The sequence below is a fragment of the Stylophora pistillata genome, chromosome 1, assembly GCF_964205215.1.
Source record: "Stylophora pistillata chromosome 1, jaStyPist1.2, whole genome shotgun sequence".
Classification (NCBI taxonomy): Eukaryota; Metazoa; Cnidaria; class Anthozoa; order Scleractinia; family Pocilloporidae; genus Stylophora; species Stylophora pistillata.
In genome coordinates this window covers 48,453,427-48,520,624 of record NC_142519.1, presented here as the reverse complement: position 1 = coordinate 48,520,624, position 67,198 = coordinate 48,453,427, and the positions used below count along the sequence as shown (strand labels likewise).

The window sequence follows — 67,198 nt, the reverse complement described above, 5'->3', positions numbered from 1 at the left end:
AGAAAAAGTCTATGTTCCATCTCCCTCGACTATCAATTTTTTCACTTTAGGTTACCCTGCACCTTCAGGGGTGTCTCGCGTGCAAGCGAGGCATGTAGCGCGTCCGGTTTAAACTGCAGATATCTAAACCCCTATATTAAATTAAAGCTTATAGGACTGGCCATCAGACTATACCAAAGATTTTGAATAAAAAATGAATTGTCGAATTTTTCACGACTTCTAAATGCGAGCGCCCGAATCACTTTTTAAGAGCTACAAGTCAAAAGGAATTTGTTTCATTGCTCTCAAATTTTGACAGTAGCTAGTTTTACATATAAACAACAAAACGTGTCTCTCAATATTTTATTTCTAAATACTTTTTTCTTCAAGAGCGATTTTTGTACGATCACTCCACATTTTTTAAATCCTATTTCAAAAATTTTCTGTAACTTTTCACTGAAATTGAATGTGGCAAACTGCAGACACGTTTTTTTAGCGCTTGGGCCCCGGAAACGGAAGAACACATAAAATAAGCGAAAAACATCCGCCGGGAGTACAAAGTAGCGCTTTTGGGGCCCCGACAGGGAATACAATTTTTCACATTTTTCACACTAAGCCTGTTATGGACATGGTTTTATTTTACATTTACTTCTCTTTCGTTAATGATACGAATAAACGACGCTCTGAGCAACCTGCAACCTGTAAACTGGGCAGTAATTAAACGCAAAATCATCAAAAATATTGTAGCAAGTTACTCCTTTTTTTCGAGATATGAAACTTTGCTGCAATTAAAATTGACTTCATCATGAATATCATTTATGAGATTACCCTTACATGGAATCATAGACAATTTCACTCAAAAACAAAATTAGACCAAAAATAGTCGCAAGCCAAATCGTAAGGTTGCCATAAGCATAAACAACACCTGAGCTCCCCTTAAAGTAAATATCTAACTTGAAACTTACTCTCGACAACATGACTGATGTTAATCCTCTTCAACTGACCATGTTCGTTCACCTCGCAACTGTATTTTGTATTTCTTTCTTGTTCAGCAGCTTTGATTCGGAGTCGCACACTAGTGCTCTAATGTACAACAGTACCAATCATTCAGTTTGTATTCTTTTTTGTCCAGTAACTTTGATTCGGAGTCTCACACTAGTGCTGTTTTGTACAACAGTACCATTCATTCCCCAGACAATACGAGGAGCCGGTCCACCTTCCGCTGGCCACCATAAAGATGAAGAATGGTTGAGCAGGACAAGCTGAGTCTTTGCGACTTCTTTTAGGCTTGTAGGAACTAAGCACAAACACAAAACTAATGAGACATCGAAATCTGTACACCGAAAATTATATATCTTCATCTTCCTACACCGAAAATCGAGTATAAGACTCGGTGTCTAAAGTTAAGTACATCTACGCAAAATCGTAATTAGGGTAACATATCTTAATCTAACAACAACAAACATATGAAACATATGTGTGAACTGCGGTTATGAGACGTATGAGAACGATCCTTCGCAGTAAAGCACTATTTGAGCAATAGTGGAAATCAGACCTGAAAAAAATTTCAGGCCTGTACGGGATTCGAACCACTGACCTCTGCGATACTAGTGCAGCGCTCTACCAATTGAGCTAACAAGCCAACTGGGAGCAGGCCATCAAATTAATTCGATATAAACCCGTAGATGATAAATCAAACAACAACAAACATATGAAACATATGTGTGAACTGCGGTTATGAGACGTATGAGAACGATCCTTCGCAGTAAAGCACTATTTGAGCAATAGTGGAAATCAGAATTTTTCAGGTCTGATTTCCACTATTGCTCAAATAGTGCTTTACTGCGAAGGATCGTTCTCATACGTCTCATAACCGCAGTTCACACATATGTTTCATATGTTTGTTGTTGTTTGATTTATCATCTACGGGTTTATATCGAATTAATTTGATGGCCTGCTCCCAGTTGGCTTGTTAGCTCAATTGGTAGAGCGCTGCACTAGTATCGCAGAGGTCAGTGGTTCGAATCCCGTACAGGCCTGAAATTTTTTTCAGGTCTGATTTCCACTATTGCTCAAATAGTGCTTTACTGCGAAGGATCGTTTTCATACGTCTCATAACCGCAGTTCACACATATGTTTCATATGTTTGTTGTTGTTTGATTTATCATCTACGGGTTTATATCGAATTAATTTGATGGCCTGCTCCCAGTTGGCTTGTTAGCTCAATTGGTAGAGCGCTGCACTAGTATCGCAGAGGTCAGTGGTTCGAATCCCGTACAGGCCTGAAATTTTTTTCAGGTCTGATTTCCACTATTGCTCAAATAGTGCTTTACTGCGAAGGATCGTTCTCATACGTCTCATAACCGCAGTTCACACATATGTTTCATATGTTTGTTGTCGTTTGATTTATCATCTACGGGTTTATATCGAATTAATTTGATGGCCTGCTCCCAGTTGGCTTGTTAGCTCAATTGGTAGAGCGCTGCACTAGTATCGCAGAGGTCAGTGGTTCGAATCCCGTACAGGCCTGAAATTTTTTTCAGGTCTGATTTCCACTATTGCTCAAATAGTGCTTTACTGCGAAGGATCGTTCTCATACATATCTTAATCTGTACGAAGGAAAGTAAGCACCCAAACATCATCTTTTATCTGGAAGCTGGATTAAAGTTTTCAAATTTGCGGAGTTAAAGACCTGCGCATAAAAAATCCTCGTAGAGTTTAATCGTGCGAAATTTATTACCACATAGAAAATCTAAAACACAGAAAAAAGTTATTTACATGTAATAACAACAACATTTATACAGGATATGTATCAACAAATATACAAATTATAAACTACTCTTCCTGTAATTAATTATGCAAATAAGAAAATGAGAAAAATTAAACTTGAAAATTCTTACCTGTTTCATTCCTTACTTTTCACTCATATCTTAAGTCCCATTTAAACCAGTATCTATGCTGAGGTGAAAATCTTAAACCACATGTTATGTCCACTGGATCACCGAGTAAAATAAGGAGTGTTCCTTCCACAAAATACACCCAGTAGATTGGCAGACTGATTATAACCATCACGGATCTCAAGACACTCCTCATCAGCACAAGGTGCTCCAGGCGAAAAAAAGGACTTATAGATGCTAATTCTTATTTTCACATATTGTCCGTACTCCCCTTGAAGGAGCTGAGTTCTATCAAAGTCTCGAATCGTATATTGCCTGGTGTAAACCTCTGTGATTATTGCAACTATTTAAAAGAACATAATTTCATGGAGTAAAAGTGATCACACTTTGTACATTGAATAATTAACTAATTTATTTATTTATTTATTTATTTATAATAACTTCATTTGCCTAAATAATAAGATAATAATAATAATAATAATAATAATAATAATAATAATACAGACAGGTAACAATAGAAATAACATCGAGATGCAAAAAGGCAAAAAGGGTCAAGCCAGAGAGGAACTAAATTCTCATTGACGGCAGCCCCCAGAATAAAAGCAATATGCAATAAAAATAAAACTAAAATGTAAAGGTAAAAATTATTGAAAAAACAAGTTAATTGATAAATGGATATTGGTGCAATATTATTGATATTATTTAAAAATGTGTTCTTTCAGTTTTTTTTTAAACTTACTAGCAGAGCTAGAGCTAACTATGTCACTTGGCAAGTCATTCCAGATTTTTATATATTTATACCAAAAAGAGTTCTTGAGGATATTTGTTCGAGCATAAGGCGTCCAGATTTTGACATTGTTGGTAGATCTCGTCCGACTATTGGAGAAAGTTAAGTAATTACATAAGTCTACTCTTGAAAAACCATTAATGAATTTGAATGATTGCACTAAACTAAGAAATTCACGACGCGAGTTGAGTGTTGGCCAGCCAAGATACTTCAAACGTTCACTATAGTCGATAGAACTACCAAGGATCCACCTGGAAGCATTCCTTTGCACTCTTTCAAGCTTATCAGAAAGATATTGTTGATGTGGATTCCACACAGGACAGGCATACTCAACAATTGGCCGAACCATAGACTTGTATCCAATTGATATTGCTTCAGAGCTTTTCCCAAATGTGCGCTTTAGTAGGCCAAGTATCTTATTTGCTTTAGCAGCAACAGAGAGAACATGCGGTTTCCAAGATAAGTCAGATGATATAATGACTCCAAGATGTTTGTGTGTTTTAACCTGTTCCAGTGGGATTGAATTGATGTTGTACGAGCAAGGTGTTACAGTTCTAGATCTCGTGATTTTCATACATTTGGATTTAGTTGCTTTAAGTTTCAAAAGCCACTTTTTACACCAGTCTACGATCTGAGATAAGCTTTCACACACAGGTTGATGAACAGATGATGGATGATCTGAGTTAAACAATAGAGTATCATCGGCAAACATTTCACTTGAACACGATAAGTTCTCAGGTATATCGTTGACATACAACAAGAACAACATTGGCCCAACAATACTTCCCTGAGGGACACCAGAGTAAACCATGGACCAGTCTGAGCTTTCACCTTCCAGAACAACACGTTGGAAACGATCTTGCAGGAAATCACCTAGCCACTCGAGAATCTGACCATTGATACCATATCGGCCAAGCTTAGAGATGAGATGTTTGTGTGGGACTGAGTCAAACGCTTTCTCAAAGTCCAAGAAGACGACATCTGATGTTTTGTTTTTATCTAAGGCTGATGCCCAGGAGTGAAATAGGCGAATAAGTTGGGATGTGCAGGAAAAACCAGCTCGAAAGCCATATTGATGAGGGCTTAACAAGTCATGATCTTCTAGATGAGCCATAATATGTCTTGTGACTAGCTTCTCTAGGGTCTTAACTACAAGCGATGTTAGAGAAATTGGACGATAGTTAGAAACATATTCTTTACCACCATTTTTGTAAACTGGGGTGATGTTGGCAGACTTCCAGTCACGAGGTAGTTTTCCTCTATTCAGAGACATATTGAATAACTTTGACAGTGGATCAGAAATTACAGAGGCTGCCTCTCGGAGCAAACGTGCAGACAAACCATCCGGGCCAGTGGCTTTATTCACATCAAGGGTAAGCAAAAGCTCTCCCACATTAGCACTAGAGCACATGAGATCTGGTATAACGAAGCCTGAACCATGTGAATGGGCATCCTCATCGACATCGGTAGCTGGGTCAGGGCGGGTAAACACCGACGCGAAAAATTTGCAAAATAACTCTGCTTTGTCCTTGCCAGTAGAAGCCGTGACACCACGATCCGACCATTTCATAGTGACAGGTATTGATTTGTTTTTCGTTTTGGATTTTATAAAAGACCAGAAGCGTTTAGGGTTTTTGGAATCAATTAATGAGTGAACATGTTGGTAATAACTCTTATTAAGTTCCGATTTAACTTTATTCCTTAACGATTTATATTATTTATATGATTTTATATTTATATTATTAACTAATGACTGTTTATTTCGTTTTCAAGCCTTTGTTATCGTGTACGTAAACGATAATGTAAACTCTTCATAAACTCTGAGATTAGCCTCATAGAGAAATTTTCCCTGTACTTTTCTAGTGCACCTGAATATGAGAGGAGTCTATTCTTCATAAATCAATGAGCAAGTCAAACTCCTACGTCAGTAATTAACAACTGTGTCTTCTGCAAGAAGCAAAGATCTGGAACGTTTAGGCACTTGGTTTGAATCAGTTTTACAGACAATTCTCCCTTCAATGGACATATAGAGGCATGTTACCCTCACACGAGCCGTCTCAGCTGTTTTTAAGGTATCCACAACAGCTTGCATCCATTCTACGAGCATTGAGTCCAACTGTAGGGGATAAGAAAGATAAACTGTAAGATACAGTGTTTTCGATTTCAAATGAAATAAACTGCGTAATCAGGTTATCGTAAATAATTGTAGTACTGCATTACACTAGCTTGCCGCGAATAATTTTCACTCGCGAGTAGCGAGTGTACTATGATTTGCAAAGTGGCGGTTCGCCTTTAAAGTCATGTTCCATAATCTCTTGTCAACGAACACGAGCAATAACTTAAAAAAAGAACACGAGCGCTTTTTTGGACAAAAAAAAAACCCAACAAACAAACAAACAAAACAAACAAAACAAAACAAAAAGGCAAGTTAAATAAATAATATAGCCTTACCAGTATGAAAACAAACCATCGCCCAAAAATCGATAAATAATTAAGTTCACATGACCTCGATGCGAAATTAAAAGAAACCAAACAAACTGTTGTCACTTACAAAACCATAAACTTTACAAGTGACCCCAGGGCTCTGAAGTGATTATTCAAGAAGCTCATAGTTAGTAGAGGGGACTGGTTAGGAGAGCCAGCGAACTTCAAAGGGGCATGTCTTTGTTAGAGTTTATTCGAGTCACGCGCTCTGATGAACGTGCACAGAATCGAAACATCTACAGAGCGTTCACTGAAAAATTCGAAGCATTGCAGAATACTTTCCAAGTTTCTATAGTTTTTAAGGCGTAAAAGACATTTTTGAGGACAGCTTACTTCATGTGATGCCTGGGGATAACTGTGCGGTGTTTGGATGCGGTTTATCCAGACGATCGAGAGGAATCAGCATATGGAAGTTACCTACAGCAAAGGACGAAGAGTCCAGAAAATGGCGGGGAGCCTGGCTTCACGAAATAACCAAAGCGAGAGAAATGGATCAGAGCCTTCAGAGCACAATCAAAGTACGACAGGGTTTACACATGCGAGAAGCATTTCAAACCCGAGGATGTGCAAATATCTAAGTATAAGCTTTATCTACCTTAGTAACAGCTGAATTAAGTAATGTTTGTCTACATTCGAAAAGTTCAGTTCGATCGCGTGCGTCCTGCGTCTTATTCGTTCATGTTCGAGTCTTTGATAATAATCTTTGCTTCTTTTATAGTTCAATCGGCGAAAGTGACAAGAAAGAAGCCTAGATTTGGTGCATTGCCTGTTCTTAATATGCCTCAAAGAAGTCACGAATTGTTGACACCGACTCCGCGACCAGCAAGAACGATCATGAAAGACCTTGATGCAAAGATCAACACAAGTTGCTATGAAACATTTTCCGAATTTTGTAAGCGGGATACGTGTCTGAAATCTTTAGATGAGTGGACCTCTAAGATGTTTCCCGATAAAGCGGTATTCAAGAACGAGATTGAGCTCTATCTTCCGCCTGGGTTCGAAGTAATTGTGGACGATAGCCTTGTTTTCACTGTGAAAGTGTTGGGATGTTACTTGGTTGAAGACCATCCACTGTACCTCAGATTTCGTCGCACCTTACGAAACGTAACTTTGTCAGTCCTGGTCAAAGAATCAAACGACTGCACTTTCTGTAAAGGTATTCATGCTTCTGAAATTACGATCAAACTGTACCACCATGTTATTCCTATAGATTCTACAAAGGAAGATGAGGGAGGACAGCAGTTTGCACACAAGGGAGGTTGGAGATCCCACGAATGTTTGTTTTTAATATGCGACGTAGATGACTCTGTTTGTACTGCTTGCTCTAAATACCAGACTTCAGCAAATAATTTCATGAAGGCCAAACAGAATAGACACCTGCGCATGTCAAAGCACCTGTATCCAAAACAGACCCTGAAAGAGTAAAATTGACATTGCAAAACCAGAGATTAAAATGTGCGCAGCTTGAAAATGAGCTTAAAGAAATGAGGGCATAACTACTGAAATCAAACATTGAGGTTGATGACAAATTAAATGATGACTTGATGAAAATAATGGATTCTTCAAGAGCCAAAATTACACCTTTTATGAACTTATCGTATTCCTGAAACTTTCACCTCTCATCTTTGTAAAAACTAAAACTTGTTTTGAATAGTTTTCGGGATTTTCCGAGGTTAAAATATCTTTAAAGCCGACGTTTCGACCAGTTTTAAAGGTCTTCTTCAGGTTCTTTCAAAGGTTGTCATTATAGCGGATTGTTTAGTCTTTTAGCTTGGTGACCGCACATGATGTTTCTTGATCACTATACGACGTTTAAACGATGTCAAATTAAGCGGGAGATGTAGTCTGAGGTCTCTCAAGTATTTCTACTTTTTCGATAATTCACTGCCTATTACAGTCTTTTTTCATGATCAAGGAATGAGTTTAGGACTGGTTTCCATGCTTCAACGGATGTTCCGAAGAACGCCTGTTGATTGGCGTGGCGCTGTCCGTTGGGAAGGCCGAACAATGCCGCACGCTTTTATTTTTTGATTTTACTGATATATTCAGATAGGTCGTGATAGAAATAGGGTCATTTTTATTTTTTTGTTAAGCGCTGGCAGATGTCGGACTTATGAGTGTTTCTGTTGTTGTGGACTCGCTTTTTTTCGTTTAAAACACAATTTCGTCTCGTCGAAACAACGGGGTCAAAATTGTTAAAGACTCTCATTCCGCGATGTTTTTGTCGAGGTGACTCCATTCCTTCAAGAACTTTTCAACTTCAAAATCTAAACAATAGGCCGGCCTTCTGAAGTTCGCTGGGTCTCCTAACCAGTCCCCCTCTACTAACTATGAGAAGTGTCACTGTCAATGAACCCTTTACAATCCAGCATTAGTATTGTTTCAGTGTGAATGTTTGCAGACTCTTCGGCAAATATTAACCCTTTAAACTCTAAGAGTGACCAGTATCTAATTTCTCCCTACAATATCACCCCTAAATCACACCTCAAGGTCAGGAGAATTAAGGAAATGATCACCAACTCAAGAAGCTCTTGATTGTTACACAAATTCTCCCTATCGGCAACATAGGAAATGTATAGAGAACATGCATTCTGATGTCAGGTCAGGGTGTAAAGGGTGAAGCAATTACATAGCAACCGGTTAACGCTAGTTACACTCCAATAATAAGTTTCATGCTTGGTCTTTCAGTCAGAAAACCTATTTCCAATTCATCTTACGGTAACATTATTCATTATCAAAAGTGCATTGTTTTGCAAGGATTACAAGCCCGAATAATATTCCTAAAACTGAGAATTTTTACATGTATTTGATACCTCCAATCGGCTGCTGACACGTCACTCGCCTTTCACACCACTCTGTCAGGATGATGAACGAAAGGATATGCATTCACCATTCTCAATAAAAGGTCAATCGCAGTATTTCCTTGTCAGTAAAGGACTATGGCGTTTATGTAATAAACAAAATAATACATGGCTGTTTGTAGATGTGGTCTGTTAATTTCTCGCCTTGTGTTCAACTCAATATCTCACGAGTGAGCGCAGCAAACGAGAAAATTTAACAGAGATTTAGTGTTTGCCAGCATGCATGTTATCATGGCCAAGTGATTATAAAAGAGTTTATAATCTCTTCATTGTGGCATATCAGGAGGCTTTTCATTAGTTACTTGTGAATTTGGGTTTTGGTGATCCGCTTCAAATAAAGTCAAACGTTTCCTTATATCCTCCCACACGTGAATTCACTGTCGGATGAATAGAACTTTATCAGACTGTAACACTTCTACATCCACCATCAGCTCCGTACAATCCGCCAGAATACTACTTCGTCGTGACTACATTTATATCCTGAATTCGGGGCAGGTGATTAAAGCAAATGAGAAAATTTAGGATTGTTATGGCAGTTTGTTGAGGCACTGGAAATTTTCATTAAAAAAAATTCCCTCATGACCTCTAAGCTGATAGAGGTACATCTAACATCAATATGCATATTCTCGATACTGTCTTGAGAAGAATTTGTTTAACAATTGAGAGCTTCTGAATCTGGCGATTATTTCCTTTATTCTGGTGAACTTACTGTTTGATACAGGGGTGATATGGTAAGGAGAAATCAGATGCTAGTAACTCTTAGGGGTCAAAGAGTTGAGGAACATGGGGGGAGGGGGTAAGGAGAAATTAGATGCTAGTAACTCTTAGGGGTCAAAGAGTTGAGGAACATGGGGGGAGGGGGTAAGGAGAAATTAGATGCTAGTAACTCGTAGGGGTCAAAGAGTTGAGGTACATGGGGGGAGGGGGTAAGGAGAAAATAGATGCTAGTAACTCTTAGGGGTCAAAGAGTTGAGGAATATGGGGGAGGGGGTAAGGAGAAATTAGATGCTAGTAACTCTTAGGGGTCAAAGAGTTGAGGAACATGGGGGGAGGGGGTAAGGAGAAATTAGATGCTAGTAACTCTTAGGGGTCAAAGAGTTGAGGAACATGGGGGGAGGGGGTAAGGAGAAATTAGATGCTAGTAACTCTTAGGGGTCAAAGAGTTGAGGAACATGGGGGGAGGGGGTAAGGAGAAATTAGATGCAAGTAACTCTTAGGGGTGAATGGGTTTATGGGTTAATGGATAGTTATCTAGAACCAACCACGATTTTTTTTTTAATTTTATTTATTTAGGCAGACATGCTTGACAATATACAGTGACTTCACTTGATAGTTGAAAGTTTACCAACACAGATTTGAGTGATACATATCACTCAGTTGATGTTCGTCTTCCTGTCTTCCTGTATTACGTCAGTAACATTTTTTTCTTTCAATTTGTACGAGCTTCTGCAAAATTTTCTCAGGAGTAGAGAGAGCAAAAAATCCAAATGAATAAATTTGTGAGCCAGATACGCATACCTCATCTGACTTGAGCACTTAGTACATGCGTGGCGTGGGGTAAATAGAATTTATGGCATAACATTGTTAAGTAATGCAGCCATCTACTAATTACTTAAAATCTTGCATATGTTTTTTAGCAAATCATGAGTAAGATATCAATAGCCACTTAAAATTGGATAAATACGACTCAAGGCCTAGCATTGTTAAACCACACAAACTTCTACTAAACATAGCGGAAGTTACGATTGTAATGAAATAAATCCTGAGTAAGATATCATTAGTGAATTTAGACTGAATAAATATGATTCATGGCTTTAAGCATTGAAATACAACACAGCCATCTACTCAACATATCAGATGTTACCACTGTTATGACAAAATCATGAGTAAGATAACTTCAGGTTAAATAAATATGACTCATTGATCAGCCTGCGACTGAATGCTCACAATAGCTACGATATTGATGGTAACTTCAAACTGAATAAATGAAAAAGTATGGCTTAGCACTGCTACACAACAGCCATCTACAAATATATCATACGACGTTAATATTGAATTTCAAAACTCATAAGTAAATTAAATTATTATGATTCATGACCTAGCATTACAATACGACACAGCCATCTACTGAGTGTCTCAGATGTTTAGGTTGAATTGAACAATTCATAAGTAAGGTATTGACATCAGCGTTAGATCGAATAAATACGATTTATGGCTTAGCATTGCCAAAAAACACAGCCATCTACTTAAAATCTCACCAGTTTTAACAAATGACAAGTAAATAAGGACTGACAATAGTCTTTTCTCTATCAGTCTATTAAGTTTGCCTGGTGTTCTGATCAGACCCTATATATTAAACAACTCCATACGCTGCTACTTTTTCTACACTTAGCACCAATTAAACTGAAATTCAATCTGCATCTGAAATAATTTTATAAAAGATATAAACTCAAAGGTTAACTACTTACCAAGAAAAAACCCTTAAAGATTCATGTTATGGGTAACTGTATCTGCCAGTCTTGAGTTGATTAATTTATGGCAACTGTATTTTGACACTATTTACGAAAACTAATACAGGTAACTACTTAATCCATTTCAAATGAAATTTGTTACACGAAGAATGCACTCATCAGTGAATACAGTGTTATTGATTACACACTCGTTTCTTTTATATCATCCAGCGCTTCGTAAAACTGATCAAGATCGCTGTCATCGTCAAACGTGGCCAGCGGTGCTCTTGGAGACTCTCGCCTTAAGACTGCTGGGAGATAATCATCTGCTTGGTGTCTATCTATTGCATAATAACATGACACAAGGAAAAAAGAAGACTTTCAGTAACTTGCCCTGTGTTAAATACTTACACTCTGCTCAGACTAATTTATAGCGAGCTTGTTATATAAAGTGGGGCACCGTAGAACAACGCAAACCCCCCAAAAGCGCTTCCCGAGAACACTACCTTGTCGCTTTGCGGAAAGAAAAACAGTTCCAAGCCTTCCCAATGAGCTTAAAGTTCTTTCACTATTCGAGTAAACCGCTGAATGTAGTTCAGCAGGGTAACAAAGGTGACGAAATTGTAGAAACAAACAATTTGTTTGAGGAATAATGAGATGTTATTCTGTATTAGTCCTCCAAATTGATGAAAAAGATCTCAATACATCAGAATTCTTATTTTCTTTTTTCAAAGAAAGCAGCGCTAGGGTTAGTATACATACCCTTACTCGCGATTAATTGTTCGTCTTCCCCACTGAGCTTCATCGTCCATGCCATCTTCGTCTTGCCTTTCAGATTCTTCGAAGTCCTTTTTAAGTTCTTCGTCTTGTTTGTTAGGCTCATCTTCAGTGTCATCTTCATCTTATCCATTGGATTCTATGCAGTCGTTTTCCGATTCTTCTTCTTGTTTGACAGGCTCGTCTTCCATTTCATCCTCATGTTGTTCTTCAGATTCTTTTTCTCGTTTTTTTTAGGATCGTTTTTCTGCTCAGATTGGCCTTTGTGGTATTCCTCTGGTTTTTCATCCTGTTCAATCTCATCTCTCTCTCCAGGCTCTTCACGATCGGTCTGCTCTGCGTTTTGCTCATGCTCACTTTGATCTTTCGATTCGTTATCACTGTCATCACTGTCATCGCTCTCTGCCTCTCGATGGATTAGAACTGAAAAGTGAAACGTTATAAAATAAAAAGTGCTCTGTACTATAAGTGCTACTTCCTATGCATTTTCTCTTGACAGTATTTATTAAAACAACAGCTATGATAGCAGGTAGCAATGTTCATAAGGTAGTTTCTCCCATAAACATCTGCGGTATTTCTTTTGAACTTTACCGGGTAACCCTGTCGTTTAAATGAGACGTCCGACGGCTATCAACGGGTTATAATTACTGATCCCATGAAATTCTATTATTCTCTCTCTGTATCAAATCAACAATTGTAGTCTTTAAGATGACAAAACAACTGTATGAGGAAAACGGAGGAGGTCCTTTTTGTTAGCAGGGAAATCATCAGGGGTAATATAATTAAACGCGCTAAATGAGCATGCTCCAATATAAAGAATATTGCAGTGTGCAGGTTACAATTATTAAAAATATTGCTTCTTCCACTCCTCATAGGCTCTCAAAACCCACACCCATTTCCGGCGGCTGGCGTCTGAAACCCAACTTTTGTCAAATTTCTTGCATTCTGATGCTGTAATTGGCGTTCTAAATCTTTGCTCTGTTTAAAAAAAGAAAATGGAAACGCCGCCTTTAGAAGTCGATAAAGAATTAAAGCACTGACAGAAATGTCCAAACGTTACACTACATTATCTTCGATTTCTACTCAAATATCTGCCTTCGTAGAGCTCTCTGTAATAAATAATCCTTCGTCTTCCGACGAATCCATCCTCTTTCTAAACCCAGGTTCGCACTGAGTAAAATGACTGAATTCTCAGGCTTATAAAGTATGCAAATTAGCAGTCTTACACGCCTTGCACGAATTAATTCCATCATTAGAATTGTTTTGAACAACTCTAACAACGAGCTACAATAACAACCCTCGGCACAATTAAACTCTAAGATATATTCATCACAACAAAGAACAATAGCAATGAGCATCACAATTATCACACATAGGTGCGACTAAAATCGAAGATCCAACACAGACACAGAACAATAGGATTTCATGGGGATCAATAATTATAATAGATAATTACTTCGGCACATGGCACTATGAGAAATATTGCAGCCAGCTGAGGCCGTAGGCCTCAGCTGGCTGCAATAATTCTCATAATGCCATATGCCTCAGTAATTATCCATTAATTAATTTCCAGTCATTTTAAGTGTTTTTTTCCTTCGCCCATCCTGGCTTCCGACTTCAAGGGTTAGTTGGTTCATAAGGCATGATAATCATGCAAAATAACGCATGCTAATCATGCAAGATAATCATGCAGAAGTACAATCACCAGAAGGTTATCGCGTGACAATGAAACTTAATCAGATTTCAAGAACTAATGAGATTTAGTGAAACAACCTTGCACGACAAATGCTAAGCTGAATCAATAAAAGCTGACATCACAGAGGGCCACTCTTAAATATGCAAATCCGCTCAGCAAGACTCTGATGATGACTTTCCTTCAGGTTGTCTTAACGTACCCTCAACCGAGAAAAATCAAACTAATTAAAATTAACTCTGGTTATTATATGGCTGTGTTTCACAAGGATTGGGAACTACTGAATTCACGAATTTGATTGGCTGAAATCAATATTGAAAGCGGTCTAGATTTTCCCATCAAGACCGGCATCTAGACCGGTCTAGAAAAAAAAGGTACAAAGAATATAATGTTCCGTTGCTTTCTAGACACAGCCATATGATAAACATCTTCAGTAACCGAGCTAGGTCGCATTAGGTCTGTACTGGTGACCTTGGTCAAGATTCTCCCACGCAGACCTCCCGCTCGGTTGATAAGAACTAAGCATTGCTCAAAGTGAGAAATGAATTTCTCATGCCTATGGTTGTTCGGAAGACTGAGGTTGTACAAAACATTACTTGATCTAATGTCAACGTTAAGTATATTTTGACGTAAACTTCAGTAGAACAGGTTTGTTTTGAGAAACCGCGTCTTCAATGCAAGACAAAATGATAATCCTTATTCCCCAAAAACATGGTTTTCGATAAACGTACCTTCATTGTTTTGATTTCGTGCACACTTTTCCATCAAATAGCCCAAGAATTGCTAGAATTTAGGACTCAGAATACGTCGTACCCAGATGCAAGGCATCAAGAACAAAAATAAACAGTCAAAGACTGTATGTGGCCACTGGTGAAGCACAATTTTAATAGCATTAAAAAAAAAGCTAGACGCTATCACGTAGAGTTGGAGAATATTTGTCTCACACGCTGAACAGAAAACCTGCCGCATCCCACATAATGATGACTACCCTGTTCCACAAGAGTAAGATGATTCAGGAATATACCGTCCAATTGACATTCAACCAGTAATAAAATGGTAACAAATAATAGTATTAACAATAATAATAATAATGCTAACAATGATAATATAACAATAATTTAAAGCTCGAAAGACTCATGGTTTCCAATCCCCTGGGCTCCAACATGCCTATGCTTGTTTCACTTCGCTTGTGAATTATGAATAATTTTCCTATTTTATTGCAATTCCATTCTTTGAGGCTCTTTTTTTTTCTTCATGCGTAAAATGTATTCGGTCATTCCGCGTCCCAACATATTCCGCAGCTCCGCCGACCCACAGTTCTATTGTTTCTCAGTTCCTCCGTTTCAACATTCTTTTGAAGAACTTAGCGTATCGTATTTCGCAGTTTACTCCCTTCGCAAATTTAGCAGCTCCGTTTTGGCTTAAGGCTACCGAGCACCTTCAGGGGTGTCTGGCGTGCCAGCGAAGTAGCGCGTCCGGTTCAAACTGTAGATATCTAAACCCTATATCAAATTAAAGCTTATAGGACTGGCTATCAGAGTATAGCAAAAAATTTGAAAAAAATTGAAATATCGAATATTTCACGACTTCTAAATACGAGCACCCGAATTACCTTTTGAACGTTACATGTCAAAGCGAATTTTGTTTTTCGCTAATTTAATGTGTTCCTCCGTTACCGGGGCCAAAGCGCTAAAAAATACATGTCTGCGATGTGCCAAATTCAATTTCAGTGACAAGTTACAGAACATTTTTGATATAGCATTAAAAAAATGGGGAGTAATCGTGCAAAAATCGATCTTGAAAAAAAAGTATCTAGAAATAAAAAAATCGGAGACATTTTTTATTGCTTATATGTAAAACTAGCTACTGTCAAAATTTGAGAGCAATCGAACAAATTCCCTTTGACTTGTAGCTCTTAAAAGGTGGATTTAGAGGGCATGAAGGAACGGAATAGTATACCATTGTCAATAAACAAAGTTGCCTCAATTTCGTTGTTAACCATTCAGTTAGGACCCTAAGTAATGGGAAAAAAGGGCATTTTAGAAGACGGGAGAGTAAGCAACCAAGACCCCCTTCCCAACATAGTCACACTTATCTGAACAAGAATAATTAGTTACTGAGTACGTAAAACATGCTTAACTTCTCGAAATATGTATACATGCCATATTACAACTGTAATCTACTTGAGAGGAGACTTTTCATTGAAAGGAAGCCCTAATTCAGTTTTCCTAAAAGTTCTCGGTGGCCAGATCTGATTGGTTTTAGGATTATACTGAAAACTTGTGCGTGATAATGGTATAACGGTGCATTAATATACAAAGCCCATCCTCAGTTTTACCACTATGGTTTTACACTCGTAAAGGTATCTATGGGCAACGTGAAAAATGCAATTCTCAACTTGCATGATTAAGCTGACTGGATTACTTGTCTGTAAAGAGGGGGGAGGGGACGCTAATCCGAGAGTTATGGGCATTGTCTCCTTGGAATTTGATATTCACTCACGGTGAAGCTTAGTCACACGTCCGCCTTGAATAATAGTAATTTGTTCATACTCACAGGAATCGAATACTTGACGCAATATCTTTAAATTGCTTGTTGCTCACTGTGCGAATTTTGTTGAAATAAAAGCTCCTGTAAACGACGATAGAATGAAAGGGTAACTCGTTAATGAGAAACATTAGAACATAAAGTTAGATTAAAAAAAAAAACCAAAATAAGTGACTGTGAGAGAGCAAGAGTAACACCGAATGAGCACGAGTGACCACAAACGACCACGAGTGAATCCCGAGCGATCATGACTGACCACTAGTTACCATGAGTAACCACAAGTGACCGTGGTGACTACGAGTGACCCCAAGTGACCACGAGTAACCACGAGTAACTCCGAGTTACCATGAGCGACCACGAATGACCATTACTTTCCATTAGTGACTCGTGTGATCAAGAGTAACTAGTAAGCAGTAGCTAGAGGAAGGAAGGAGTGGTGTCATCTTCCTGCTTCCCACCACACGAACCTTTTATCCGGTTTCAATCACTCGTCACCATGACGAGGAGAAGAGTCTTCTCTTTCAACTTTGCATCTTTGCTTTTTTTTTTCGTTTGTTTTGTTTTTATCTTTTATTTTATATTTTAACGTAATTTTTGGTATTTATCGCTCGTTTTCTTGCCATTCATTTCCCTAACTTATTTTTTTTCTGTCTGCCGGGATTCTGGACGGAAACGGACTAATTGGGCAACAATTTTTGACAGCGAAGTAGCTCTGGGAACTACGCTTTCAATGAAGGAAGTGATACATTGTTTGCATATGTCAGTCTCCGTGAATGGTTTATCTACGTTGAAATCATAAGTTTTTGGATGAAGTCACCCGATGATAATGAGATTATGATGTCAGCGAAATATATAACTTCTTCGTCACCCTTGGTTGTTAGTGTTCATTCGTGGTCATTCGCTGTCAATCGTGGTCACTCGTGTGTAACTTTGACACAACCTACTCAAATGACGGAGATGCAGAACATGCCGACGACTGCACTCTCACAAGACCCCAGTTTTGCAGTACTTCATTAGCGTCGATTAAAAATGCTAATGAGAAACAGAGACTTACATGAGCTGCATGTTTGTTAAGCCTTTAAAAACTCCACGCTGTAGGTACTGAATATTGTTCTTATAAACAGCCCTTGAACGACAAAGAAGACGGATCATTATTACTTAAAGTACAGAAAACTCTAGAAGCAAACTTCCATTGCAAAAAAAAAACTTCTAATAGCTTTATCAACTCTTCCGCGTCTTATTATAATAAAATATCTTTATAAATTATGTGACACCAAAAAGGAGATTAAAAATACCTCACTGCTTGGGACTACTTAAAAAATTAGGTAATGGCAGTTAACGGTTGCCTCGCTTAATCCAAGTATGAGTACGCGCTGATTTATATATGGAAAAGAATCGCTACGTACTTTTAACAATTGTCCTTTTTTTTCTCTGTCATGTGACATCATGCCAATGAGATCAGAGTTGGCAGTTGCTATCTTGGATGTAATAGCAACTTCAAACTCGAGCAATGTCATACGTGACTCAGATAACTTCCAAGCTAAAGGTGTCTGAATCTAAGCCAGCCAAGGCACACTAGTTTGAGTAATTCAACGAAACCGTAGGCAGAACAAGGGTGAAGGAATAAGTCTGCTCACTTTTTGTGTCACGCCACAGATACAATTTAACTTATAATTTAGAATTACTTATTCCTCAAGTATGTGTTCTTTATTTCTTTCGCAATCCCACATCCCCTAACAGAAAATTTAAATTAAGCAAATAATACGACAGCCGCTAATGAACATTACCGGATTACAGATGATCAGATATCTCGCGAAAGGTCAAGAATTTTTACTAGTGCAGTTAGGTATAATTTCCGTCCGCCATCTCGTTTAAATAGAATTGTTGCGTTTACTTACTGAGCTGGTCTTTCAATTTGGACAAGCCTTGGAACTGATCCGGTGACAGGGTTACGAGGCTGTTTTTCTCCATGTGTCTACGCGATAAATGGAATACACAAGAGGCACTGTATCACTATTTAACAGTAAAGATAATTTGAAATAATTGCTTGGGCCTAGAAACGTTTATCGTCGGGTCTGGCTAAGATCATTGGTTTCAGTTTATACACCTCCTATAAACGTTCTACTTGAAATTATTCGTGCCTTGTTCCTCAGCAAACTGTTTCACTGCTCATCAAAGTTGTCCAAAACTTCATTAAAAGCATCGCTAGCCTGCTTTCACCGGGACGAGAAACATTTTGATCACACCACACTTGCACTGATTGTTCTGACCGCCGGTTAGAATGGCTTAACGACGGTATATACTCGGGGTGTACATCATTATAATTATTATTAAAAAATATTTAAAGAGGAAGCCCAGTTCACCATAGCGGTTTTCATTGAGGCCCTCAAAATTAGCAATGTATGAAATAAGTAATCACGTAGTTGATAAGTAAAAGCTCACGGTGGAAATTATGAAATATCTAAAATATGACATGAACAGAAAATAATAAAATCGATGTGCAAGAGATGACACACTAAAGCCGAGGTAAACTAGCTGTGCCTAGTTAATTTTAGAACATAGCTAGCAGAACTGCGCAATCCAATTCATTATACTTAAGCGTGCTCAAAATCCCGATAGTGCACGCTGATAGCGTGAGCAAATCGCTTCGCCAGAAAAATTTTTTTTTGCGCGAGCGGCCATTGTTAGCGCGGGGAAAAATAATATATTTTGCGACAATAATGTATACAAACAGAGGCTCGGCCCACCAGTCCCAAAACGAAGACAACTTTCCGACTTTTTCCCTTGGGTTAGAGTTCTTAAATGTGGCAGAGAAAAAGAAAAAGAACGGAAAAGGAGACTCGGCATCAGCGCCGTCACGATTTGCTTCACTGTTCGAGAGTGAAATGCAACAAATTTTGACAGAAAGACACTCTGGTAAAACCAAACAAATGACAAACTGATCTGTTTCAACCTTCAAAGGTAAGCTTAAATTTTTCCGTTTTAAAATTGTTAAATATATACTTACAGTTGTTCTCGGGAATAGTACAACTCAGGGAAAAATTGTTTGCAAAAGGATTAACACATTTAATTACATCAAATTACAGATGTAGCAATAACAGTCTTTCTGTCTGGTTTTTCTTCATGAATATAACTTTCGAATGGTTTCTTTTTAAACTCAAAGAAAAATTTTTTTTTTATTTTAGCTTGGTGTAACGAGAAACAAATACAAACTTCAATGGAAAACATGACGGTAGGACAACTGGACACAAACCTGCGCAGGTTCTATGCCGAGGCGAGGAACAAGTCCGGGGAATCCTACAGCAAATCCTCTCTCTTTGGTTTCAGGCGCTCTATTGAGAGATACCTGACTGCACCACCCTAAGCAGAGGGCTCAAACTAAGTCCAGATCCTCGATTTAAACGATGAAATGACATGTTAAACGCTCAGATGTCCGTTTGAAGCGCCAGGGCAAGGAAAATGTCACCCACAAGCCAGCCATAGAGAGCGAAGACTTGATGAAGTTGAGAGCATCGCCAGCCATTGCACTGAGTAATCCACTCACCCTCCTCCACAATGTATTGTTTCACGTTATCTTATTCTTTTGTCGGAGAGGAAGAGAAGGTCAGAGGCAGCTGAAGAAAACGAGCTTCAAGTTTGAAGTTGATGCGTCGGGAGGAAGATTTGTCACAATGGCGCTGATGAAGCGACAAAAAACCATTCCGGAGGAGTGACTGATGTATCCAGCAACGAGAAAGTGGCAAGAATGTATGAAACACCTGAAGAGAACGACGGATACAAAGCTTTGAAGTTTTACATGGCCAAACTCAATCCTCGGTGCGATGCTTTCTTTCAGTATCCGAGAAAGGATTCTAAGTGGAACTATGACGATAAAGTTTGGTTGGACGCCCGACCAATTGGTGGCAACAAACTCGACGGGATGATGAAAAGCATTAGTGACAACGCAAAACTCTCCGAAATATACACCAACCACAGCGTCAGAGCCACCGCAAGCACCTTATGGTCGAATGCTGGTGTAGAGAACCGCCACATAATGGCAATCTCTGGTCACCGTAGCGAACAGAGTCTTTTACATTACAACACGCAGCCCTCGATATCACAGCTCCGTACCTGCAGCGAAGTCCTTTCGAAAGGCTTGACCTCTGACAGATCCGAATCTCTTACCACTGTAACCGCCATAAACATACAGAAAGAAGTGCAGGAAAACGGCCTCGTTGTGTTCACTACAACTGAGAAAACCACAAGCGGCTTCGGATCTTTCTTTAACAACTACACAGTTCAAAATGTCCCCATCACTCTTGGATCAAATTTTAGCCACACTTGTTGACATTTACTGTTATACTGTTCTCAGTGTTTACTCGGACCGTTTTGCAATGGCCTATTCTCGGCAATCGATATACTTTTTGAAGCATTTTGACTTACGTTAACTCTTCTCTTGCGCGAAGTGTTCGTTTTCTCAGAGAAACAGAAAATGTGGCGTGTTGTGAATTAACCAATTAAACCGCAAAGTTTCTTCTCTGTCGTCAGGAGAATTTTATATTTAATCAGGAAATAATTGTTACTGAAAAGTTCCATTCTTGAGCTTGATTTCTTTTTTAAAAATAAAGAATTAAGTATTTAAACGCAGTAAAATAAAGCTGGAGCCTTAAATAGAAAACTTGAAATAAAAACTATTTCCTATTTTGCTTAATATTTCGGCTTACCGCGAACAATTAATTCTGATATTGTTGTCCGTTTTTCGTGTCAGATTTAATGCAAAATTCCACCGGCTATGTTCTAAAACAATTGGTTCATGCTTTAGCGTGCTCTATCGAGTTATGGAGCATGCGGGAAGTTTGAAGAGTACTCAAGAAGCTAGAGTTACCCTCGGCTATCGCCTCGGGCAACTCTTACGCTTCTTTCGTGCTCTCCAAACTTCCTGCGTGCTCCATAACTCGATAGAGCACGCTAAAGCATGAACCAATTGACAATTAACCCACAAGATTAACCGCGTTGTTTCTTCGTTGTTACGATTTTGAACATCATTATCATTATCATATATCGCTTTTAGCCTCATGGGGAGGCGTCAATCAAGTAGTGTGTGGTATTATATTTTGGTATATAAACACTAATGAAATACTTGGCGAGCTTTCGCGCACCGTGAAAGTAACACGTTATCTTCACAAGTGAAAATATCACCGTTACTAAGGTTCCATAATAAATTGCACCTTTTGCACCTAAAGCGAAATGGTCAGGTTTTTTGTCAGTGTTTATATAATAAGTAGAATAAGTAGAAAAAATTCAGATGTCGAGGATCGTGTAATTCCTATCACTAACTTTCGTGAATTTCTGTGAGAGTCTAGATCAGTTAGCCCAGTTAGCACAATGGATAGTGCGCGTGACTGTTGTGCGTTCAAAGTTATTACCTTTCTGAAGTTGTTAGAGTCCGTGAAAGATTTGTCCGGATTTGAAGCGTAAGTTTTGTTTTCAAAGCCTTGAAAACCAAACAATGAAAATATCCGTACCCGGCTTAGTAATGCGCTTGAATGATTTATTTAACATTGTCTATGGTTCTGAAAACGGATTAAGACTCGGACGAGACCGGGGTCTCTTTCTGTTGTCGGTTAACAGTTAGAGGCGATGGAACCAAGTAAGGAAATCAAGATAAACTTAAGGTCTTAAGTGCTCGGAAAATATCTTTATCCTTCAGTTGCTCAAATGAAAGTAAAAGGAGCAATATAATCCTTATAAATTTGAACCGCAGTACAGACAAGCATCAGTGAACTAAGGCGACAAACTGCTAACTAAAGGTAATTCAACTGCACACGGAAAGATAATAGGAAGATTTTTTATATTCGGGTTGATGGTTTGGTCAATTAATTAAGTGACAGCTTGAGGATAATCTTCATCACAACACTGAATGCTATTATAAATCGAATTGTTTTTGCAACACATCTCTGAGTCGTTCGAATAACTGAACCTTACACTTTCTCTCGAGACTTTACTTTTATGCCAAACGCTGATACATTAAATTAAGAGAGAAAAGTTTACATCCTTAAGCTTAAGTTAATTTTATAGCGTCATTAGAGACAATATTTTCTATGGAGTCAATCATTAGCATTGTTGAGATAACGTGATTTCAACTGTGCATTTCCCTTTCATAAGCTAATTCAAGAAATCATTGTTTTAGAATTAAGGACAGGTTTGAATTACTGGGTAAAAGAATAGCACATAGAATCGTATTTTGCATAAACGCACGCGAGAAGCTGGTGAATAGGATGACCTATAGTCAGTACTGTTTAGAATTCTTAAAGCGGCGTTGTACGTATTCATTTGATGTCTGCCTACTGGGCAGGATTAGGTTTTCTCTCTTGGATCGTACTCATTTATGAGCTCAAATGCGGCTTATATTGTTGAAAAGATATGACTGGTACTCCTTAAAAAACACGAAAGAAAGCAAAACGCTGCAAAAGAAGATTCCCAAAAGACTAGGAATGGTGTTGCAGAGGAAGAAATAATTCGCCAGGAGTCAGAGTTGGTATCTCATAATGAAAAACACCTTCTGTCCCATTCTGAACTACCAGACTGGCCTTGTGGAAATTAATTTTCATCCAGTTTCCACAGACCACCCATGCCATGTTTTAGATACTGCTTTAAGAGTATCTTTAAACTTCACAGTGAAATGAGTAATAAATATTTGGACTCATTTGATTGGTTTTATCGTGTTTGTGTGTATTACGTACATCGTACATGCTTGTGCGACCCGTCACTGTAGCGAATCCATTCCCTGGAGACTGGCAAGAGACACTTGTCTTTAGCTGCTTCTTTGACGGCGCAATCTTTTGTTTGGGAGTTTCCTGGATTTTTCACACTGTTTACTGCCATTCAAAGACGGTCTCCAAGATCATATTTCGCAGGTAAGGTTGCCTGTATTTCTGTAACTTAACATGTCATATTTTTCCACGCTGAGGAATGGCGCAGTCACTCGGAGGCTTAAACTGGGTTCATTCGTAAATCTTGTCTTTTTTATTTTTATTTATTTATTTTATTTTATTTAATCTTTATTTAAACACGATCAACTCATCAGCCTATTAAAAATACATATCACATACGCTAAGATATTTAAAATTAAAACTACATACTATAACACTAAAGCTGTTTTCCGTGAATGCCGTGCGTTAGACTTAAAGAAAGTCATTGATCTTACGTTTAAATAACCCCAGAGACTCTGTGTTCCTTATATCGCGTGATAGACTGTTCCATAATGTGGCGCCATTGTAGCTAAAGCTTTTTTTTGTAATAATTAGCGCGCGGTAGTGGAACATTAAGCTTATTTTAAGGGTCCCTGAGGTCATAAGCAGAGTCACGCCACGCAGACTTTGAATATATAGAGACCTTGGAGCTAGCCCGTGCAGACATCTAAACATCATGGTGGCCTTATGGATTTCCTGCTGGCGTGCAAGATTTTTCCACCCTAAAAACTCGAGTAGCTCAGCTGCATCAGCATCATAGTTAGAGAATGTCAACACACGAGCTGCTCTATTCTGCAATTTCTGCAGTTTGTTTCGTAGCGTTTTCCCACAGCTACCCCAAACAATGTCACAGTAATCAAAGTGAGGTTTTACTTAAGCTTGGTAGATGAGATGTAAGGTTGATGCTGAGATCAGGTGCCTAATTCGCTTTAGGGCCCCGATACCAGAGGCGATCTTTTTCGTTAGTTTTTCGATGTGACTATGCCAATCGAGTTTATCGTCTATTATTACACCAAGCGATTTTGTAGCTGTAACCTGGCTCACTTGAGTATTGTTCATTCTAATTGCTGGTGAAGCTGTGAGAGTATTCAGTCTCTACCGCGACCCTATTAGCATGAATTCGGTTTTCATGTTCAACGTGAGTTTGTTCGCTTGTAGCCAGTTGAGGACGTTTTCTAGGTCTTCATCTAGACAAAACTGAACGTTCTAAAGATTGCTTCCCGCGTATGTGAGGTGCATGTCATCGGCATACATTCTCGGTTTACAATTTGATAAGCAATTTGGAAGATCGTTGATATATAATAAGAAAAATAATGGACCGAGGATGGTCTCTTGAGGGACGCCGCAAGTCAACGAGTAGCAACTGGATAGCGACCCGTCCACAGAGCATTTTTGTATTCGGTTTTCCAAATATGACTGAAACCATCTGAAAGATTTTCCATGTATACCATAATAGTTTAGTTTCGATAGAACGATCTGATGATCAACAGTGTCAAAAGCTTTTTTCAAATCTAGAAAAATGACTCCATTGATTTTCTCGCTATCAATATTATATGCCCAAGAATCTGTCGCTTCCAACAAAGCTGTTACGGTTGAATGATTAGCCAGAAACCCTGGTTGGTTTTGACATAGAATATCGTGCTCTTCCAATTAGGCATATAACTGTCCATAAACCATCCTTTCAAACACCTTCGCCATCATTGGAATCACCGATATTGGGCGGTAATTGTTAGCATCACCGCGGTCACCCTGTTTATAAAGAGGGGTAATCCTTGCATATTTCCCGTCGTCTGGGAACGTCCCTTGGCTAATAGATTGATTAAAAATATCACATATCGGCACACAAATAAGATCAGCACATTCCCTGATAAACCTAGCAGATATTTTGTCAAGGCCCGTTGCCTTTGACTTGTCTACTTTATTTAAAAGTGAAAATACTTTAGTTGGATTGGTGGGTTGGAGCTTAAACCGTTTATCTGTTGCGGTAAGATATCTTTGATAGCTACCACTATCACAATTTATCTCACTGGCAAGTTTTGGACCAATATTAGCAAAGTGCTTATTGAATTCGTTTGATAGCTCCAAAGAATTAGTTATCGTTAATCCGTTCACTTTTAGTGACGCCACTGGCGTTTTCCCAGATTTTCGAGAAGTTAGCTAGTTTATAGTCTGCCAGGTCTTTCAGGAGTCGCTGGTGTGCTTATTAAAACTATTTTGGTAATAAATTTGCTTAGCTGGGCGTATTTGCTTATTGCCTATATTTCTTTGTTTCTTAAATAATGCCCAATCGTTAGGATCATTTGTCTTGCTAGCTTTGATTGTCTCTATTATGCATATAAGGTCTTTCAATTTAGAGGTAATCCGCGGAGAACTCCGTGAACCAACGCGCTTCGTTTTCAGGGGGCATGTTTGTCAGCGATAGCCAGAAATGTACATTTCCATTGCTGCCACATCACGTTTGGGTTGGAAGACTCGTATACATTATCCCAACATTGAGATAGAATATCATAACGAAACTTTTGGCGATCGAAATTTCGGAAATTTCTATATGTAATAGAATTATGTCCGTTAGACATCCCATTCAGGGCAAGTTTTCTATGTACATACACCACGCTATGATTACTTATTCCGATATGACAGACTCCTGAACATGCAATCTTATCCGAGCAGTTGGTATAGATTAAATCAATTAGATTTAATGAGGTGGGTGTTATCCTCGTCGGTTCAGAGATAAGCTGCTCGAGTCCGTAGACATCAGCAATACTCCTTGGTTTGGATGTGTTATTGTCATATCGAGTAGTGATCATGTCACAGTTCATGTCTCCCAGTACAAAAAATTCAACATCTTCACTATCCAATTTCCCAATTAGGGATTCAAAAGGTGAAAAAATGCCAATAGGAGAGTCAGGTGGTCTGTACCAAGTAACAACCACAAAAGATTTTTATTATATCGCTTCTTTAATAAAACGAACGTTAAAGGAAATGAGCAAAAAAAACAAAAGGCAGCGTGAAATAAAGTTAGTCACATAATTGTGACATTATTCAACCACTCATTCGGTTCGGTCAGTCAGTCAGTCAATCTCCGTCTGATAGCAGTTAGTCAGTCATTTAATCAGTTAACGAATCGGTCAAACAAGATCTCGTTTTCAGTCGGTCGGTGAGTCAGTCAGTAACATAGTCAGTCAGTCAATTAGTCAGTCAGTCAGTCAGTCAGTCAACCACCAATCAGTCAGTCAGTCAGTCAATCAGTCCGTCAGTCAGTCAGCCAGTCGGTCAATCAGTCCGTCAGTCAGTAAGCCAGTCTTAAAGTCAGTCAGCCCTTCAGTCAGTAAGCAAGTCATACTATCAGTTACTCAGCTTTTCAGCCAGGTGATCATTTAGCAGGGTACATAGTCAACCCGCCGTTTGACCGGTCTACATATCAGTTTTTAGTTAGTTACCCTGTCCAGCTAGTGCGCCATTTGCTCCCTTAGTTTCTACGAGAAAGTCTAAGATGATGTACTTACGAAATTACATACATACATACATACATACATACATTTTATTGAACACATCCCCGTCTGGGGCTTTTCAGTGAACAATTATATAATTTACATACTTGGTACTGAACATACAAAACAAACTAATAACCCGTTATATACAACATAAATTACTTATAACTTAAAAATAGAATGCTTATTTAAATAAAGAGCCGTTGAGGAGATACCTTTTCAAAGCTCTCTTAAAAGAAGCTGGTTTTTCATATAGTTTCAATCTTGGGTCAAGTTTATTCCAGATGGCTACGCTTCTATAATAAAAGATCCTCTGACCTGTTGTAGTTTTAAAAAGGGGAATGTTAAGTTGCTGAAAGTTCCTAGTTATACGCCTAGATACGCTGCCTCTTGTTACAGGCTCGGATGTCAAATATTCAGGCGCTTGGCCCGTTATACATTTAAATCATAAGGTAGCATCACGATAGTACAGCATTGTTTTTACCGGTAGCCAGCGTAGATTCCTTAATGTGGAAGAAATATGATCATACTTCTTTACATTGCAAATAATTCGGGCGGCAAAATTTTGAACATATTGTAGCTTATGAACATTACAAGCTGATGTGGACGACCATACTGACGAACAGTAGTACATCTTACTAAAAACAACTGCGTTAATTATAGTTTGAAGCAGATCTTTGTTAAAAGCGAATCTAATGCGGCTTAGTTGGGATACTTTCGACATGCAGGATGCGACAGTTGCAGAGAAATGATTATCAAAGGATAGTATGGGATCGAAACTGACACCAAGGTCTCTGACTGTTGTGAGCTGGGATGATTTCCTTTCCAAGCGGGGACAATTTAAAGTCTGGCACTTTAAGAGACATTCTTCGACTGCCAAAGACCATCAGTTTAGTCCTCTCAAGATTAAACACTAAGAAATTGTCGAAACACCAATCGCGTATCCGTTGCAGAGCAGAGTTCACTATTTCTATAGCTTGAATAGAATCATTCGCACTAAAGGATAATAGAAGCTTTGTGTCATCCACATAGCATTCAGTTGAACCATCCTGACAGATGTTTGGCAGGTTGTTTACATAAATGCTAAGGATAAATTATAATGCTCCTAGCTCCCTTGCGGTACACCACTAACTACTGGTAATCTATCAGCTAATACAGAGTTGATGCAGACTGCTTGTCTTCTTTGAGAAAGACAGCTTTCGACCATTGAAGTGCAGAAGATGATAAACCAATGTCCTTTAGTTTTTTTAGAAGAATCACGTGGTTGATAGTGTCAAAGGCTTTACTCATATCAAGATATACGATTGGAGTGATTTTTTCTGGTCGATCGCGCTAGGAATAAAATCAGTAGTAGAGATCAGTGCTGTTTCAGTTGAATGCCATCTTTTGTTGCCGCTTTGTTTCGCTGATATTCTTTGATTAGTTGTTAAATATGAAGACAGCTGATTTAATGCCGCTCTTTCGCATATCTTAGAGAGTATTGGGAGCAGCGATATTGGTCTATAGTTGTTAGCTTCTTCGTGATCTCCATTCTTGAGAATTGGCTAAAGTTCGGAAATTTTCCAAGAAGCTGGAAAAACACCACTTTTAAGAGAGGCATTAATGATGGAGGTGATACAAGGAGCGATGGTCTGCGGCAAACTCTCTTTAATTACACGAGGTGGTACTTTGTCAATTCCTGGAGCTTTGTTGTTAGGTATTGAACTAACAATGTCTGTAACCTGAGAGCATTCCACCGTGGTAAAAGAGAACTGTTCTGAAGTTGGATAGTTTCTCGGAATGAAGGTGTCCGGAGCGGGCGCGTAATTAAATTTGTTAGCGAGAAGTTGATTTTCTTCTATCGTAGATTTCACAACCGAGCTAAAAAACTTGTTAAATTCGTTTGCTACAGTTTAATCATCTTTAGTAAAACTCTTGACGTTCATGGGCTGTTTTGGAATACATGACCTGATTGTTTTCCAATGCTTCTAGTGTTGTTGGAATTCTGTCTTATTTGTTTTTAAACGAATTCCCTTTGTGCGAGCCGTATTTGGAATACATGACCTGATTGTTTTCCAAATGCTTCTAGTGTTGTTGGAATTCTGTCTTATTTGTTTTTCAACGAATTCCCTCTGTCCGACCCGTATTTGTGCGAGCCGTATATAAATTCGTTGGATCAAATGTTGATGTGCTTTTTTCCATTTGATTTTCAAGGCTCCATTACGCAGGGAGAGCAATATTCATCGTGGGATCATTTCTACCTCCGTTATATTATGGTTTCTACCATTCAAGAGTTTTGAAGAGTGTATACATGTCAATGATCTGTTCTCTTGGTGTGATCTGCATCATTGTTTCCGTGTGGGACAAATTCAGCGCGCTCCATTACCGAATATTTAGAGCAGGTAAATTTGTCCTTCAAAACTCAATTAAGATAGCAGTTTTCAATTGTGTCCAAAAACAAAAGGATAAATAATAATAATCACAGCGACCAATCAAAACAAAGGTTTACATTATCAGTCATAGGAGTTCAAAGTAAATACCCGCAAACTGCTTAACGCGCTGGAAAACGCCGCGTTTGTTTCAGTTTTCCATCTGATTGGATGAAGATTGAATAAAGCTATCAGTTCTCATCAATATAGACTGGTTGACTGTGCGACTGGTGCCTAATGTTTCACATTGCGGCAAGCTATTTCTTTTTTTTTTTTTTGCAAAACATATAAACTAATGAGATTCTTTCGAAAATCACTTTTAATTGGCAAACCTTATTGTATTTATTTGAAAAGAGAGTGTCACAGCGACGGTATTATATAACAAGAATGATGATACATTCATAAAATATTTATGGAGGCGCATGCGCATGCGATTGAGCACAGATACAGTGCCTGAAAAACAGCGAATAGAGCCTTATTCATGCGCACTAGGTATGTACAACAGCGAATAGAGCCTCCTCTATGTAGGACTTGATCTTTCTCTGAAAATGAAACCTGCATTGAAAATCTTTGATATACAATGTTATGCAAACTTGAACTAGAAAGAAAAAGTGTCCTTTGGCTCTTTTATATTATTATTTCATACTCATTCTCACTTCAGTTTCAAATAAAACCATAATTTTGTATGTACCAGCAAGTACTCAGTTACTGTTTTCGAAGATTTTATTCCCAATTCTTATTCAGTAGCCATATCTCTTTACAATAAAATGACAATCTGCATCACTGGAGAGCTCATCTCAGAAAGAATATTCCGCCAATTTGTTAAGCTGGGTGCGCGCTAGTCATGCGCACTAGGTATGTAAAATGGAAACATAATTTGATTTCGCATGAAATTTTCCTTTCAGGTATAATGCTCTGATTTGGCTGCTGTGGATTTATTCCTGTAATACATCTCATATGTTTGTATGGAGTAACTTTAGCGTACCGGCAAGCTGCGGGCGCCTGGGTCGCTCTGATGTGTCTACTCTACACTGCAAGTGCCGTTACGTGTGCCACTCGAATTCCTGAGAGACTTTTTCCCTGCAAGTGTGACATCTGGGTAAGAAAGCCTTTGCGGCTCTTATCATCAGTTTTGTTAAATGTTTCTTGGGCTCTTTATCTTTCGTCAGGTTTAACTCAAACCGCGCACTGGAAGTTCGGTTGCTAAACATCACCAAGAAATCATATCTGTATTAGAATTATGTCTAATAATTCTTCTACGATAGATAGTTTAGATAATACACCGAAGTCCTGCCCTTACGGTTTTAAGTCTACCTATTAATTCTTTAAATTCATTTTTATTGACTTACGCTCGAAATGTAAACTTTGAAAACAATGACTAATTCACATAATCAACTCACCTGACAAAATCAAATCTTGTAATACCTCCTACCAATGCAGCGCCACAGTCTCTTTAGAAACCGTTACTCCTCTACTTTATATTCAGTTTCAGAGCCGCAAGATCTTCCATTTGCTTGTCCTTGCCGCTGCGTTTGTTCATTTGTAAGGAGTTTGTCAAATGGCACAGTAAAGATTTGAAAAGGGACCTTCATGCGAAAGTTGAACTTTGTCAGAATCATTCTTTCCATTCAGAAGTGCACATATCTTGCTATGAGAGGACACGTATGAGTACTAGAATGCCTTTTTGTCGAGAATACGTACGAGTACTAGGGTGCCTTGTTGTTTGAAGAGGAGGTCTGGGTCATAGTCATAGAACGTCGCCTACAGGTCTCTCCAAACCGTCTTCACGCTCAGCGAGCGCAAATACATCTTGAGCTCATTTAAGAGCAAATCAATGGGAAAGCGTTTGAGGGAAAAGTTTCAGTAACTATTAACATCAGGGAAGACACTGCACAACTCAGTTAGAAGTGATGCGTGCGAAAGAACAGCTTGGATAGAGAGTCGAGTTCAATTTTTGCGTCGCAGTACAACTAGAATTACTACTAAGTATTATTAATATAGTGTGAAGAGGATACAAAGGCGATTTTGTATAACGCCACTATGGGGGCGTTAGGCTTGCGCATTTCTCATGAGCAGGATCCTGAAGACTTTCGCGCTTGTATATATCTTCTTTCCCTACTGCTGGATTTCTCTGCTTAATGATTTTACAAATCGCCTAAGATACGTGGGGTAACATGTCAAAGCTGCTCTGGCTATTTATAGAGTATTATTTATTCCTTTTTCGAGGATTTGCGACAATTTCACATTGAATCCTTATTATGATAAAATAATCAAGCGAACCTTTATTTTGAGCGAGTCTGTAGATCCTGGTAACGTTTTTGTATTTTAACTGGTCACTGTGGAAGGGGAATACATATAAAGCATGTCTATTTGATATCAATTTTATTGAATCTGTTTACATTGCTATTTAGAACTATACTTTTTAAGGTGAAGAATGTCTTTCTTCACATTAGTTTACTTTTTATCCACCTATACGCACACACCGGAATAAGAGAATGACAAGCTAAGTGTAACTCACGGTAAATCAAGGACGGCGGAGCCGAAGCGATGGGGCTCCGACTGTAACCTCCCCAATAACATGCAGAAATATGGTAAATTTTCGGGGAAAATTGCCCCCATATCTCTAGGCTGCGTCCACTTGCACCTGTTCAAGACTTTCTGCAGATGAGAAATCAAAATTTTTTGTATTGTTGTCCTTGTATGTACAACGTTGTGGTAGAAATGCAATGTTTTAGTGTAGTGCATTGGTTTCTTGCTCACGGACGCAAAATGTATTCGTTTTGGTACATTTCGTTCTGGACACATGTTGGGTGTGTGCTTAGTTTGGCCCTCTATAAACTACTCATCCCTTGATCTCTTTTGATAACTTCCCAAAAAGTAAACGATCTGTACACGAATTATTTAAATAATATTTTGCTTTCCTTATTGGTATGATCTGATTTTTAATAAAAAGATTAATTGCAAGATGTTTGCGAAGAGGTGTAGGGTGGAGGAAAGACCCAGAATGTTAGGGCATGACTTGGTGCCCATGGTTCTCCCATGGGTATAGGGGAATCCTTGTTTACAATATTTGCCTCATTAGCATAAGCAATTCAGTTTCTGATGGAGCTAAAAATAAATCAGTTGTGAATATCGAAAGGTCAAAGTACGATTAACTCGGCCAATGAATACGAGCCTGATGCATTGAATAGTTTTTGTGCAACACGGGTTTAAAAACTCAAAATTTTACATAGAATGTATGAGCTCATTAGCGCTTTTGCCACCCAGAAATTTTGCAGTTTTTGATAGACTATTTCCCCTTGAATATTACACCCAAAGAGCTAAAAATTTCACCATGTACTAAGGTTTTCTAGCTCTTTAGCTGCCTGAAGTCAATTTATATCTAACATGCTTCCTTCTATACGCAAAGCCGTATGAAAATGAGCAAAAATGTAGACAACGACGTCAGCATGAATCCGCTATACAGAAGTCTCGCGCAAGGTTTCTCCTCTGGAAATCATGTGGCTGTAAGGAATTTTTGCTCCGTCTTCCGTGTTCATACATATTTCCTTGTCATCTTTAGCAAGCGCGGTAGCCCTGATTCTGATCGTTAAGTGAAGAGGTGTGCTTGTAATATTCCGTCAAAAGAGGGAATTTTTGGGAAAAAAATGATCACGATATAAAAGAAATCGGCTAAATTCAAGTAAATAAACCATGCCGTAACACCTAAACCATTGAAGTTTTTCGAGACATCAAAGTAGGTAATCTGCTAGTGCTTCTGGGATCATTTGCGCGTCAGTCAAAATGGCGCCTGATCATGAATGTACACGCTGTTATGGGCAGACACTGATAATCTCGGCTATTACAGCCCCTAAGTATCTTCTGACACTTCACTTTTTGAAGCTGCTTTGCGTCGAAAGCAGCAAGTGGGATAGCATGTCTACGGAGTCTTACCAAAAGAACGTGAAACGTACACGAGGGGTTACTTGGCGCTTCGCTCGCTTGTTAGGAAAAATTCAGCTTGTGTTGATGCGGGAAGCAGACAGCTTACGATCACAAGTAAGGCTCCTAACATGTATTATAACCACACTTCAAGTAACATACGCAGTAATGGTAAAGTGTTGATTTCTAAAGATATATGCCTCTTGACATCCCAGCAAAAGGTGCCAAAGATCGATCAATGCGTTACTTCTTTTGTGGACGCGCTCTAGTGCCTCGTTCTTTTGCACTTAAAAGAAAGCCCCATGCGATTAAAACGATTAAGTAGACGTTACTTAAGATGAGAGATTTAATTTTACTCGCTAGGACTTCCAGAGTGCAAGTTAACTTTGTCTGAAGCAACCCTTACCAAATCTACATATATGTGACATATATGTGACATAGGTTCAATTGTTGCACATATATGTCACATATATGTGCATATATGTGACATATAGTTAAAATGCTACAGTCATTTCTACATATATGTTACATATGTCTGCATATATGCGACATATATGAAAATTGGCGAGGATGAAAACATATATGTAACATGTATGCAAGTTTGCACATATATGTAGCATTTATGTTTGCTCATATTTATCGATATAGCCTTGCATGGACTGATACAGTAAATTGAGGAGTCCCTAATTCCATTGTAGGGTTCAAATATTACATGATGCAGTGCTGTTTTCATTTTTATTACACTGTATGAATAATAAACTTAAAATGGAAAAGTGCTTATATCAATCTCTATAAGCACATTATATATACTCATGCATGCAGATCTGATTGTGAACTATTAAATATTTAACATTTTGCCAATCCTACTTAAATGATAACGTCAGCTTTTACAATCGTAACAGTGGCCAATTTACCATTTCAACTTTGTTGATATAATCAAATTATTTCATTGCCCCTACTGACGCAGCCCCAAACAGTTTCTTTTAGAAACTATCAGCCTCTACTTAAACGATAGCTTGCATGTATCCTGCTTGAACCTTTCTCTCAAATGAATTAATGCAATCCAAGTTTTTGGTGAAGCTAGGCTGGGTTATTTATGCTGTCATCATAACAAAATTGCTTAAATTATTTGATAAAAAGTGAGATTCTTCTGAACTACAAATACCAAAGAGAAATACCTGAATTTCGGTGCCACTAATTCTTTAAATACATGTAGCTACAACAGGCAAACCATATAGCAAGGATAAGCTCGGATGGTGTGGGTCTCATGGCTTGTGTACAGCTTTACCTTATGGCCCATGCATGTATCAAGTCTGCAAAGTACTTTTTAAGAGCATTCAATGAGCTGACACACTTAATTGTTAAGTAATCCAGGAATACAGTGCAAATTAATCGAAGCAATTACACCTAAAAGACAATTTCCATTTAGATTGCGAGCAACCACCAAAGTAAGGATCAAAAGAACGCTCTCAGACAGTTTAAGTAGTGAACCTGGGTACACAAAGGGATCCTTAAAAATTTCTGTTTGATCGGAGATGTCGCCACCAACTGATTTCTCTTCATCATCTGAAAAGCTTTCACGATAGCTTCTTCCATCACCTTCAGAGACACCGCTCCAATTCATGTCCAAAATATCATCGCTGTTGTCTTCAGGCGAAGACATTCCTTGATGTTCCGGAGATGAAGGCAATGACATATCTGACATAGTCTCCGACATACTCAAGTCCGCATTAATTGTCATCACGGTCATCTGAATACTCTGATTTGCGATTTCCTAGCGAAACATTCCCACTTTCCTCGGGAGTTTGCTCATCTTCATCTGAGGTAGGTTGTACCGTTTTATCCTGCTGTCGATAAAAAGTGCTTTTGGGTTTTTGAAGGGATACTTCTCTTCGATGAATGTTGTGGCCATATCGCCTTCTTAACGTTCCACCATTTTACATGGCATATAAAGCGCATGCCCTCTCATCACGAAAGACCACAATGCCTGAGGGCACGCATCACGTGGTAATATTCATGTGACTAGACAAGAGCGTCGACAAGAGCGGGAGTTTTTGAGTTGCAAGTGCCGAAGCATTGTTTCATCGGATAAATTTCGCTAGTGTTCTCCCATTTTGGACAACTTTTCTCATAATGAGAGAAACAAAGGCGCCTTCTCGCTTCGCTAACGGCTTTGGTAAGTCATGCAAAGTTAACTGCGTTATATGGATAGTTGTCTTAGCTGCGAATAAATGCTTTCCGCTGTAGCTTGGTTCCAGAGGAATTTTGTTTCAAAGCTAGGCCGATTGCGGATTCAACTTTGCCATAAAGATTCGCTACCTTCGGCATGTTTTGAGAGCGTGAAATTTCGGGTCATCCTCGGTGTAAAAACCTGATGTGGTTTTCTTTGTGTCATGAGGAATTGTTTTGCTGTACGCTTTTGTTTTTAATGTTTTGTTGTCTTTGTTTTACGTCACTCGTGAGCTTTACAGGTTTTTACACCGAGGATGAGCCGAAATTTCCGTTTGTTTTCATTGATGTCAATACAGAGGCTACTAAATAACAAAGGACAGTACAGTGTTTGCTTTTCCATGCTGCAATAGATCTTTTCGCGGTAAAAGGAGGGCAGCATGGTCGAGTGGTCAGCGTGTCAGGCTTGCAATCTGTCGCTCCTGGGTTCAAGTCCCGCCTTGGCGACTTCTTGGATTAGCCCCGAATTTCAAATCCTCGGCCATGCTTGAAATATAGCTAACTGGTTTGCCTTCGGCCAGTTGGGATTCTTAACAACGTTATTTTCAATTTGAATTATTTGTTTAAGTTGTTTCGTGGAAAACCTGTAAACTAGCTTCTAGCTAAGTGTTTCTCCACGTTACACTGTTTATTATTATAAAACTGTTTATTAAAATCCGCCATTTTGGAAACGGGGCAAACAGAGCGAGAAGTGTTTGTACGCAATGTCAAAAAACGTCTGTAATATAAAAATCTGGACAAGACTTCCGTATTATATCCCCATACTTGATTATGCATTCAATTCTTGGATAAAGGAAAGCAGAGGAAAAACAACGTATTTCCTTTGGGACTACAGCTTTGTTTTTGATTGGTAGGGGGTTATACGAAAATCTTTCCAAAATCTGCACAAACGTTGAATGGTGAGGGTAATATGGAGGCCCAAGCATTTCTCTATTTAAAATTGAGGGGGATATATAAAGGTAAGCTGAAAAGTGGGTGATCGTGTTTTTAATTTTCCTTACATCTGTCTGTAAACCCCGCAAATTTTTCAAGGTCAGGGAAGAGTTACTGGGGAATTTTGCAAAAAGTCAAGGAAAATCTTAGTTCTCGTCAAAGTCAGTGAAAAGTAGGGGAATGTTGATTTGAGGGTTCCACAGAGGTTTGTGAAGTAGTCGATCAAGTGTAGCAAATCGGATAGAAAGCTTAAAAGCGATGGAGAAGTGTATCATAGAACAATAGAACTATGCTATTCCGAGAAATTTCGTAAATCGTTCCCTGCATGTCTTTAGCCTTAGCCATTTTATATTTGAGTTGTGCACCCCAAGGAAATAAAACAAACCATCAAACCCTGCTTAACTCTGTGCTAATAATATTTTGTGCACTGCGCTTTCGATAATTTGGTAATTAATTTAATTCAACGTCAGTGAAAAATGTTTTGAGGTCAGTGAAAAGTCAGAGAAAAGTCAGGGAATTTTTTGGGTTCCAATGAGTGGCAACCTTTTGTTAGTATTACTATATTTAAGATATATCACAAACTAATCTATGATTCTAAGTATATATCTTGCTTCTCATTTGACAGCATTTGTATAGTCCCAATTCAAGAACTCAAAAGTGGCCCTTGTGCAAAAAGCCATCCAGGACACGTGCACAGGATGCCACAGAGGAATTTCAAAAAGGAAAGAATGTTGACACTATATCGTTAGCATGCACTTGCGTTTTATGACCCTTAATCTTGTCCAATACATTCCATTGAGGTTCATGCACTCATCAGTAACCTATATGGGCAATAGACTTATCATTTTCTCAGTTGAATGCCTGGTTTATTGTTTGATGGGTTCTGAGTTAATGTTTTTGAATGTTGCATATTTGCGGGACCATCCATTGAGGGAGATTGTTATCTGCTTTTTTTATCTATAATGCCCTTGAAAATAGAAAAAAACTTGATTGTGGCAATTGATGTGCTTTAACTCAAGAGAAGTTTCTCCAACTGACCTGTAATTTACCAAGTACATGTCACTGGTGTACATGTTGTGGTTCAGTTTTATCCTAGGTTCAATTTTTATTTTCGTTTGTATTAATTAAACTCTATCATTATTGCATATAGCCATATATCCAACAACAAATGGAAATAAAATTTGCCTGTAGGATAAAACTGAAATACATCACTTTGACGCGGTACGTTGTAATTCAGGCCATTTTATTGATGTAAACGCTCATTCACTTTGTTTAAGGAGGAATACAAAATATATGCTTTGTTTGCCACAACCATATATGTCTATGAGCATTTTCTTGCTTTACATTTGGGTACAGCTTTTCATTTGCATATACAGGCTGTTGATGTTTTATATAACTGTTTAATATGAAAAAAGATTGGCTCATACAATTTAGAAGAACTGCAGAAATGTAATGGTCAAGAGGCCAACTCCAATGTAGCTTTGTTGGTTTATTAGCTTGACGTTTGGACCGTCTCAGTCTTCCTCAGGAGCATACTAATTACAATAAGATTAGTATGTGATTAGTATGTAATTAGTATGCTCCTGAGGAAGACCGAGACGGTCGAAACATTGGGCTAATAAACCAATAAAGCTACATTGGAGTTGGCCTCTTGACCATTACATTTCTGCTTTTATTTACGTTATTTCAAGAGCCCACGATCGCTTCAGTGATCCTCCAGGCAGCGCGTTTGAGACTGATCAGCATTGTTTGTGGGACCCCTTACAAGCTTCTACATATACAATTATTTAGGAAAATAAAAATTAAAACTTTACACGAAGTTTTAGTGCGAAGTTTTAATTTTTATTTTCTTAAATAATTGTTTACAAAGCTCCATGATTCAAGGATAAGGTTTTTTACGTTTATATATATATATATGAGTTCTATTTTCTTTACATATTAACAGGTTTCGCAAAGCCTTACAGAAATATATGATTTTGTGATCTCAATAAGGACTGTGGTTATTCTTTATTGACTGCAATTGTTTTTGGCTAGCTATTATCAACTATAATACATCTATGCATTTAGGTTGACCTGCATATGCATGCCCTCACCAAATCTACATATATGTGACATACATGTTACACATGTGTGCCACATATATGTGGCATATATGTGCAACGATTGAACTTATGTAACATATATGTCACATATATGTAGATTTGGTAAGGGTGCATTTGTGGTTCCCAGGTTCCACATATATGTTACATATATGTTACATATATATGTCACATATATGTGATATATATGCAACATGAGTGCCAAATTCCTACATATGCCACATTTATGTTACACATATGTGGCATATATTTGACATATATGCCACATATATGTGACATATATGCCACATATATGTGGCATACATATGTAACATATATATGTCACATATATGTAGATTTGGTAAGGGAATATAGTATAACCCAATCAAGAAATTCAAGGGTGCGACATCTATTAATGGCGACCACCGATTAATCTTATATACGGCATGGCTTTAAACACTTTTAATCTTTCCATCTTTGTTCCTGTTCAATTGACCTAAATTTACAGTGAATGGTTTGAACCAGGGAATAGCAGTCAGTGGTTTAGGACATTTGAAATAAGAGTCAACTGGCTCTTCCTTTCACTCAAATCTTTAAGGGCTTGGTTGCCATCCCCCATAACAGTCTATCCCAGAGCCACCGTTATTCAGATGATAACACTTCACACTTTTATTATGCAACTGTCCAAAACTTTTATTTTGGATTTACTGTCTAGAACCTCGTCTGGCTCTTTGAGCACATTTGACTCTCCACAAAATAACCATGGTAAAGTTTCCATGGATTAAAAGTTAATAAGAATAGGAAGTTTGGGATTAGGAGGAAAAAAACAAAAAAGACACCTTTTGATCAAACTGTGATATTCTTACTTTATTAAAACACAGGAATCTTTTGTAAATAATTGAATTGAAGGGAAAACATACCCCAACATTTTAACTCAACAAGAATGAAATTTTAACTTAAAGAGAACTGGAAAAAATTATGTACTTAAGAACTTAGGTGCTAATTTCCTTTAAAGAATTGGAAACAGTATTGAAAGATTTACAAGTAATGACTTAAAAAGTTTCAAATTGATGAAAAACACAGAAGCGAATTTGAGACAACTCAAACATTACACCTTATTCCTAAATAGGAACCTTAACTCAGCCTCAAATCAATGCCTGCCTGCCTGCCTGCCCACCAAAACTCCAGCCAAACACTTACCCACCATCTCCAAACACCATAACAACCACCCTATTCCTCTTTACCCAAGTTAAAACCCTCACCCTGGCCTGTAACCCTCCCCGTCTCTAACCCAATCCCATTAATTTTAATCCCCACCCATCAAAACATTTTACCTCCCCAGCCTCCCATGATCCTTTTCAGTCATAGCCGCATTTGTAAACCCCCACCCACAATAGAAGCCCTCCCTCCGTCCCAATCTGTTTCTTAGTCTTTACCATCACCACAACTCCACCGCCCATACCTTTCACCCAAAACATTTGAGTTATCTCAAACCTACTTTGCTTTGACATCAGTCTGTTATATGGGAACAACATTCCAAATTACCTCCTGAATGTCCGACAACCTCTAAATTAGTGTAATATGATATATTCAAAAATACAGTTCTTTACTTAATATATGCTTTTTTGGATCTAACTACATGTAGAGTTGCAACAGAAGTCGTTTATTAAACCTTTTCAGCAATTTTTAGAGTTCAAATAATCTATATAACATGTTGATTGAGAAATCTGAACTTTAACCTCAGCTTAGTACTTCAAGAAAATTGTAATGTGCCAAGACTTGAATCATTTTCCAAAAAAAAAAAAAACCTTGTTAATTTTGGATTTTATCCCCTGACCTGAACACTCAGATTTCTCCTTAAGTAAATAGTGGATTAAAAGGTTAGTTGTTAGATTATAAGCTGTAAAGAATATTATGGAGAGCTCAGAATGTTCCAAGTGCAAAATGCCCAAATTTTGGAAATGTCATGTTTTAATTTCCAACACCCCTGATTTTAATTCAAGTCTAAGCGTGTTTTCTTGGACACAAAAAATTATTTTATACCAAGTTAAAGTTTTTGATATTTGTTGATTGTCATTCAGCTAGGTGAAATATGTATTACATCGTACAACATATTGAGAGCATCTAATTAGTTCTTGCAGTATCAATTTTGGATCAAAAATTTTGGCAAGGAAGCTTTTGGTTTTTATTCAAATTCTCCTGGTCAGTTCCTTTGGAAATTTCAAGAAAAAAGTATGGAGAATATGCACACTGATTATAAGGTGTAAGAGGTGATTGTACCATGGCTTGACATGTAAACCCAAAAAAACCCCGCATGGGGAAAAAATTGGGACCATGTTCCCCAAACCTGTGCTATGGTGATTAAACCTTCGGGGTTTGAAGGTAGCTTAACAATGTTTACCCAAAAATGTTTTACTACTGTAATTACACAGCCTTTGTTTGTTAGTGTCCTTTATGAAAGTGCCTTATCTCCTTCTTAGGCACCAGTAGTTACATTTGTAGAGGCTAAAAAAAAAAAATAAAACAGCAGATAATTTTAATAATGTTGTGAAGAAAGTAGTGTTAGTTAATTATTGCTAAATTTTTGTAACCTATTTTGAATTATTTGGAATGTTAATTTTGCCAACACTCAAAATTTTCACACGCATTTATATCTTTTAAATGTACATTTGCTGCTTGGGTTGATGTACTGTATTCAGAGCATCTGCAGATTCTTTGAATTCAAAGTGGAAGAACACACTAACACTCTGTGAAGTGTATGCCAATAACAACAATACCTCAAGGTACTGTGCCAAAATTCTTTTAAATGTCAAAATCACATTATCTAATTTTTTTCGTTAAAAAGAACATAGCAGCAGTGTAAGGAATATATTATGATTTGTTTTGTTTGAAGACGTAGATTTTTGTTAAAGGATGTTAGAAGAGTTAGATTTGAAAGTTAGTCTTAAGCAATGAACCTGTATGATTACTGGATACTTTCTCTGAAATTATTTTGTCTCATGAATTGTGATTGTCTCTTCCTTATTCTTGAAGTGCAACTTACATCTTAAGAACTCATTTGAAGAGAAAGGACCAACCTTTAAGTTTTTGCTTCCAGCATGGGGCTTTCTAGCTGCTAAGGACTGTTTGCTCATGACTGGTCTGATAGGCTATCAAATGGGTATAACCAGAACAAGAATTATATGCCATTTTGGGATTCATGCAGTCTCTCTATATTTCAAGAGTGTTATAAGTTTTTTTTTTTTAAGTTCCTTTGCCTAACAACTTCTATCTGACAAGTTTGGGTACTCTCATTACCTGTTTGCTGGATATTGTAGTGATATTATTTGGGAGAGTTATATGTTAATAATTTCCTTGAGGTAAAGGGTTCAATGCTGACCTGGATAGGATCTATGAATTCCTTCTGGTTTATTTTGGTGCTTTCAAATGATCAGATTTCCTGGAAACTAATTAAAGCCTTCAGGCTGTTCTGCATACTGTATTTGTGACAGTTAAGCTTACTTACCTTTTGAAAAGGCTGAGAATGAGTGTCTGAGCTGGAAAAATAATAAGAATTTGTTTGTTTGTTAGTCTGTAGTCTGAATTCCTTTTCCTGTTTTTAATCTAGATGTTTGCCCTGGAAATAAGACTTCAAGCTCCCAATATAAAAATGTTACCTTGACTATCTTTGTTTTGATGAGAAATAGACAGAAATAAGAGGCATAAGTAGCACTCACCTTTTTCACTGTTAAAAAAATGTTTGAGAACATACTGGTTAGTAATATGATGAGTTATAGCATATATAAGAAGTATTATTGATACTCATCTTTTTTGCTGTTAAAAAAATGTTTGAGAACATACTGATTAGGAACATGATGGGTTATAGACTGATATGAGAAGTATTATTGATACTCACCTTATTTGCTGTTAAAAAAAATGTTTGAGAACATACTGATTAGGAACATGATGGGTTATAGACTGATATAAGAAATATTATTTATACCTTTTTTGCTGTTGAAAAAAATGTTTGACAACATACTGATTAGGAACATAATGGGTATAAGAACTGAAACTATATGGACTGATATAAGAAGTATTATTGATACTCACCTTTTTTGCTGTTAAAAAAATGTTTGAGAACATACTGATTAGGAATATGATGGGTTATAGACTGATATAAGAAATATTATTGACACTCACCTTTTTTGCTGTTTGAAAAATGTTTGAGAACATACTGATTAGGAACATGATGGGTTATAGACTGATATAAGAAGTATTACTGATACTCACCTTTTTTGCTGTTAAAAAAAATGTTTGAGAACATACTGTTCAGTAACTTGATGATTATCCACTGATATCTGCATGTACATGTAGGAGGCATTAATAGCACTCACCTTTTTTGCTGTTTGAAGAAATGTTTGTCAACATAGTGATAAATAACAAGTAAAATGATGTATGTATTTGTAAGAGAATGTTGGTGCAACCAAAATAGGCTAGTACACTTATCTTGTCCTGAAATAAAAGCAATAAATTGAGTGTCAGCCCCAAATAATGGCACTTACCTTGTTCCTGAAAAAAGTTAGTTGTTAGTAACTATGACTTTCTAAGAAAGTGACACACAGAGAGACAGTCTTTTTTTATTTATTTTTTCTACGAACATCATTCTTAAGTTTTCAATGAATTTGCATCACATGTGTATATTTTGGTGACACATTAATTTTTTGTTATGTTATGGAACCATCAATCTTCAGGTCTGCTCCAAAAGATGGGCTCGGAGCTGCTAGAATTAAATCCCTGAAAAGTAAATAAATTAGTAATCTTGTAGTTAAAGTGTGAAGGTAGGTTTCTGAAGAAGAATGACAGACACACAGGTTGTTTCTCTCTACTTTTTGAAAATATTACAATCAGTTGCTTGTTGAATTCTAGCTGAGGGTGGGATGCACTTAAATTTCCTAAATGAAAAATTAAGCATCTGCAGAGACCTCAAGTGTTCCTGGGTTAGGGTTAGAAAGACGGAATGATAGCCATAGTGAATTTCAAACCGAAAGCTGAACTGGAATAGAATAAAACACATCCACCTGGTGACAACTTGGAGACCTTGCCCTACCTTTGTAAGGGTTGGTTGCTGCACGCATCAGGCCTCTGTGGTACAATTTGTCAAGAGAAGAGTATTCTATTCCCCGACATTTTGAAGACAGCTTGGAAGCTAAGTTTTTAACCGCCGCCTGGTTAGCTCAATTGGGAGAGCGCCGGACTGCTGTGCGGGAGGTCGAGAGTTCAATACCGGCCGGACCAACACTCAGGGTCTTAAAATTAACTGAGAAGAATATGCTTCCTTTCTTTAACATCAAGAAATGGTTAGATATTCTAGTCTTCTCGGATAGGGACGAATAAATGGAGGTCCCGTCTCCTGCAGGGTTAGGGGCAGGAGACGTTAATTTCCCACGCACGAGATTACTGTGTGATGGATGTCCTCCCCTGGGGTGGGATGGGTGGGTAACAGGACCCCAGTTGATACCAGTGTTTACTACACTGAAGGGGCTATCCTGTATAAATATAGATGTCTGTCTGTCTGTCTGTCTGTTTAAGACAATTGGTTTAATGTATGAACCAAAAGCAAATATTTTAACTGGGCCATTTCTTAAGACTAATATGAGGTTTCCTCTCCATTGTGACTCCTCATCTGCTCCATAATGTTAGTTGATGTGTTTTATTTTTGCCCAGAATTTGAACTGACAGCTGTTATGCTATCAAACAATTTTACAAGTAGTTTATTGTCTGTCACCTAAGCTGGTGTGTGCAGTTCCCTATTTCCCACTAAATGAAGTCTTGTGCCCAAGTCTTGTTATTCTGCATTGGAGCTGATGTAGAGGTCTAAAATTTGCAGTTCTTGCCTTGTAGCTTTAAGTGTTTTTGTCTTCCATAGAAGCTGTAAGGAGGGATAAAGGTTCCAGTTCCCCTCCTAGTCTTAAGTCTTGTTGGTCTTCTAAAGGGGAGACGGAAGGACTTATTATACTAGTTCTTGCCTCTTGGGCTTAATTTTGTTGCCTTCCACAGGGGTTGAAGTGAAGGACTAGGTGGTGCTTGATGGACTTCGTATAGTTGCAGTTGATACAGAGAAGGGACATGGTGTTTTAAGGGCTGTAGGCTGGTTTATTCTGGGTAGTAAGCAGCTGTATTGCTGTATTTCAAGTTAACCATTTTCTCTCTAGTTGCAAAGGGCCTAGTAAGATTAAAACTATGCAAAGGTTTAATAAGAGATTTCCTTCTACAGCATGCCAAGTGTACTTGAACTTTTTGCACGTTATTGACTAATTATATAATTTGTTTTTTTTTTTAAAGTTAACTGTTGATAACTTAGTCACTGAATTTTCTCTAGTGGCTTCATGCCCCCCTAAAAGCTTGAATTATTTTTTAAAATGAGACCAATACTCCGTCAATCTATTCTGAAAAACTGCCTTTAAATGCTTTGTTAATTGACTTGTTGCATAATTTACCCCTTAAAGTTATTCAACTGTTTGAAATCTGAATTTTCTATTAGCAGGTAAAATGGTTACAAACATCTTATGCTTTTGTTATTTTTTACCTGATTTTCCATAGCCTTGCGTTGATGATCTCACTAAAAAGACGACCTGAAAAAACCAAAGCATGCATGCAGTCATGTACACACACAAAGCTACAGTCAGCTGCAACTTACCATCTGCAGAAAGAGCTTGAGATGAATAGAGTTCTCTTCTCCATATCTATCTTAACTGGTCCATGAGATCAGCTACAGCATCATCTTTCCTGGAATTAGTAACGGTTAGTAATATCATCTTTTATCGAAGTGGAAATGTTAGCTCCCGAAAATGAGCTACTCTCTGAAAGTGCACTTAAAGTGGTTTCTCAAAGAGAGCGAGGGTCATTGAACTGCCAAAAAGCACATTTGCCCCCGAAAATGGGCTTCTTTATGCTGCCCTAGAAGAAAAGTTGAGTGCAGTTTTGCCTCTAAATGGGCCCAGAAATCCTGAAATAAAAGCTGTTAGTAGCACTTACCTTCTTTCTGGAAAAAAATGTGGTATTAGTTAATGTTATGTTATTGTACTTTGTAGCCAGGTTATTTCAGAGAAAGACACAAGAACACAGAGTTTTGCGATTTTTTATTTTTGAAAATGTTACATGAATCGTTTTATCAGTTAATCGTCTTGGGTAGGATGCGCTTTCCTATATGAAAAAATTAGCATCTGTGGAAACCTCAAGTGTTCTTGTGTCAGTAATTGTTGACATCCCGATTAGAACATTAATGGTGTCCCAGATGGTAGCTAGCTAACGAGTCAAGGTCGTTACCAAGCCTATATACGGTAAATTGGATGCCAATAGGTGTTGAAATCGAAGGCCGGAGTGATAGCCGAAGTGAATTTGAAGCTGAAAGTCGAACTCGGAATAAAATAAAACCCACCCACCTGGTGACATCTGGGAGACCTTGCCCTACCTTTCTGTGGGTTGGTTGCTGTACACAAGAGGCTGGGATGTTGAGTGAGCAGTTGATTTTGCAAAATTTGGTGCCAGCCTGTAAGCTGACTGGTCAAACAATTGGCTTAATGTATGATTAAAAAGCAAATATTAATACTGGGCCATTTCTTAAAACTATATTATGTTGTCTCCTCTCCATTGTGATTCCTTTTCTGCTCCATGATGTTGGTTGATGTGTTGTATTTTCGACATTAATTGGCCCGCAATTTGGACTGACAGCTATTATGCAGTCAAAATACAGCATACACCTAGCCTAGTTTATTTTCTCTGTGACCTAAGCTGGTGTGTGCAGTTCCCTATTTCCCACTAAATGAAGCCTTGACAAGCGGCTTCAACTGGAGTTAAACCACTGAACATCATAGAAGTGGCAAATGAACTCACTTCCCAGTTGAATGGCCTAATTTATCCAGTTAAATATATAGTTACTAAATCGATGTCTGGTTGGACCTTTGGCCAAAATGGGTTGCCGCAATAATTTTTACAATATAATTTGGTTGAAAATGCTTCACTAGATTGCAGTCTACGGAACTGCTGCTATCGGGTGAATCATTATAAAATTGGTATTTGAGGCGCTACTAAGCAGGGAGCTCCAGCGCGGAAGAGTGGATGTTGATGTCCATGGTTGAAAAGCCATTGTAGTCCTGGAGGATATGTGCACAGTTGATGCAGTCGTGATGTAGAATCAAGGCCGAAATTGTCTAAAGAAGAATCTTAAGCCAAAACCTAACCTAAGCCGAAAGTACCTGAAAAGGAACCCTTTTAAAATTAAGGGAAGAAAAAAGGGAGGCCCAGCCAACCCCAGGGGACCCAACTAACTTAGCTAACTACATTAAATTAAGCCGAATGACAAGTTTCCAGACTTCTGTCTGAAATTTAAAATGAGGTTCAACCAGTGCTTTATATTATAGTCCCTCTCGTCCAACCCACAAGGAATTCTCTGACCTGTTGTGTTTGTCTTCCATCAGTGTCTTCTTACTGACTCATTCCCAGATGATCATCAGAGTAAATGCATGTAACAAGATGTAGCAGACATTGGAAAGAAGTGAAGAGAAACTCGATTAGTGGTCTCATCTTTCCAAACCGTCCAATTCCCCACATCTTTGTATTTTCTCCATCAGAGTCAATCTGGAAGGAGTCGGCCTTGACTTGTTATGTGTTAGCTGGGAAGCAGTAGAGTGGACTATAGTGGCCTGGAGTGGACTGTTGGAACTGGAAGTGGACCAATTTGCGAGGATCTAGTCAGGAACTGGAAGTTATGGGCATTAGTCAATGGGAGCTGAAAATTGATTAATGAATACATAGAGTTAGCGATGTAAACTGTAGTACAACAAAGTTGAAATGGTAAACAGTTTCTTCCGAAACTATCAGCCTTTAAACTGTAGTACAGTTGTATTTTGATTGCAAGAAATTGTTTGAACATTGGCAATGGGAGGGAGAGCTTTAGAGATAGTTTCATGATAAGGATAGTCTCTAAGGTCCTTTACACATTAAAAAGAGCATGTCAATTTGACACTGAGGATAAGCAAGGACTGGTCTTTTTAGGAGTAAAAGTCACTCTGAAAACTACAAGAATGTTGTGAATATGAAGACTTAAAGTTGTAAAGAATTTCTTAGGATTACTTTCATGTCCACTAGACGAAGAAGAAGACAGTTGTATATCACAGGCGGCCCAGGCTCTGTCGCAGGCTCTGTCACAGGCTCTTTTACAGTGGATTATTACAGAGTTTGTATAGTGGTTTAGTTGGACTTGCTTTTGAGCTCCGTAAATTTAAAATTGGGTGAAATAATCAAAGAAATAAAGTCTTACCTTCATAAAGAGTAATCTGTGCTGTTCTTGTCGCGATTTGAGGCTGTTTTGCTGTGTTTCAGCTTTAAGTCCTAGCACTACCAAATAAAAGGGAAAGTAGGAAAGCTCTGTCTCACACACGCTCGCGAAAATCGTTCGAAAAACACTCTTAAATACTTCCCCTTGAATCGAAACTTGGTAGCACGAGAGCCAAATAGTTGCCCTTCAAGTTCACCAAAACAAATCCCTCAAAAGTTGGGTTGTCGAGCAACCAGCCCAGCGAAAATCTCAAATTGACCGCCATTTCAGCGCCATTAGAATGCGCGTCTGTCAAATCCTGTGCAGTCTTTTTGTTCGTTGCGACGCGGTCGGCCTGGACACTAGCAAAACTAGGCCCAACGGGTAGCCCTACGATATGAATGATTAGTCATGATCAGTGTTGCTAGTGTCTAGTTCGACCGCTTCGTTACGAACGGAGCCTCTGACAGAGCCTGGGCCGCCTGTGGTTGTATCATCTTAGCAAGAGCAAGCCGAATTAACGCAATTCTGTCAAATGAAGGCAATAAAACGGTGGGAAAAGTCTTATTGAATTAATTTCAGGAATTTCTCCATATTGTGTGGTATGGATCTTCCTTTTTTTTTCGTCAGGACTTTATAAGCATTTAATTCACTTCCTCATGTAGCTATCAATAACTGATTACAAAGTTTATTAGTTGGCTTAGAGAGAGATCAGTCGGCTGTAGCGATGATCTATACAAAAGTACTAATCTATTTTTTTCTGTTCTACTGCATTACAGACTATAAAGCTTGCGGCATCCTTATCATCAAAATTAAGCCCGGCAAATTCCGTCTCGGTTAATGACTCCACTAAAAGCGATGTTACAATCATGATAAGCCACTGTAGTAAAGAGTCACTGTACGCATAGCAGATATCTCTAACTCTTGTAAGATTGTGCCAGCTGAGAGCTTAAAGACAACTTGTACAAATGAAATAATTGTCCAGTTGAACATATGAGGCGCTCGTAGCAACGAGAGAAGCCAGTCTTTAGGAGAACTCAACGAGTTTATTTGTACTTCAACATAGCACGCCTCGACCATGGATTACAAGCTGACAGGCCATAATCAACCTGTACACGACGCAAAGCTAGAGAAACAAAATTCACGAAGGAGCTAAAAACAAAAATAAAGAAACAATCTTACGAAATGATGAGACAAGGCAGTATCAAAGCGGCGCGAAATCATTGTTTGAACACATTTTCTTTCACGAACGCCTCACCAAATGCGGAGAAAAAACACGCTGTGCATAATGGTATTATGTAATTATAAAACCGGAACAAATATGGACACTGTCGAGGAATGGCCTCAACAGAAATCATGCTGGCCGAAGTTTGATCTTGGTGCGCTTTAACGAATAATCTAGTCCTCGAAATGAGATCCAGCTAACTCCTTGAGCTTGACCTCCACCTTGGTACAAACCATTTGGGTTGGCCCTGTGGCAACTATTGTACCACCAACCACCTTTAAAATACTCTGCACAGTTTCCAACGTCACTGAGTTCGTTGTCTCTGTCTCTGGTTGTAAAATTCATATTTCTGTATTAAAAAAAAAATAAACACAAAATAACAACTTCTTGAAAAATTGAGAATGAGCTGGATAGTAATGCTGCTGGAAGCATTGCATAACCTACTGCATTGTCAAAAATATGCAAAAAATGTATCCATGATCCGAGGAAAGTCAAAGAGGAAAAGAACATAGTAATCTGTGTAAAACGCAGTGTACAAAAAGTGAGTAATGCTGCAAGGAGTAATGTTTGGTCACCAATTTAAGAAGAGCAATCATGGAATTACCTATGACATACCTCATGGACTGAAGTGAAGATAATGAGTCGCTTACGGTGCCTCGGTATCCATCGATTGTCACCCGATAATAATCGCTTTCGTCGGCCACAGAGAAAGTCGTGTACTCGGAAAATCTTCGGTCGCCTTCGTAATCCTCCATATCAATGCGAAACACCCTGTTGGCTGATACAGTCAGACGGTGAAGAAAATCATTCCCAGGTCAAAACTCGCTCTTTAGACTTCCGAAGCCTTCTTTGTATGATTCCCAATGGACATAAAAGTCTACAGAGCCATCCATGCACCTTTGAAAGGTGGTCCAGCCTCCGCCATCAGTTGTCATGTCACACACTACTTGGAAGGGTTCTTCTTCATCAGGGTAAATCAAGTACACACCGTCAGTTGTGGAACCATTTTGATAATACTCAAAACAATTTTTGGGGTAATCTACGAATGGAAAGGTTACCGTCATTCATAGATACACCTTATTCGATGGTTTAACTTACAAAATGAAAACGTGACCAGAAAAATCTGATTAACTTGAACGTTTGTTCCTTTAAAAGTCAAAGCAGATTAGCAACCAAAATCATGGTCATTCGTCACGGCCATTTTGTCCTTCCCTTTTCCGTCCGTTTTTTTTCCTTGTTTCACTGTGTAATGCCGAGGCATACTTTCTGCGTTCAGTTGCCTTAACATAGTAAAATGGCGTGGGAGTAGGAAAATAATGTGTCGTAACGATTTCCAGCGAAGGGTAAGATTTGGCCCTTTAATCTTTCTTTAGTAATCAACGCAGGTGTTTCAACATTCAAAACATCGCAGTCCTGTGCTGATCGAGGTAACAGATGAAAACATACGTCTTGATTAATCGGCTTGAGAGGACTTTCTCCTCTCTAACGAAAAAGACTTGAGCTGCTCTCAAACCAAAAAAATCTAACGGATTTCCACTTACCTCTGATACGCTTACAGAAGTGAGTGTTTGATTTGTAGCTTGCGAGACATATTTCGTTTTCTTTGTACGGGTCATCTTTGCAGGTGCTCTAACATTAGGGAAAGAGATTGAGAAACGTATTATTTTCAAATTTGGATTGCGGACGTTTTGTTTCTTTTTGAAATTTTCAACCCTTTTTTTCGATTTTAAATGCAGGAAAACGGTTTGCCATTTGAAATAGTCCAAGAGCGAAAGTTATGACACTTAACAAATAGTCAAATATGTCTATAAGTTCTGGGCCTGGAGGCATAGCTTATAGTTTATGGAGATTTCGCTCCATTTCAAGTTCGCCCAACTTCCATCGTTGCGATTTCGGCCCCCTGAAGTTAAAAAAAACTCGCTGCCATCTTAAATAGTTCGCTTCCTTGCACCCGAACGTACTCGTGTAATTAACGTACCGTGCCAATTCTTCACTTTGTTGATTAGTGCACGATTACTGAAAGAACTATGCAAAGAAACTGAAATAGAAAGATCCAGCTACGATTATGAACAAAAATATTAAAAAATTGAGCCGTAAGTAATTTGTGGTGCACTAAGACCGATTTAGCTTACCATTATTCCTCTGTAAAGGAAATCTTTATCCTCAGTAAAGCTAGCAAATCCAACAAATCGATCAGAGTCGCTTAGCTGACACTTGAATCTCTCTGAGTCGCCCTTTATGGTTCCAAAGTTGTAAGGCTGACATCGCTCTTCATCCACACACTCAAACTGACAGGAACTTTCCGTATCGACTTCTATCTCTTTTATCAAGCTTCCGTTTAGTTTTTGTCCTTCTATCTTGTCGGCGAGGTTAACAGCTCTCACACCTGGCTCTGAAACGCGGCTAATGCCGTACACAGCGGCACAGACGAGATTGAATTTCCCCAGATGCATGTTAAGTCTCCATAGAAAGCTTTTCGCGTGTAGTCATGTTGTATCTTCTCGGACTCTGGACCGCGACCTTGGTTAGCAGGTGAAAATACATCCTTAAATTGATGTAATAGTTCGCAACTCTTTTTATTACGCTCCTAGTACGCGAAGAGTGCGCTCGATGAGATCTTGTAAATAAACTTTTGTCATCATTACAGTCCTCATATCCTAGGTAGAGCGGACAGTCAGAAACTAACCAAATTCATAAAAGGAATAGCCTCCGTTAACCTGTGATATCACCATTCATTTCTTCAACAGCGCAAATAATGCGCTCGATAAACTCTTATTAGCAATCCTCTATCATCAGTATTAAGACAATCATCGTTCCCCAGGCAGAGGGAAAGTTGTTATAAACTATTCAATTTCTTAAAAGGGATACCCTCTATGAACTTTTGAGATCACCACTGATCTCTTTAACGGCGCAACGCATGCTCACGATGAGGTCCTGTAAGTAAACCATTGTCATCACTATCATTATAATAATCGTAATCCAGGCAGAGAAGAACAACTTATAAACTAATCAATTTTATAAAAGGAATACTCCTTGTTAATTTTCAGATCACCATCATCTCTCTTAAGGCGCGAAGAATTCACTCGACGAAGTCTTGTAAATAAGCCTTTATCATCAGTATCATCCTTATCATTATACTCCCTAAATGCAGGCAAGCGGAAAATCACTTTCCTTTAATTAACTACATAAAAGCATACTTGTAAGATCATTATTTAGCTCTTTATACGCCAACTCTTTAATTATACGCTATATTACAATCGTTAAAAAACTTTTACAAAAATCACTTTTCTTTAATTAACTACATAAAAGCATACTTGTAAGATCATTATTTAGCTCTTTATACGCTAGCTCTTTAATTATACGCTATTTTACAATCGTTAAAAACTTTTACAAAAGTCACTTTCCTTTAATTAACTACATAATAGCCATACTTGTAAGATCATTATTTAGCCCTTTATACGCGAAGAGCCTCCCACAAGGTCCTTCAAATGAATGGCCGGCTTTTATCATCGTTAATATTATCTCTATTTCCTGTTTCTCGCGATTATATAGGTGTATTCTTAACTTCTGATTAGGAAATTCCATAAAGACTAACCCTAAAGTTTCCATCCGGCTAATAAAAAAGATGTAAGTCTAAAAATCAAAACAACTCTTTTCCAGCTTGGGGCTGACAAGACTGAGGTTTGCCGGTAAACAAGTTTAGTCGCACTAATGGTTCGGATTCCGCATCCTTTTTTCATTTGTTTGAACCCCCTATGACAACTAGCATCTAGCAATTGGCCGCGCGACAAACACAAAAAGGTAGCTGTATGCAGCTGGCACCAAAGCAAGCTGAATCAGCGCAATTTTATCAAATGAAGGCAATCAGTAACACTGTGGGTAAAGTATTTGGGAATTAATTTCAGGAACTGTTCCTTATTAGGTGGAGTAGCTCGCAATTCGTTTGTATTTAATAATTAATTTTGTCAAAACAGGGAATCAAAAGAGAGAATTGGGCAATATAAGCTGATGATTTCGTCAAGCAGCAGCCTCAAGAGGATCCAAGTGGTTAAGAGGACTATATAAACATAATATGTATTCCACTTCCTTACATAGCTACAACCCCGGACAAAACTGTTGAGACATTTCAATCCAATTTTTAATTTCCCGCCATGCAACAATCGTTTCCAGATGGAACAAACTTGCCCCCCTCCCCACCCCTGGTACAAAGTTGTTGGGGCTTAACAGCTTAAGCATGCATTTCTTGTTTTACCGTAAACAACATTGCAATAGGGGAGGGGGGAAAAAATCTTTGAATTTGCGACGGTAAGCATTTTTGTTAGGATGAGTGCAAAAAATAGGTATTTTTGTAATGTATCTCAACAGGTTTTGTCCGAGGTTGTAGCACGAAATGATGACAAACTGTAATAGTAGGCACTTAGAACAACATTCGGTATTTCAATGTTAAATGATTAAAGTACTGAGGTGCAAAAGCGAATAATATGTTATATAAACGCTAAACTCAGAATATGTCATTCTATTTTTGTTTCCTATTGCAAACACTAAAACGTGCATTTTAAATGCCACTATACTTATGCTATCTTACAACCTTAAAATAAACCTTTACCAAAATAAAACTGTGCAAATGGAAGATATCTCCTTCTCCTTAAAGGTAGTGATGGCAAACCTCGTCTCAGTCAATGCCACTATACTTAGTATAGGTAATCACATGATTTCGTTAATAATATAAATGAAAATATGTTAATAATATAAATGAAAAAATACGAGGTAGCTTCTCATAACTACGCAGAAGAAAAGCGCACGCATCGGGTGCAAAAAGAATTTACACAAAGCCTGCAAGCGACACTGACCTTGACATTGACCTTGACATTGACATTGAGCAATCATTCTGACCAATCAGAATGTCTGGTTTGTTTCTGTCTTTGCACTGAATTAACTCTCCTCTGCACTGAATTAACTCTCTTCTGCGCTGAATTAACTGAAAACTGCATTCATCTTAACCAATCAGAACTGAGAAATTTTTTCATGGATATTATTATACGCTATACTGCAATCATTAGAAACTTTCCAAAAAAAATGTGTAAATGGCAGATATCTTTATCTCTTGAAAGGTGGAGATTTTTCAGATATATCTGACATTTTTTGTCTACTTTTCTAATGTTGTACAATTAGCATGTTCTGCAACATCGGTGCGTACCAAAGTTGTTTTAACAACTTCATTTGTAAAGCTATAAAGATTATAGAACTCAGAATTCTTCCATTTCTCAAAAAATCTTCTTCGACAGAGTAAATCTTGTCTTACTGATAACAAAGTCGAAAACTAATGTCTCTTCTATTTTAGCCACTTATTTTCATTAATTTTGAAATATCCCCACAATGGCCTCCATCATGTTAACGACCGAGAAATGGGGGAAACGGGGCGGGTTGGTTCGTGACGTCATCCAGGGAACCGATTACTCATAACGCATATCATTCAGCGAGAAAACAGTTACACTACAGACAAGGAAAGAAATATAGAATTATGCCCGGAAGGCGTGTTGTTAGAGGCTACAGCACTACAGCTTCCTTAGAAGATGGTTCGCTCGCCATACTAGCCGGTATCCGGAGGACAATCACCCTGAAAGGAGGAAACGCAAAAGGTCAATCTCTCCCTTAAGGAGAAATTGACCTTTTGCGTTTCTTCCTTTCAGGATGATTGTTCACCGGATACCGGCTAGTATGGCGAGCGAACCATCTTCTAAGGCAGCTGTAGTGCAGTAGTGTACTAGAGGAGTTACGCCGGCCCTCGACGGGCCGGCGTAACTCCTGTAGCCGGAAGCGATTAGAAATCTTGTTTCAAAGTTGAGTCGTTAAGCGCTAATCAGAATGTCTTTTAACGACTTCACTTTTCGATATCACCCTAATTGGTGTGGCTTCTTCAATATTGCTTTTGAGCGTGGTTACTTTTAGATAAAATGCTATTTCTCCGTCACTGTGTTCTTGTGGTTAGGTAGGGATAAATGATATCGTCTTACGCTAGGCAATATTTTCTTTTGTTTGCTATATTCCCTGTTTCGGAAAGACCTTTCTTTCCCAGTAAAATTAAACCTCTTTCAAAATTTGATCTGGATATCCTCTACTCTTTAAGCGTAACTTGTACATATCTGTACGTTTTCACTGTACGTGAAGCGTGAGAAATTTTGATCTTAGGAAGCGTAGCGCTTCCTTTATTACGAATCATTTGCGCCTGGAAAACGACGCGAATAAAAACTCGTGTATTGGAGGGTCTCCGGCTCTTTGTAATGCGTTTGTACGTCAAGGGTTGATTCCCTGTTAATGTGTCACCTTTACGCCATTTCGTGTCCGAAAATGTAATTTCTGAGGCCGATTTATCAGTCGTGAATTTGTTCATCTTTTAGTTGTTCATTCGACGGGTTCCGAATGTTCTGCTTCCATGACTCAATCTTTTATCCTTCTACTTTAGTCTGTTTTCTTTTGCGACTTTTAACCTCTTCTTTTTTATTTGGGTTACCTGTAAAACATTTGTCGAAATGGAGCCAAGTTGATTGTGTGGGTAGATGGCTTTTCCGTTTGTCACAGCGGTAAGGCAATTACCTAATTAAGGCTAATCAATTTTGAAAAGAAGCTATGTTTCATGACACGATATCACTCGGTCGGTCGAGATAAATGTGGAACGAAAGAGGAACAAAAGTATTTAATTGGGCGTCAGCTAACAAATGGGTATTTTTTGTTTAAGAGCGTGTCCACGAGAAAATTAGGCAGGGGGCGATAAACCTCAAATCACCGAATAGGCTCAGACTTAGCACAAACGCTAAGTATCACGAGTTAACAAATGTGTGAAAATAATAGGACAAAATATTCTGTCTGATACTTACTACGAAATTGATTGTCGACCCCCTCCTCTTTAATCGCCTCACCTTTGAGTAATAATCTGCACTTTTGCAATTGACCAATTTCCAAGGTACATCTCGACGAAGAGCCAGATATTACAATAGACAAGAGATTACACATCAAATGTATGCAGTAAACCTCGGATAAAATATGTAAGTGATTTCTATATACGCGTTAAGTTTTTTACCATTTTCTTTATTTTTGCTGTGCTGATAGGAGACCAATATATCACCGGTTTATTTCCTTTTCGGTAAACCAGCAACTATCTCAAGCTTAACAAATAACTATTCAAATATGTTAATCGTTGTTATATTTTAAACTTTAATTTGTAGACTAGAAACACAACATGCCAAATGAATGTCAAAGTTGACCGCTGAACAAAATTGTAGGCGCGATCTCATCAAAGATGGCGAATTGTCCTTTTGAGTAACATCAGCTTTTAGAGCAAATTATCTTTTTGTCACCAACACATATCATGGAAGTCGATAAGTATCCACGCCGTAAAAGACCAATCATTTTGGTGGATCTTTCCGAGAGCTCTGTCTGCGTTTAATATTTCAACAAGGCAACGAAGCAAATCGAATATGGTACATTGTTGACATAATGGCTCCTTATCTACAAATGATATCAAGCCAAAAGTTGCAACCGAGGCACGACAGAGACATGTACATACTATCAAGTTTCTTCCTAGATTTCTTTTGTTAGAAAGTTAGAGTACCCGCCCCTTTGATGTTCATCATCAACTGCTGCGTTTCCACGAGAATAATCCAAATATGGCTGCGAAATAAGTTCTAAAACATGGCTCAACTTGCGCTATTCAAATATTCTCTCCTCGTTCATGTTTAAACGATGATCTCTGCGAAATTTCTTGTAAATTTCAAGTTATATTAAGTTAAAACAAAGATGTTGTGTACGGAATTAGCGGGAGGTAGATGTAAATTTCACATCATGACGGGCTATAAAATAAATTGCCCAAAAATCTCATTACTGATTTTGGAAGTCCAGTGATGGCTTTCACTGCTATTAGAGGAATAATGATCAGAAGTGGTTGCCCATCGGAGGTACTGGGCCTTAAAATACCCTTATTTTTGGACTTTGTCAAAACTAGAAAAAGTCGTCTTTATTTAAGCGAGAGGTAAGAGAAGAAATGAAATGAAAAATTTTAAAAAAATTCAATTTCCTTGGAGCGTCGCGCTACGAATCGAAGACACCTGGACCGATAAAAAGTACCAAATCTTGAAAAACAACATCACTACATTGCTTTCATTCAGCAATAAATGAATTACAGCTTTCGTTGCTCTGGCTTGCAGTCTTTCATTGATTTTTTATAGCGCAATTTTTGATGGGTTTCATGAGAATCAGCGACTAGATCACTAAGCGAGGTGAAATTTATCATCCGCTTTGACAAACGTCACCCATATTCATGTCATAAAAGCAATGAAACACACTTTCTATTGGCTTACCCGCTAATAAACCACTAGAGATGTTGGAGGAACACGAGAAAAAAAATTTGTAAACTACCCGACTGCTTTCATTCTTTTTAATACTGTTACGAGGATCGAATTATTTTCACTGAATTTGTCACGCAGCCCCAGACTTTTCAAGAATTGTCTTTAGTCTGTACATAGTTAATCCTTTGAAGTTTGCCGGGTTTCATAACCAGTCCCCTCGATTAACTATGGTCTGTAATATTCCAGAAGCTGCTTTCATGTGATCACAGGTGGTCCAAGCTCTGTCACAGGCTCTCTCACAGTGAATTTTAAAGAGTTTGTATAGCTGTTTAGTTGGACTTGCTTTTGAGCTCCGTAAATGTAAAGTTGTGTGAAATTATCAAAGAAATATAGTCTAACCTTCATAGAGAGTAGTCTGTGTTGTTCTACTCGCGATTTGAGGCCGTTTTGATGTGTTTTAGCTTGACGCCCTAAATCACCGTGCACAAAATACGGGAAGGTCGGAAACTTCTGTTGACACATGTTCCCCAAAATCGATCGAAAACAACACTTAAATACTTTCCCTCGAATCAAAACTTGGCAGCACCAAAAGCCAAATATAGAGTTGCCCTTTAAGTTCACCGAAAAAAATCCCACAAAAGTTGGTTTGTCGAGCAACCAATCCAAGGAGAATTTCAAATTAACGGCCGTTCTGAATTCTTCTAATGCGTGGAAGGAACATCTTGTGCAGCTGAGAGACCGTTAATGTGCGGTCAACCTGGACCCTTGTCAAATCTCACTCAACGGGTCCTTCTCATAGTCTTCGAACACCAACTCTTCACACATACTAAGGTACCCCGGGTATCGAATTGACTAGAGCGTCGATACTGTCCATCTTCACTGTTTTCAATGGATTTTTACAAATATCCTCTTACCCGGGGTACTTTAGTATGTTTACCTCAGCATCATTTTGTGCAATGTTAAGGTCATAGCTACTCTGAAACAATGTTCACGGATTGCCCTGTTTTCTGTGGTGCTTGTCAGAATGTGTCTGTGATCAGTATGTGTGCTCTTCTAACTGACCAAATGGTTATTCTACTAGTGTTTGCTTTAAATTGTCTGGGCTTCGAGTACTTTGCTTAAGAGAAATGTCTTATTACTTTATTGAAGAAGTCAAATTTCATAATGACATTTGATTCATTTTGTTTCTGGCGTTGGAATTACTTTGTAACGAACACATTTTTGTTCAAGCTCTTGAAGTCTCCGTAAACGAAGAAAATTGAATTCAAGTATGGGGACGCTTGCAAACAAGTGATTCCAGTCTCTGACTGAAAAAGTACGGAAAATATTGACTCTAAGTATTCATTCTTGTGAAAAAGCAAGGGAACGCAAGAAAAAGGAAAAAGGTAGGCCGTAGCACTTATTTTACAGTAAAAAACCTTCTTCAGAAAGTTCCAGGAAAAGTTCTTTGGAACTGCATATTTAGGTGGTATAGGAAACTTATCAACGAAGCTTCAGTGAACAAAGTTTGTTGAAAAACAAAATTTAAAAATAATAAACTCCTCACCTGTGTCCTTGTCAGAGCAATAAGGCGTACAGATTTTTTATATTGGTAGTTTGACATGACCACCATTAGGGGAAGGTGGGAGGGTCGTGATGATCATAATTACCAATAGGGGGAAGGGGTGGCTACAGAGCCTTAGTCGAGGTCAGGGCAATTTTATTGTAACATAACCAAAATAAAACGACACCCCCCCCCAGCCAGCTGATAAAATGACCGATGTGTCGATCTCCAAATGTCTTATTTCTGCCGATTCACGGCTTCTATCTCGCGTTCAGACTTGCCTATTTCAACAGAAAACCGTTAGAATCTGTTTTTGTGTATTGGACATAAGAGGTTTTTCAACTGATGATTTGATTCGAGAGAGAGAATTTCCGGGAGACTAGTTCAAGTACTAAATATCCATAACTACCTAAAAAAATTCTAAACTAATTCTAAATATCTGTACCTAAGGAGGAATGGAAGGCTATTGAAACTTAACGGGGAGAGTAAGAGTGGAAGCTAGAAGCAACACCATGTCCGAAAACAATTCTACATCAACTGAAATGTTTTCCAGGTGACGTTTCAGCTATGAGATATTCTTAAAACTATATTGAACTCCAGGATGGTTCAATTATTAGATAACAAAAGAAGTGAGGGATGAAATATCATTATTTCTTTTAATAAGGCAAGAACATTTAACACTTTCGATAAGATCCTCACTTGGGTTACACTTGCAATACATTTTTTTTGTCTTTTTTGTTCAAGCTCCTACAAAATCAACTTAAGTCATACATTAACAACAATTGTGAGTAAGTAAATGAGACAGACTGATGAACATGCATTATCTGACCTGTGCCTTCAATACACGTGTAAATACGATTAGTGGCTTAACATGGTCATAACACAGAGGCCACCTAGTAAATAATACACTAGGGCTGAAGTCAATAATGAGTAATGTATGCAACTGAATGCTGAGTTAATAGCTAAGTCGTGTTTGTAAGTACATGTAAACTTAATAATATTGAAATAAAATAAGTTATTGAAACTTCTGACAACACTGGAAGCACGGTAAAACCGTAAGCATGCCTTCAAGAGATCTTATTCCGCATACCAAACTTTCGGACAACCTGGACGATCAATCAATGAAAACAAACATCCCAGGTTCGCACTAGTTACTTTGAAACTTTTCTTATCTTATCTGGCTCTGAAAGTGTTTTTGGTTAAGCAAATGTATTATTTTCACGACATAACAGTATGCAATCTTTGTACTTCTATCGCAATGATTAGAACTAAAAGGACTTGATAAGTCACTGCTACCGGTTACAAATGTGTGTCCAGCACCATATCATCTTCTTCATCTTGTTCTGTTGAACAAAACAGTAACTCACTATCAAGACACCTCAGTGACACATTGCTACCTAATAAAAAAGGTAAAACTATGAGTTTTGGAAAAACGAAGAAATATTTCCTCCACCCAGCCTGATGAACGAGAAATCAATTCTCCAAAACTATAAATTTAGCCGAAACGGAGGGTGGTAAAACATACCTTCGTCCATAATCAGCTGCTGGTGTCGTGGTGACTCATTTTCCATAGACTTCTTACCCCGTTGTTGGGGGTCCTCATTGCCTCGCTTTGAAGTTTCTTGGTTGGGTTCCTCATACATTCCTCTTGGTTTGTCTCGTTCATTTTCTTCATGTTTAGGATCATTATGGACTTTTTCTCGGTCCTCTCTATCACAATCAACTCGCTGCTTTTCAGTTTCTTCATATTTCTTTCCTTGTTCTTGTTCATCTTGCTCATTTTCTTCTTGTCGCTGTTCACCTTCCTTTTGATTTCCTTTGGACTGTTCGTCTTCTTTAGCACCATCCTTTAGCCCATGGTCGGCTTTAAGTTCTTTTTTCTCTTGTTGAGTGCGCTGCTGTTTGAATTCCTGGTTGTCTCTTTTTGGCTCTTCTTCCGCAGTTTCGGCTTGCTCCCGCCCAGGTTTTTCATGGTGTTCTTTCAGCTCTTGTTCTTTTGGCTGCTGTTCACGTACATCTTCGTTTCCCTTTGATTGATCTGGTTCAACTTCCTGCTTTGTAGCGGGTGCTTTGTTGTCATCTTTTGGTTCTTCGTCTCGCTTAGATTCAACTTGCTCCTGTTCATTGGCTTCCTTTTGACCTTGTTTTGGTTCTTCGTCTTGTTCTCGTTCAACTTGCCGTTGTTCAGTAGGTTCGTCTTGGCCTTGTTTTGGTTCTTGGCCTTGTTCAGGTTCAGTTTGCTGAGGTTCAGTGGGTTTCTCATTGTCTTCGCCTGATCCTGCATGTTGCTCACCCTCTCCTTGTTCTTCTTGCGATTCGTCCTCACTATCGTCAGCGCCCCCCGTTTCTTCTTGATTTTGTACTGTGTTCAACAAAGAAAACACAAAAAAGGGAATAAGTTTACGAAGTTCTTCCTCTCGTGGCTTTAGTTCGCTGGATAAGCCATGTAGTTCCTTTCAACATTTGGTAACTGCATCGTGTAACTTCTCCATCCCTAATCATTTGCGCTCCGGTTTTGCTCTCTCCGAATATCTCTTTTCTCTTTAATACCTTAAAACCGTTATTTCTAGAATTTTCACTGTCGAACAAACAAGTAGATTCCATGTTGCTAGGCGTCAGTTCAGTGGTAAAACATACCTTCGTCAAAACAGATGACGTGAAAATGTGATATACGGGGCTTAGCAGGGTGTGTCTGGGATGTTCCAAGCCCATTTTGACGTTTTCTATGAGCAATTTCAAAGTAGACCCACGGCAACATGGAATCCATTTGTTTTTATAGTAAAAATAGACGCATTGTTAGTGGTGACTTCGTCTATGAGTCTTTTCTTCTCTAGATAACAAATGAGAATCAATTTAGGTAAAATCAAACTTATTATACAGCGGAAAATTGCAGTCATTAAACTGGCTCAAAATATGGAGGTAGGTAAACTTCAAACTGGAGGTCAAATAACCTTTTACACGTTCCTTAGATTATGGCAAATGGAAAAAAAAGGTCATCCCAAACTGTTTAAGTTACATGAATTTCTCAGTGTTCATTGGTTTGGTTTTTGGTTTTCGACTACCAGATGTTGCGCTCTCAAATTTATTGTAGTCTGTGGAGAGGTGAATTAAGTGCGTACCTTCTTCGATAACTCTCATTTCCATTCCCTGATGTTGAGCTGGCGAAAAACGAACAAACAAGCAGAGAAAAACGTTAGCAACAACCGCGTTATTCACTCATGAAGTAGTCATTATTTTCAAGGAGCTTAAGCCGAACTTCGTCTTCAGTAACAAGAACTACACAAGCCTGCGACTGGATATAGATACCTGTCTCTTTCTTATTCACTTGATTAATAAAATAGATAAATAAATGAATAAATAAATACATTAGTTGAAGCTCTTCCGTAGGGGCTTTTCAGCTACAATGTAGACTAACTAGGTGCTTAAAAATCCTCACAGGCAGGAGGCAGACCGATGGGTTATTTATAGGGCGCAGCCGAAGAGTTGAATTAGGGGCAGCCGAGAACTAATCTATTGAATGGCAGGGTGGAATACTCGAGCCTGGGACACCGGATTGCAAGTCCAGCACCGTAATCACTCGGCCACGCCGCCTCCTACAATTTATTATGAACTAGTTAATCTGATTTATAAACACGACGCCGCATATCTGTGCTTAAGAGTGAATGTTACCAACGGGTCACACATTTGGTGGCAAGAGCTGAAAAATAAATTTCGCCCATACTGCAAAGCTAGATGGGTCTTCGTTTGGCTGAATATCGATTTATTATCGAGAAAATCCATGATAACTGAATCCCACCAAAATGCCGCTTTTGAAGCTGAAAATTTTTAACAACTCTTGATTGTTTATTTGCACCATCTAATTGAAGTTATCCGATCATCTTCTAGCAAGATCAGAAATAGGTCAAAAGTATGTGCTAAACAAAATAATCGAATGAAAATCTGGCTTTTGGAAGCCGAAGGTCTCCACAACACTAGCAGACAAAGTAAGTGTGCAATCGCGGCTCACCACTATTTAATACAACGACAACTTCGAACTTAAAAGGAGTGAGGCGAAAAACGACTCGTTAGATTTACCCCAAATAGCAATAGATATAAAGCTAAATAAATAAGGAATAAAACCCCTTTCATCAGGCCGATTTTTTCAAAGCCTACAGAAGAAACGGAGTACGTTTTGGTTTGTTTTGATACGCGCAGAAGTAAATATGGCGGTCAGCCGCACTCGTCCCGAATAGTATTTGGTGAAATTACAAACAAACATTTTCACAAGTCAGTACTTTGTTAAACTCAGGTCATATTGGCAGTGATCATTTGACGGCGGCTTATAGCAGAGAACGATAGAGCCTCCCCCTCTTTCCTAGGTGATGTAGATAATTTTGTGAGTTTATCATATAGAAAGGTACGTGTGAAGCTCTCAATGCATATGATTAAGAAATAAAAACGATAAATAAAAAATATAACTAGGTGAATAAAATACAAGCGTGGTGCGCTTAAACTTTCCGATAAAAAGTTTTGCTGTTATGGAGACAGATTGAGTGTTAAGTGTTGGTTTTCTGTCTTTGATAACGAGCATTTCATAAATTAAACAATCCAACTTCCGACGGCATTTCTTGAGGATGGTAATTTGTTCACGAAGATCTTTGTTCCTTAGATTGTGTACGTCTCGTAGGTGTTTACCAATGAAAGAGTGCTTGTGCTCGTTGATGCGCTGAAATAGGTGTCGGCACGCAGAGCCGACATAATCTGCGTCGCACAGATCACATTTGTATTCATAAACAACACATTGTTCGTCAACAAGAGGTGGTTTGGGTTCCATCACTTTGATCTCATCAGCAGTTTTCTTGCTCGTAAACACCGGGCACACATCTCTGTTAATTTTCTTCGCGAGATCGGAGAGCTGTCCTCGTACTAAGTCGGCTGACCGTTAATTTTTAAATGATATAATAATCCGAACCGGGCTTAATAACCTCAAGCGCCTGTTTTCGGTCTTGAGTCTCTTTTCTGTCTCTGACGACAAAAAAGAGTGGATTGCAGCCACACTCCGGTCTATTGTATTTAAGTACAGTGAACGGAAAAGTCCAAGACCGCCTAGAACGTTACAAAGATCCCTCAACCAACTGAAAAAAAGGGATGATATCAAAATCTCGAAACCGGACAAAGGTGTTGGGTGTCAGGTGTTGTCGTCATGGACAGATCTGACTATGTATGATTATTAAGTGTGGCGTTCATCGATCAGCGATGAAACGAAATTGAAGCCAGTGTCCTTGGAAAGACCAAGTAAGAGGGGTAGACCACCCCAACATTATCACCCTCTACTAGGAAAATAGAAAGATCTGGAGTCCATGGTTAAAAAAATTCTTCCTAAACACATCGCTGATTCTATTTGCCAGAAAGGCTCGAGACTGGCACACCTATACGGTCTGCCCAAGACGTATAAACAACGATTGGCTTTGCGACTAATCTTTTCTGCCACAAGCATATATAATTATGCTCTTGCGAATTAGCTCGATGATAAACTAAAACCGCTTTCGGTTAACACACACTGAATCACTGATGTTTTCCAGTTTGCCGATGATATCAAGGAGGTGTGGTTTAGTGAGTGTGATTTTTTAATATCATATGACGGATCTTTTCTCTTCACTAATGTACCCCTCGAAGAAACAATGAAGATCCTCACTAACAAAGTTTTCACTGAGAACTGGTTCAATGTGACATACAACCTGAACATCAGCCGAGATGATCTCGTTGCCCTTCTAAGAGCGGCTACAAAACATCAACTTTTCTAGTTTAATGGCAGCCTCTACGAATAAATAGATGGTGTAGCCATGGGATCACCACTACGACCGCTCATGGAAAATACATTCATGTGTTCCATTGAGGAGAAGCTTCAAAGAGAAAGGAAACTACCCTATTTCTACAGAAGGTACTTGTATGACACCTTAGCCGTGGTACAGGACATTCCAATTGCTAGTGCCTTTCTTGAAAGGCTGAATAAAGCCCACCCTACACTTAACTTTACCGTCATGGAAGTAGCAGTCGATGGAAAACTTCCTTTCATCGGAATGGAACTTATGAAGATGGGTAGCCAAGTTAGAACATGCTTCTACAGGAAAACAACAGATAAAGGTCTTCTTCTCCATTACCAAAGCCACGTGGATAATAGGTATAAACGATCTCTTCTAAAGACTATGTTAAATCGTGTACATCGACTCTCATCTTCACCTGACCTTTTCGCTGCCGAATGTGACAACCTCAAAGAGAACTTTCTCAAGCTTAAGTACCCTGAGAAACTCATTAACTGTGCAATCACCAGATTCATCGCTTCTCAAGACTGAAAACAAGCGCTTAAGGTTAAGAATCCCGTTGGAATCATTATACCATTTAAAAATCAACGGTCAGTTGACTAAGTACGAGGACAGCTCTCCGATCTCGCGAAGAAAATTAACATCTATTTGTGCCTAGTGTTTACGAGTAAGAAAACTGCTGATGAGATCGAAGTGACGGAACCCAAACCACCTCTTGTTAACGAACAATGCGTTGTTTATGAATACAAATGTGATCTGTGCACGCAGATTATGTCGGCTTTACGTGCCGACACCTATTTCAGCGCATCAATGAGCACAAGCACTCTGTCATTGGTAAACACCTACGAGACGTACACAATCTAAGGAGAACAGATCTTCGTGACCAGTTTACCATCCTCAATAAATGCCGTCGGAAGCTGGATTGTTTAATTTCTGAAATGCTCTTCATCAAAGACAGAAAACCAACACTTACATACATACCTACATACATACATACATACATACATACATACATACATAGATACATATATAGGTTAACTGACAACTCCCCAATGGGGCTTTTCAGAGCGAACACCCACCCATCCCACCCAAGGGAGGACATCCACCACATAGTAATCTCGTGCTTGGGAAACTAACGTTTCCTACCCCTAACCACTTAGCACTCAATCTGAATCCATCAAGACAAAACTTTTTATCTGACAGTTCAAGCGCACCACGTTTGTATTTTATTCGCCTATTTTTACTTTTTGTTCATCGTTTTTTATTTCGATGTAGATAATTACACAAAATATCACCGTAAACACACTTCATTTCCTGATTGTAATGTAAAAAATTGTACCTTGTGTGGAGTGAAGGCTGACATAGTGTACCTCATGGATATGTCCCAACACAAGTGTCCTGCTTTTGTCAACAGGACATTGAGACCGTAAGATAACATCGTGAGTAGGATTAAGACTGCTGACCACACGAATGCAAGTTTTGTAGCGGTTTGCAGCAGCACTTAGAAAAACATGGTCACCCCAAGCACCATCTTGCTCCATGTACGTTAAGTAATCAGTCCATGATTGATGTCCATGGACGAAGTTAAACAGATTCGTTCCATTCGGCTGAGAGGATAGTAAAATAGAGAGAAAAACTTAGAGTGTAAAGTTAATGGTAGACTGGATCAGTTTGAGTATGTTGGAGGAGTCATCGAATGAGGAATTAACAAAGACATACTAAACAACGGTAAGAACGAATAATAACCAATCAGAGTAATGAACACAAAGATCTACATTGGACGTTGCAGTCTCAACTCCTGAACATCTAGCGTCCACCTAATCCAGAGTCAAGGTTATCCAATTAGGATTGTCCCGTCTGTGGGAGATTCAAGTGAGAAGTACTTTTAAAAAACTTTGGGTTAGCCCTTTCTCCGCAAGACAGAGTCCTTTAGTTTTCACAAGGAGGTGTGAATTCATCCGTGACCCGGACATGGTCTATACTAAAACACTTGAACAACACAGAGTGTTTTCACGATAAATCTAGAAATATTACGATATCATTCGTGGAAATAAATGTGAATAGGGGTGGGTATGTACCGAGGCAAAGAGGCAAGGTGATTATCCATCATTTTCACCGACACTGAGGTAGTTAATGTTTATGGTGCTCCTAAATTAACAGTGGTTAACCCAGAGTGTAAGACATCAACTTACAAGCTCCGGGTTTCTTCGGAGGTACTGGACCAACATTTGTCTTAATTCGTCATGCTTGATCTTGATTCTCATAGCAATTTCCAGTTGATCTGACAAAGCATAGAACATGCAATTTCCTGATCCGTCATTATCAACAATTCTGAAGCCCTTGTCTGAAGAAATTTTCTTCAACTCATTTTTTAGGTCTGTCTTGTAATTTACTTTGCTTGCATCGAGTTGCATCTGCTGAAGCTGAGCGATTAACTGAGCAGAACCTAAGTGAACAAACGGATGAATGAACAGAGGATAGATACCACCATGCCCGTGATTAAGGAGGACCAAAACAGAAGAATACTACATTATAAGTACTTTTTCTCTAGGCTTCTACAGGTTCTTGGTAATAAGTTTCTTTGATGTATAGAGGAACTTTATAGAAAAGGAAGTAAAAAGGAATCCTTAACAGCCAACCGAGCCTTCCATTGAAGAAAGAAAACGAAAAGATTTTACATCCTGATTCGAAGTACTTCAGCTTGGTTTTCACGCAAATTGGGGTCA

The 67,198-nt window shown here is 38.4% G+C and overlaps 1 protein-coding gene, 3 long non-coding RNA genes and 4 pseudogenes across 4 annotated transcripts in view; 4 read left to right on the top strand and 4 right to left on the bottom strand.

Moving 5' to 3' along the window:
• Positions 1–11,546: 11,546 nt before the first annotated feature.
• Positions 11,547–12,764, bottom strand: LOC148742866 (uncharacterized). Its single transcript, XR_016001422.1, has 2 exons — positions 12,221–12,764; positions 11,547–11,799 (listed from the first exon to the last, which is right to left on the bottom strand). It is a non-coding gene; the product is annotated as an uncharacterized LOC148742866 (long non-coding RNA).
• Positions 12,765–19,972: 7,208 nt separating this feature from the next.
• On the top strand, positions 19,973–20,802 carry LOC148742865 (uncharacterized; annotated as a pseudogene).
• A 1,037-nt stretch (positions 20,803–21,839) lies between these two features.
• On the top strand, positions 21,840–30,973 carry LOC148742864 (adiponectin receptor protein 2-like; annotated as a pseudogene).
• Positions 30,974–34,861: 3,888 nt separating this feature from the next.
• On the top strand, positions 34,862–37,502 carry LOC148742863 (uncharacterized). The gene is made up of 2 exons (XR_016001424.1): positions 34,862–35,202; positions 36,814–37,502. It is a non-coding gene; the product is annotated as an uncharacterized LOC148742863 (long non-coding RNA).
• A 2,406-nt stretch (positions 37,503–39,908) lies between these two features.
• Positions 39,909–42,673, bottom strand: LOC148742862 (uncharacterized). Its single transcript, XR_015993150.1, has 5 exons — positions 42,640–42,673; positions 41,983–41,990; positions 41,772–41,858; positions 41,344–41,415; positions 39,909–40,771 (listed from the first exon to the last, which is right to left on the bottom strand). It is a non-coding gene; the product is annotated as an uncharacterized LOC148742862 (long non-coding RNA).
• Positions 42,674–48,909: 6,236 nt separating this feature from the next.
• LOC148742861 (techylectin-5B-like) lies at positions 48,910–51,239 on the bottom strand (annotated as a pseudogene).
• An 8,074-nt stretch (positions 51,240–59,313) lies between these two features.
• The window catches only part of LOC148742859 (uncharacterized), a 16,051-nt gene continuing 8,166 nt past the window's right edge, over positions 59,314–67,198 (bottom strand). The window contains exons 6-10 of the mRNA XM_088748893.1: positions 66,665–66,918; positions 65,812–66,079; positions 61,791–61,829; positions 60,197–61,033; positions 59,314–60,014 (exon numbers count right to left, since the gene is read on the bottom strand). Coding sequence (XP_088605019.1) covers positions 59,971–60,014; positions 60,197–61,033; positions 61,791–61,829; positions 65,812–66,079; positions 66,665–66,918 — 1,442 coding nt within the window. The 3' untranslated portion in view covers positions 59,314–59,970. The remainder of the gene's footprint in view (positions 60,015–60,196; positions 61,034–61,790; positions 61,830–65,811; positions 66,080–66,664; positions 66,919–67,198) is intronic.
• On the top strand, positions 64,494–65,672 carry LOC148742860 (uncharacterized; annotated as a pseudogene).